Source organism: Schistocerca serialis, chromosome 1, assembly GCF_023864345.2.
Source record: "Schistocerca serialis cubense isolate TAMUIC-IGC-003099 chromosome 1, iqSchSeri2.2, whole genome shotgun sequence".
NCBI lineage: Eukaryota > Metazoa > Arthropoda > Insecta > Orthoptera > Acrididae > Schistocerca > Schistocerca serialis.
This window is the reverse complement of record NC_064638.1, coordinates 250369912-250442000: the sequence shown is the minus strand read 5'-3', so window position 1 is coordinate 250442000 and position 72089 is coordinate 250369912.

Below are 72089 nucleotides of genomic sequence, written 5' to 3'. Positions count from 1 at the left end.
CTGGCCAAGAGAAGTCTACTAGTATCAAACAAGGGCCTTAACTTGAGGAAGAAATTTCTGAGAATGTACGTTTGGAGCACACCATTGTATGGTAGTGAAACATGGACTGTGAAAAAACCGGAACAGAAGAAATCGTGATATGATGCTAAAGACGAATGTTCAAAATTAGGTGGACTGATAAGGTAAGGAATGAGGAGGTTCTGCGTGGAATCGGAGAGGAAAGGAATATGTGGGAAACACTGTCAAGAAGAAGGGATAGAATGATAAGACGTCTGTTAATGGAATCAGGGTATTACTTCCATAGTACTAGAGGGAGCTGTAGAAGGCAAAAACTGTAGAGGAAGACAGAGATAATACACTACTGGCCATTAAAATTGAAGAAATGCAGATGATAAACGGGTACTCATTGGACAAATATATTATACAAGAACTGATATGTGATTACATTTTCACACAATTTGGGTGCATAGATCCTGAGAAATCAGTGCCCAGAGCAACCATCTCTGGCTGTAATAACGGGCTTGATACGCCTGGGCATGGATGGCGCGTACAGGTACAGCTGCCCATGCAGCTTCAACACGATACCACAGTTCATCAAGAGTAGTGACTGGCATATTGTGACGAGCCAGTTGCTCGGCCAACATTGACCAGACGTTTTAAATTGGTGAGAGATCTGGAGAATGTGCAGGCCAGGGCAGCAATCGAACAATTTCTGTATCCAGAAAGGCCCGTACAGGACCTACAACATGCGGTCGTGCATTATCCTGCTGAAATGTAGGGTTTCACAGGGACCGAATGAAGGGTAGAGCCACGGGTCGTAACACATCTGAAATATAACGTTCACTGTTCAAAGTGACGTCAATGCGAACAAGAGGTGACTAAGACCTGTAACCAATGGCACCCCATACCATCACGCCGGATGACACGCCAGTATGGCAATGACGAATACACGCTTCCAATGTGCGTTCACCGAAATGTCGCCAAACACGGATGCGACTATCATGATGCTGTAAACAGAACCTGGATTCATCCGAAAAAATGATGTTTTGCCATTCGTGCACCTAGGTTCGCCGTTGAGTATACCATCGCAGGCGCTCCTATCTCTGATGCAGCGTCAAGGGTAACCGCAGCCATGGTCTCCGAGCTGATTGTCCATGCTGCTGCAAACGTCGTCGAACTGTTCGTGCAGATGGTTGTTGTCTTGCAAACGTCCCCATCTGTTGACTCAGGGATCGAGATGTGGCTGCACCATCCGTTACAGCCATGCGGATAAGATGCCTGTCATTTTGACTGCTAGTGATACGAGGCCGTTGGGATCGAGCACGGCGTTCCTTATTACCCTCCTGAACCCACCGTTTCCGTATTCTGCTAACAGACATTGGATCTCGACCAACGCGAGCAGCAATGTCGCGACACGATAAACCACAATCGCGATAGGCTACAATCCAACCTTTACCAAAGTGGAAAACGTGATGGGACGCATTTGTCCTCCTTACACGAGGCATCACAACAACGTTTCACTAGGCAACACTGGTCAACTGCTGTTTGTGTATGAGAAATCGGTTGGAAACTTTCCTCATGTCAGCACGTTGAAGGTGTCGCCACCGGCTTCAACCTTGTGCGAATGCTCTGAAATGTTAATCATTTGCATATCACAGCATCTTCTTCCTGTCGGTTAAATTTCGCGTCTGTAACACGTCATATTCGTGGTGTAGCAATTTTAATGGCCAGTAGTGTACGTTCAGCATATAAATGAGACGTAGGTTGCTAGTGCTGCTCTGAGATGAAGAGTTTGGCACAGGAGAGGAATTCATGGAGAGCCGCATCAAACAAGTCAGAAGACTGCTGTCTCAAAAAAAAAAAAAAAAAAACAAAAACAAAAAAAAAAATGTCTTGCGGATGCAGTGGATGTAATTTATAGAGACAGCGAGCACCTAACACATATCGAAGTATTGATCTACGAGGCCTTGAAATCATTCTGGAGAGACATTTATCCATGCATCTTGGCGTACCACCTACAGTTGTTCTTGTGCAGTTGGTGTTGGGTTCACTGAGCTCACAAAGGTATGGACACCGTTCCACGACCGCACAGTTAAGTTGAGATCGGGTGATCTAGGAGCCCATGCCATTTATCTGCATGTAAATAGAGAGCTGTGACATTTCTCATTGTCCTGTTCAAACAGCAATCTCTGTCAGGATATTCTCACCAGAAAGTGATGCAGATGATGAGCAGTTATGTCCCCACAACGTGTACCTGTCGTAGGTTCACGAAGAAGGTCAATGGGGTCTAATTGCGACCAGGTGTTCACCGCTCAGACTAAGGCGCCTCCTGCCTGGACGCAACCTTGTTGACAAGCAGGATTCATGACTGCTTCTGCACGCGCCAATCAACTGGATATAACTGAAATTGGGATTCATTGAAACATGTCACAACCCGCCACTATTCCATGATCCAATGACGATGTTCATAAGTCCGTGCTAGCCTTTGAACTCTATGTCAAGATGTCAGCAAACGGACGCGAGCTGATTGGCTGCTGAAGTCTAAGCGGTGCATTTGCCGTCCGTACATTCATGATATGAATGGCTTAATGACGCCCCACATTCAAATAGGCTGCGATCCGATTCACAGCAGAGCGTCGATCGCGCCATGTGGCTTTGCAGAGGCGACGCGGCATCCGTTCGTCAAGCACTTTGCACTTATCCTCTCCGCTAATTAAGATGTACCCTAGACACTGCTGGCGTTGAAAACCCGAAATCTTGTGGTATCACCGATATACTATGACCCATGTATCTTGTTACGATAATAATTCGTGTTGAAAGACTGTCAATTCTCAAAGTGCTGCCATCTTCACTAAGCCCCCTTTTGCAACAATCGGCTGAGAAATTGCGGCTATACTCTCGCACTCCGCCGTATGGCGTTGCCTTCCACCTCACAGTGATATCTTTAATTAAAACTTTCTCACAGTGCTACATCAGAATGAAATACATGATATTTAGGTAAATTGATTATAGCCACCAGAAAGCAAGCCTCGCTGATGATCGTTAGGAATTTCTTTTTAACAGAACCGTGAGGTGCCACACACTAGTAAAAATGTGGCTTTGACTGTATTTGTCTTTACCTGTTTTAGTCCATCATCTACTTGCTTTTATAATTGGGGACGCATCAACCCACTGAGTAGGTTGTTTAGCGTCACTGTTCGAGGGCAGGTAATCGAGCAGTCACGTACAATTCTGTATATAATATAATGTCTCCACTAACTGATTCACTCACTGACTCATCATCACGCAGCCAAAATCACTAAGGATAGAATCTTGAAATTTTTCGAGAGTGTTGATCGTATACTGTGGGTGTCATTTAAGAAGGAATTTTTCGAAGTTCCACCCCTAAGGGGCCGAAATAGGGAATGAAAGGTTTTTGGAAAATACTTCGCTATAAATCCAATTTAGAAGCTAGAACAACGAAAATAAGTATTTGGTTTCTCTGTGAGAAATAAATACGTGTTTCAGCATTTTTGGAAGTTTATATAGTTAGCGATTTATTTTTTGAAGTAAATCGTTTTTGAAGAACTACCAAACTGTTCTTAAAGTTATATCTGTGAAAATTAGTATTTAGCTTTTCAGTTAGAAGTAAAATATAATGTGTTTAAGTGTTTATTGGAAATTCAACATATAATGGGGGTGAAACAGGGCATGAGTGATTCATTGACACACCGTTGCGCAGCCCAGACCACTAAAGATAGAAACTTGAAATTTGAAGAGGTTGTTTATCCTATACTATAGGCATCGTTTAGTAAGGTATCGTGAGAAATTCCACCCTTAAGGAGGAGAAATGGGGACGAAAGGTTTTTTGAAAACATGTCGCTAATTAAGGCAATTTAGAAGCTAGAACTAAAAATATTGGTATTTGAATTCTATGTCACAAATGAAAGTACGCGCTTCAGCATTTTTGGAAATTCAACCACTAAGGCAAATAACCGTGGGTGAAGCGTTTCTGGAAAATAAATCATTTCTGAAGTCATAATAAAGCATTTTTAAATTTACATCTATGAAAATTGGTATTCTCGGTTAGAAACATAATAATACTTAGTGTTTTTGGAAATTGAGCTCATAAGGGCGTGACGTAACGGTCTTGAATCCTCATGATAATATTACATTATGAAAGAATTTTTTGAGTTAAACTTAAGAAAATTTGTGTTTGGCTTCTTAATAAGAAAAAAATATATATTTGTGTCTTTTTAAAAATTCAATCCCTAAGGGGTTGAAATAGGGAATGAAAATGTTTAAAACTAGATCACTGAAAATTTGTTTTTGACTTCTAAGTAAATATTTGTTATGGGGTGAATGTTTCTATGGAAATATCACAACAAGAACTCAAAAGGCATGATTAACAAAGGCTCCAGCTGCCAGAATCGCTTTTTGGCCAGAAGTAAATTCGCATAAGACCATGCTTCTACGGACTTCATTACCGTGCAAAGTTTTCAACATGTTTCCTCTTGTGAACAACACAAAAATTCGATTAAAAGAAAGACCACGAATAGTGTTTGTTCGCTCACCGCCAAAAATCTTGAAAAGCAGCTACTTCCAAAACACAATAAAAATTATTTGTATGACAAGAAGATAAAGAAGGGGTCACGTTTGAAATAATCAACACCACTATATACAATAAATAAGGCAATTATTGAGCCAACAGTCACAGGCAGGGTACACTTACGTGTTGTCAGTACAGGCTCAGACAGAAGTCAAAGGTGAGGAGGCAGGAAACAAATAAGTTAAGTAAGATCTATAACCTTTTATCAGAGACATGAACTCCCATCTTAGATAGTTCTAGTAATTCCGTTAAACACAAAGATAATAAAAGTGTTTGCTGGTCTCTTAACAAGTAGCACTCCAGTAAAATATTTCACCGAACATATTCAGGAAAATATTGTCTTTTCTTTATATACATTAAATACACATTGAAATACAGAGATATGTAAACAGGCAAAATACGACGCTGCCTATATAAGACAACAAGTGTCTGGCGCAGTTGTTAGATCGCTTACTGCTGCCACAATGGCAGGTTATCAAGATTTAAATGAGTCTGAACGTGATGTTACAGTCGGCGCACGAACGATGGGACACTGCAACTCCGAGGTAGCGATAAAGTGGACATATTCCCGTACGATCATTTCACGAATGTCCCGCGAATATGAAGAATCCGGTAAACCATCGAATCTCCGACATCGCAGCGGCCGGAAAAAGTTCCTGCAAGATCGGGACCAACGACGACTGCAGAAAATGGTTCAACGTGACAGAAGTGCAACCCTTCCTGAAATTGCTGCAGATTTCAATGCTGGGCCATCAACAAGCGTCAGTGTGCGAACCATTCAACGAAACATCATCGATATGGGCTTTAGGAGCCGAAGGCCTCGCCTGGGCCTGTCAGCATCGACATCGGACAGTTGATGATTGAAGACATGTTGCCTGGTGGGATGAATCTTGTTTCAAATTGTATCGAGCGGATGGATGTGTACGGATATGGAGACAACTTCATCAATCCATGAACGCTACATGTCAGCAGGGGACTCTTCAAGCTGGTGGAGGCTCTGTAATGGTTTGGGGCGTGTGCAGTTGGAGTGATACGGCACCCCTGATACGTATAGATACGACTCTGACTGGTGACACGGACCTAAGCATCCTGTATGATCAACTGCATCCGATCATGTCCATAGTGAATTCCGATGGACTTAGGAAATTCCAGCAGGACAATGCGACACCCCACACGTTCAGAATTGCTACAGAGTGGCTCCAGTAACACTCTTCTGAATTAAAACACTTCTGCTGGCCACCCATATCCGCATCCAGTGACACCGGTGGTCTGAGGATGACATGGCGTCCGGTCGGTACCGTTGAGCCTTCCAAGGCCTGTTCGGACTTAGTTTAGTTTTGGGATGCCTTGCAACATGTTGTTAAGAGGAGATCTCAACCGCTCGTGCTCTTACGGATTTATGGACAGCCCTGCTGGATTCATAGTGTCAGTTCCCTCCAGCACTACTTCACACATTAGTTGAGTCCATGCTACGTCGTGTTGCGGAACTTCTGCGTGCTGGCGGGGGCCCTACACGATATTAGGCAGGCGTCCCAGTTTCTTTGACTCTTCAGTGTAGGATAATTTTGAACATCTATTAAACAAAAAACAAAAGTAAAAGCTTTATCTAGCATACTTGAAAACTGCTTGTCGGTCCGGGATACATAACAAATAGGATTGATAGAGGGAACGAGGAAATCCAAAGAAAAGAGCGAAAGCGTCACATGGACTCTCAGTCAACTGCGCAGCGAAAGAGGCGTTCTTAATTACGGTGTGTTTTACTGTTAAGGTTCTGAGAGCGTATGTTCCTAGAAGAAGCATATTGCTTCCTCCAACGTACATCTCGCAAAAAGACCACGAGGATACAACTAGAGAGATACGAGTTCGCACAGAGGCTTACCAGGAATCATTCTTCCAGCAAACCATTCGCTGCTGGACAGTACCCTCCACCACACACCGTATGGTAGCTTGTGGAGTGTAGATATAGATCAAGGTTTCCGAAACTGGCTTCCGCGGAACACTTGTCTTCGCGGAAAGTGAATAAGTGTTCTGTGAGAAGTATCACTAACATAATTTTTAACAACCTGAAAATATATATATTTTTTAATTTATGATTTTGTGTTCTTAGTTATGATTTAAGATTGATATAGTCACTGAACAAAACAATTTTTTCTACTTTTGTAAAATTTCATTAACCTTCAGAATAAACAAAGTGTTCCGTCGAAGTACCAGTATTCTCAAAATGTTCCGTCATATGAAAAGAGTGGTATCCCTTGATGTTTATGTAGATCTGGCCGCTAATACGGGTCAACTTCAATTGCGACGAGCCTGTCCGTGAGTTTGGGCTACTCATTTGACGAGCGTATTTTTTTCTTCAACAATTCTTTATTGAACATAATGAGAATCACACACACGAAAGAATTTTATTCACACACCCTATTTCCCACGTAATCTCCATCCCGTTCTATGGCCTTCCTCCAGCGCGAAACAAGGTGTGTATGCCCTGTCAGTACCGATTTTTGTCCTGGTGGCGGAACTAGTACTTCATTGTGTAAATCAACTCCTCATCGTCCTCAAAATGTCTTCCACTCATGCCTTCCTTTAATCTGTCCTCGCGAATGACAACATCAGCTCGCTGCAACATGTCAGGTGTGACAGCCGTGGATGGTCTCCCCGACCGCTGCAAATCGTGGAGCTCCACCCAACCGCCTTCTTATGACCACCCTCCGTGCCCAGCGACTGACTAACTGTACTTTTGTCGACAGCAAATACTCCATAGACTTTGTACAACCGTTTGTGAATATTCCCCACAGTTTCTTTCTCTGCAGTTAGAAATTCAATGACGGCAACTTGCTTGAAACGCACATCATCTACAGACTCCATTTTTAAACTGTCCTGTAGCTACGCTATCTGTCGGAAGTGACGGGAACTTGGCGCTCTCAGTCAGGAGACTTCAGATAGTACATACGTAATGTTTCATATTCGTAGCATAGTTTTCGGCTGAGAAAAACTCAGCCTTCGCATGAAAGGCGACGGATAAGCCAGAAAGCGTATTAGTGACGGATGTTAGTACACCGCAACACCAGGAATACTTCGACAGAAAGAAGAAAGGAAGAGAATCTACTCCATTGTTATTTGCGTAAAGGAGATGACATACAAACGCTGAACAACAGGCCTCATATCTCCTTAGTAGCGGAATCTACATATACATAGATCATAAACTTTGTCACATTTTCTTGGTACCCTAAGCTCTGTACTTTGTTTATAGTCATAGTTGGTCCGAAAACTACGGAACAGGATATAAACAAGCAAAGCAGCAGAGAGCAGCTTCATTGAGCTACTTCCGAATACCTTGCGTTCGTAGGAGCCGAGAGGCGTAAGCAGTTCCAACAAATGGTTCAAATGACTCTGAGCACTATGGAACTTAACATCTATGGTCATCAGTCCCCTAGAACTTAGAACTACTTAAACCTAACTAACCTAAGGACATCACACAACACCCAGTCATCACGAGGCAGAGGCAGTTCCAACAGCTAATAGTTGAAGCAAACTATTTCATCGTATTGTTTTCACGAAGTGACTGAGTTCTTTATGTCCTGAGCTGTGTTATGACCAATGTTTGCCTTAAAGTTTGTTTTCGAATTATGTGTTTATATTTATTAATTCGAGCTATAGCTGTTTCAGATGGCTATGAATGATGAGCTTTAGTAATTAGCTCTGTGTCATTTCGCACTAAGAGCAGAATAAACGCGCACATCAGAATTATACTTCTATCTCTTTACATCTTGTAGATGAATCATATGCTAATCACGTGATAATCTTAGAGGTAATCTGTTATATATTCTTAACTGATACTGTATTTACTGAACCGAGCCCGTTTATATTACGCAACCATATGTTGTGATTGGGAGTTCCAAATTCAGTTATTCTGATATTGGGCATCACATGCATGGCGTGCTGAAAAGAAATACCTCTTTCTTTTCTCAATAACGGTTGAGTCTCTACGTGTCATGTATATTACATGGTCGGATTTCTTGCTTCTCTGAAGCCTGTGCCGCTAGTGGGCTCAGAATTCTAGCATGTAATAGGGTGCTGTGTAACGTAACTGTGTTGGTGCGTGAGAAACAACGTGCTGTACTTGAGTTTCTAAGCGTAGAAAACGTGCATCCAATTGAAATCCACAGAAGAATGAAAGCTGTGTAGGGTTATGGTTGAATCGATATAAGTTAGATGCGACGCCGGGTTGTACAATGTCGCAATGAAAGAAACGCTGGTGCTACCCAGGGAACCATCAGGAAAAATTGTCGGATAACACTTACAAAGCTCTCAGATGAGAGGTGCATATCACGAGAGCGACTGCAATACAGAAAACTGTGTGTACAGAGGGTTCCAAAAATGCTCACTCGTAACATGAAACAGACTCGACATAAGTCAACACTTTCCTTTGCATTTTAAGCGTGAGGTTGATGACATTTTGACAGGTCACGAAAGTAGTGGAACAAGGGCAGCGTCGCCCCAGTGACGTTATCCAAGATGGCGGACATGACGTCAGCCAATGATGCGAGTACGTGACGTCAGCTGATGATGCGATTGAAGTCATTCGAGATGGCGGCCGTGACGTCAGCTTATGACGCGGGTACCGTTATCGAAGATGGCAGGTTTTGGTGGGAAAGTGTCATGCCCCTCCTGGCAGCGATTTCGAATTTTGGAAGGAAGATACATCAATTGGGCTACCTCTACTAACCTAAGAAAACGGCGGGAAGAAAGTCACCCGACCGCCACCTCTTTCTAGGAACTGGCGGGAAAAGGACCCAGCATGTGCTGGACGTAAGTATTTTCAGTCTTTATTTAAACAATTAGATGCGGTACCACCATCATGTGTGTTCGCCATGGGGTCCTGTTGTGCCATCCTCTTGGAAAAAGGCTGGGAATGTCGAATTTTTGAGGAAATTTTGCTGTAATAGCTTACTCCTGGGGCTGATGGACTTAATATGGTGTTGCCCCCACTAGAGGCTGCTCATGTCAATCAAATCGAATATAAATTGTTTCAATTAGTTTAAATTTCTATAAATATCTTTAAATTTGTTTAAATTTCTTAAATTTGTATAAATATGGTTAAATTTTTTAAATTTGTTGAAATTTCTTTAAATTTATTATCTATGTAGGGCAGTAGCGGATTAGTTCGGTGTTACCACCACAAGAGGCTGAGATATCGTGTGTTTGTTGAGTTGTCGGTGTTCAATTAGCGATATGTTGGTGTGAGGCAGGAAGAGTTTTAATAGTTGTATACGGTCCTGCAAATAAATGCTTTACTTTAAAGATGCGTTACACAACACATGGAAACATCTGTCTCTGCTGGAATTGTCTGTCATTTCTAAAACCTACATATAAGCTCACACCACACAACAGACAACTGCTTCCAATGCAACAGACCAAAGAACGGACCTAATTCTAGAGTTCACCGCTAGTGGGTGCCATGATAGGTCACATGATCATGCAATTCAATCCATAGGAACACAGCATCATGATGGCATCATGCTACACGTCTGACCCTGCCTCCTCATACCCCTGGCTGTCTGGAGGGGAAAACTGGTGGGAAAAGGAATCAGCCTATTCTGGGCTTCTGGAGAGAGCAAGGAGTGTACTTTATTTATTTTTTTGAACAATTTATTTAGGCATGGATTTCACGTGTTTATTTATTACGCTGGTACAGAACCCTCTCCCTGATGTGCTTTGGGTCACAATATACATTTTACAGACCTGGTAACGTCTCGTAAGTAATGCATTACACTGATGTGCAAAGACGCATACAACTCGGAAATTATAGAAATAATGCAGTACACAGCATACAGACGTGTAAACTACTCATAGATCCAGAATGAGATTTTCACTCTGCAGCGGAGTGTGCGCTGATATGAAACTTCCTGGCAGATTAAAACTGTGTGCCCGACCGAGACTCGAACTCGGGACCTTTGCCTTTCGCGGGCAAGTGCTCTACAAGGTTCGCAGGAGAGCTTCTGTAAAGTCTGGAAGGTAGGAGACGAGGTACTGGCAGAAGTAAAGCTGTGAGTACCGGGCGTGAGTCGTGCTTCGGTAGCTCAGTTGATAGAGCACTTGCCCGCGAAAGGCAAAGGACCCGAGTTCGAGTCTCGGTCGGGCACACAGTACTCATAGATCACCGAAATAATGCATGCAAACACGCTCACAATGCTTAAACACCCGAAAATAATGCTGTGCACAAACACTGTGTGCAAGTAAAAAACGCAACTTATCGGCGACTCGATCCCTGATTCTACTGGATGGAAAACCCGAGTGACCCCGTAACACATGGGAACTGTCCAGATGCGGGAGAGGAAGGTTAGGTTAGTGTACTTCATTTATATTGGTCGGGAAACTGACGCATTTATCGATCCTAATTACTTATATAATCAGAAAGATTGCTAATAATTACACAACTACATGCATATCACTGCACAAGGATGGCCTAAAATCGCAATATAGCGCAAAGTCTGACAACACTATACAACTTGTCTTATCCAGCTGGGAAAAAAATCTCGCAATACCACTCGAAACTTACGCAAATATCGATCCTAACTACGTAATTAATCACGAAGATCATGTCCAATTACACAACTACATGCACAGTGCTGAACAAGGACGGCATAAAGGCGCAATACGCTGCAAAAACTGGATATACCATACAACTGGTGTTATTCTGCTGGGAAAAAATTTCGCAATACCACTCGAAACCAGCAACAGAAACATTCAAATTCTACCCTACACCTACAAGCTAGGGGGGAAGAGGCTGGGGTGTAAGGTATAATCTTTATTCTTTTTTGATGGGAAATACGTTCAGCTGACTAGATGATGGTGTAGGACAGTGAGGAGTTTAAAAGAAGTGTATTACCGTCCAGCATATAGCATCAGTCACTGTTTGACGTCAAATTTCACTACACAGGCCTACTAAAAATCACCCTACAGCCCAGTTAACTGAAGCCAATATACATTATCACAGCTGATGGAAAAAATGCATAACAGTTATAATTACACTTCAAAATTGTCGCCAAAAACCAGCACTCATATTGAATGAGCCATAATGCATCACATGTAGTGGGGAAAATCGTCGTCCTAAGAGGCTGCAGTTGAAAATGTGCTCTTCTCCATGCACAATCACAAAATGCTGAAAATCTACCTAAGAGATGGAGGTACACTGCCGACTGGCGGCTCATGCTGGCGCCGTGCGCCTTGATACGATCACCCTTGGCCAATAGATTGAACACTGACAACTCAACAAGCACATGATATCTCAGCCTCTTGTGGTGGTAGCACCGAACTAAGCCGTTACTGCTGTAGGCAGATGATAAATGTAAGGAAATTTCTACAAATTAAAACAAAATTAACAAAATCTATACAAATTGAAACAAGTTTGAGGAAATTTAAACAAATTTTAATAATTTTAAATAGATATAAACAATTATATTCGAACTGATTGACAGCACGTGCAGCCTCGAGTGGGGCAACACCATACTAACTCCCTCAGCTGCAGTGGTAAGATATTCAAGCAAAATTTCCTCAAAAGTTCAAAATTACCTCCTGTTTTCCAAGAACATGAGGCGACAGGACCCCATGGCCAACACACTTGATGGTGGTACTGCCGCTAACCGTTTAAATGAAGACTGAAAGTGAAGACATTTCCAGAACAGGCCAGGTCCTTTCCCTTCCAGTTTCTAGGAAGAGGTGGTAGTCAGGTAACTTAGGTTACTGGAGGTAAGTGCCCTCTTTTTCCCACCATTTTCTTAGGTTAGTAGAGGTAGCCCAATTGACGTATCTTCCCTCCAAAATTCGAAATTCCAACCATGAGGTCTTGGTAGTTTTCCTCCAGAAGCCACCAACTTTGATAACGGTACTCGCATCATCAGCTGACGTCACGTCCGCCATTTTGGATGACGTCACTGGGGTGGCGCCGCCCTTGTTCCACTAATCATGAAATCTGTGTTCACCATTTTGACACATAAAATAAGAACGTCAATGGAGTTCCCACTCAAAGGATAACCGACGCCAAAAAAGTTGAGGATTATGCCATCATATGGCAAAATCATGTTCATATCGTTCTGGGATGTTCAAGGTGTGGTGCATTTGGGATTCATACCTAAAGGCGCCACCGTAAACTTGCAATGTACTGTGAGAGCCTCAGAAGACTGAAAGTAAGAATTTGAAGTGTTCGTCCACATAGCTCTTAAGGTCTGCGTTTTAGACCCCATGTTTCGTTGACTTTTTTTTTCGAATGATTATTCCTGTCATATCCTTGAAGACTGACGATCACTTCTGAAACATCCTGTATTGTGCTGTTATCGATAGCATAAATCACTTTCAATTCAAGTTCACTGGCACCGTAGACAGCAATGATGCATGATAGGCTGAACAGTCTTCTGGGTTTGTGATGGGATGGCGGGAAGGAGACAGTGTTAGCGAGCTTGTGAATCCGAGTAACTCACGTTTGCCGCATCGGTGCATTGCTGCTGCCAGTTGACTCCGAAGTTGGCTGATACAGATAGGTTTCCCGCAACATCGAATATATGACCATTTTTAACACAAGCGGGAATTTTAAATAAAATACTGGTTATTTTTATATTAATGTCGAGTACAAGACCCAGCTGGACTTGGCAGGCAATTTTTAGAAGAAAAAAGTGCATCAAATAGTCCTTAATATACAGTAATGAAGAGCCTGTTTAATCTCGTGACCGTTTTGACTAAGCTGTGACATTGTTCTAAGCGGAATGTTTTGCTTGCTGCAATTTCGTGCTTCATATCCAAATTAATGTTCTCTCTCTCTCATGTTGTAGACTTTTTTCGGGAATCAGCGCCTTTAAATTGTTTACAGCTTTTGTTACTACTTTTAAAGCATTCGAGTACGACACTTCAAGGTAAAACATTCCACATCGAAAATAATATGTGTAGTTTGTTTTGTAAAGGGAATGCTGCTCATATCTAAAACTTCGAAGGCATTAGTTTACCTGTTTATAAAATTTTAATTCTCGTTTCACATAAAAAAAATGGTTCAAATGGCTCTGAGCGCTATGAGACTTAACTTGTGAGGTCATCAGTCCCCTAGAACTTAGAACTACTTAAATCTAACTAACCTAAGGACATCACACACGGTCATGCCCGAGGCAGGAAACGAACCTGCGACCGTAGAGATCGCGCGGCTCCAGACTGAAGCGCCTAGAACTACTCGGCCACAGCGGCCGGCCCGTTTCACATATAGTCAATGTTTCATCTACTGGACGGTCGACGCACGTCCAGACGACAGTCAAACTCTTCGCATACTTTTGCGAGCATATCTGGAATTATAGTGTTAACTGCTGTTGCTATGCCACGTCGCATTTCTTCGTAAGTTGTAAGGGGAGACGCACCGATGGAGGCTTTAACAAATCCACTCACACAGACGAACAAAAGACATATACCGCGACCTTAGACGACCTTGGAGGATATCAGTGGAACATAGGGCCCGTACCCCCCTTACGGCGGAACCATCACTGAAACAGTTCATTCTGAAGAAGTAGTGCCCTTTCATGCGGATACCATAGCGGAAGCGATCAATCCTCTTGGAAAATGAAATATACTACTTCTTGTCGCAACTGACAAAAATCCATATTTCCAACATCTCCAGGTACTTGATTCGTGCAACCGTCCGTCTACCTTAGCATAATTGAAGAGGGCACTTCACTTGGCCACAGACTTCCCTCCAGGCATCTATAATAACCACTATGGTATGATATGTAACGTGCCGTACATGTCTCGAATACAGGAAAAATCACGTGAAATAAAAAACTGCATTTGTACCTATGCCCTATTCGGAATGGTTTGCGAGACAGAATACATTTAATGTGCATTCTATTTATTGTCTGCATTATGCGATACATTCTCAGGTTTACATAACTACAACAGTTACTGAACATTACAACATGCGAATATCGATATTTTACAAATGGACTTTACGTTTTGTACAAATCGATGTACCATATCGATATTTTTGTTTCAGAAGCTATATTTGGTACATTTTAACAACACTAGATCCGTGACAGTGGCAACAAGCAGATGGACCATTGATTTGTTTTCAACATTTTCGGTCTTCGGCAACACTGTTGCATTTTATCTAAAATGACGTAATTCTTAGTTCTTGACAAATTTAAAAGAATGAATGCTGTGCCGTCAATGGATGTTAAACGCAAGGACCTAAAAGAATGAAGTAAAATCTTAAAAATGACTTAATCCTTGAAAAATGAAATGCATACGACAAAAAATGCAAAATTAAATTTACATTTCCATAGCCAGAATATTCGGGAATTTAGTACTTGAGAACAATGCTCAGCTTATGAAGAAACAAAGATTCCATGTTATCAAACTCCAGACATTACTAATAAGTTATAACAGAATGAAATGGAGCTGCCAATCGGCTTCGTTACATGTTTTCGCGGACTCATTGAGAAGTATATCCATGGTGAGAGAGTTCCGTTTCAGAAATGTTGTCTTCCTAAGGAACGAACACGTCACTCTCGCAGCTCCCATTTCAGTAGGTGTTCTTAACTTCACAAGCCTCAAATGGCTGTTGATGAAACAAAAGAGTTGACGACAAGACACACTCGACAAGACGTTACTCTTTGAAAATTCAAGTAATGGTGTACAGCTATCAGGCACTAACTACACTCCTGGAAATGGAAAAAAGAACACATTGACACCGGTGTGTCAGACCCACCATACTTGCTCCGGACACTGCGAGAGGGCTGTACAAGCAATGATCACACGCACGGCACAGCGGACACACCAGGAACCGCGGTGTTGGCCGTCGCATGGCGCTAGCTGCGCAGCATTTGTGCACCGCCGCCGTCAGTGTCAGCCAGTTTGCCGTGGCATACGGAGCTCCATCGCAGTCTTTAACACTGGTAGCATGCCGCGACAGCGTGGACGTGAACCGTATGTGCAGTTGACGGACTTTGAGCGAGGGCGTATAGTGGGCATGCGGGAGGCCGGGTGGACGTACCGCCGAATTGCTCAACACGTGGGGCGTGAGGTCTCCACAGTACATCGATGTTGTCGCCAGTGGTCGGCGGAAGGTACACGTGCCCGTCGACCTGGGACCGGACCGCAGCGACGCACGGATTCACGCCAAGACCGTAGGATCCTACGCAGTGCCGTAGGGGACCGCACCGCCACTTCCCAGCAAATTAGGGACACTGTTGCTCCTGGGGTATCGGCGAGGACCATTCGCAACCGTCTCCATGAAGCTGGGCTACGGTCCCGCACACCGTTAGGCCGTCTTCCGCTCACGCCCCAACATCGTGCAGCCCGCCTCCAGTGGTGTCGCGACAGGCGTGAATGGAGGGACGAATGGAGACGTGTCGTCTTCAGCGATGAGAGTCGCTTCTGCCTTGGTGCCAATGATGGTCGTATGCGTGTTTGGCGCCGTGCAGGTGAGCGCCACAATCAGGACTGCATACGACCGAGGCAAACAGGGCCAACACCCGGCATCATGGTGTGGGGAGCGATCTCCTACACTGGCCGTACACCACTGGTGATCGTCGAGGGGACACTGAATAGTGCACGGTACATCCAAACCGTCATCGAACCCATCGTTCTACCATTCCTAGACCGGCAAGGGAACTTGCTGTTCCAACAGGACAATGCACGTCCGCATGTATCCCGTGCCACCCAACGTGCTCTAGAAGGTGTAAGTCAACTACCCTGGCCAGCAAGATCTCCGGATCTGTCCCCCATTGAGCATGTTTGGGACTGGATGAAGCGTCGTCTCACGTGGTCTGCACGTCCAGCACGAACGCTGGTCCAACTGAGGCGCCAGGTGGAAATGGCATGGCAAGCCGTTCCACAGGAGTACATCCAGCATCTCTACGATCGTCTCCATGGGAGAATAGCAGCCTGCATTGCTGCGAAAGGTGGATATACACTGTACTAGTGCCGACATTGTGCATGCTCTGTTGCCTGTGTCTATGTGCCTGTGGTTCTGTCAGTGTGATCATGTGATGTATCTGACACCAGGAATGTGTCAATAAAGTTTCCCCTTTCTGGGACAATGAATTCACGGTGTTCTTATTTCAATTTCCAGGAGTGTATTTAAAGTAACGTGTTATGTTATATTGGTTCATGGATACTGTGTGGCAGTTGATTGGTACTTGTCGGTAGAAGCAAAAAGCGTTGCCAGTTCATGCGATGTAACAGTGGATGACGCTCATTGAGTAAGTGTTGTACGCCCACCTTCATTTCATAAATTTCGCGGTGGTTACTGCAAATCAGCGTGGCCGCGAACATCCCTATTGAGAGCTTTCATGAAACGCAGCTGATCAGTAGGGATTGAGAGTATTATCGGCAGTGAGTGAAGTCATCTCTTAAGTTTTTCGTAGTCAACAATGAGTTGTAAGCACGAAGTGATGATTAATATGGTTTACTCAGACTTTTGCTCACTGTGTGATGCAAACGCATGGTGAATAGAGTGGGAAAATGATCGACATCCATACTTTTTTGTACGTCGTAAACGAATGAAAAACGAAAATTAAAGACAGGGAATCGAAAAATGTGCACCAAATGTATCACAAGGTTTGGGTGAATCCAACTTAAATATCTGTATTGAAAATTCCAGTAATTGTACTGATGGAGTAAATGACGTACAAATAACAATGTCCTCGAGATTTGTAAATCACATGTTTTATCCCTACCGACATGAAAGCGTGCGGACTCCCGTGTTGATAAAGGAGAAGGCGACGTTCTTACTAAAGGAGCACCAAATCACGAACTTTAATCGACCTCATAGTTACGCCTTCTGAAATGCACCGTCTGGGCACGCAGAGTGCCTTTCATCAATGTTAAATGGAGTGGAACTTGTCTCAGTTCTTCAGGGGAAGACATTATGCTTTTGTTTAGCCTATTAGTCCAAGCAGGTCCTGGTTTCAGGATGTTCGCTTTCCCGCATGTCTGATATCCATTGTCTGCCTTACGAGCTTCAGCCACGGAAGTGTTGAGATGCACTGCAATTACTCCAACTCCATTCTGTGAATGTACTAGCTATACGAAAGGTGACATTAATCGCATCCTCCTTGCATGTGCAGTATGGGAAAGACAGAGACAATCGTTTTTGCCACAATTACGTCATGAGATAGTGCCGTTTCCAGCGAGTGCTGCCATTTTGCTTTCTTTCAGTAGTCCTGCATATCAGAAAGAGAGTTTTAAATTGCTGCAAGCTGCCAAGGTATCTGTGCAGCAATATCGGCGCTCTGGGAACTATAAGAACCGTCGCTTCCCTTTGATCTGCAGGCTTTATCTATAGTTATTTCAGCTTAGGTACTGAACATCTGTCCCTCTATTAATCATCTTCTTTTTGGTTCATTGCTTATTAAATGTTTAGTGCCAGAACAATAAAATGTGTTACCGTGAAGTGTAACATTTTACACAGCATGACAAACACAGTTCTTGAACGTATCTTTGCACCTTTGTTTATATTTGTGACACAACAACATTGTTTCGCGTTAACACTGTTACAATGTCTTTCAATCTTTTTCTTTAATTTATAAAAACCTATTGTTGAATATATTACATGTATATCAATCAACAGCAGGCTTTTAAGGTCTTTTGTTAAATTTGTATCTATATGGTTTCATGCTTTTAGCTTCCTAAATGACAGTTAGCTGCCGAATGCAGAAAATAAAAAAAAAAGAACGGAAAACGCTTAGTTATCCTCACCTCGATTCACATGGGATAGCTGCATTACAGAGACCCTGCCGGCAATGACATGAACTCACAATTGGCGCAAACGTTAACGTCACGTTTGAATGCGTAATTTAACATTTACCCCAAGCTTCCGTCTTCATGCAAGCAGAAAACACAGTCGGCCATTTGAAATCTTCCACACTACGGAGAGGTCAGCGTAAGAAGTCGCTGAGAGCAGCAGCGAAAACAGCAGTCCATCTGCTGCGCCACCAGGCTGTCCTGCTCGTTATTTGTGTAAAAGAGCACGTCAAAGCGCAGAGATACTGCTCTTGTCCTTCACAACTCGGGTAATAAACATCATTCACGATGTTCAGGGCTGGCGTGTCCCGCCATGTTCTTGTTAACTGCCGCCTCTAAGCACAATCACTCGCTTTTTTCATCTGAGCAAACGGCGACATTTGTTCTCGACGTATTCCACTTTGGACAGGATGTCGCTTCACAATCACGAAGAAAGTAATCGAATTATTATTTTCTTTACAGAGCTTGAGGAGATCGCAGATTTTTTTTTATTGAAATTTTTGTTTCCTGTAGTTCATTGTCAACCACGAGTGGTAGAGCGGACTGTTTGACATCTGCCACACTGTAAAGTTCCGTCCTTTTCAACTAAGTCCTCGCAGTTGGGAATGGGGCACAGGTGTTCCTGTTGTGGAATAATTGGTAGAGTATAACCTGTTCTAGCGTTGGTCTACGAGCAAGGGAAACCTCTGAGACAGGTGGTTCAGAAGTTGAAGAGTGGCAGCGTTATTTATTTCTTGGTCCCTATCTCGTAGACAAGAATCTGAAGACCTAGCGCGCCTTTTGTTTTGGTTCCTGTGTGAGAAAGAGCATGAACTGATCGATGCTGGCAGTGTACCTGTCACCCTACCACCAAAGATCAACTGTTTTGTACAAAAAAGAGAAAAATATCTTTCGTTACGAAAAAATGAAGCACACAGAAGGAAAGGAGTAAACGAAATGGAAATTCACGGTTTGAGATGGTGCATCACGTTATTTAAGTGGTTACAACATCGATCCCGATTTTGGAAGAACCTGGCTGCATGGGTCTACTTACCAGCATGAGGGTGCAGCTCTTGTGGCCTGGATGCACGCAATGATTCAATTGAAAATGGTGCCATAAAGCTCTTGAACCATTTGCTGAGACAAGCTAACTCACAGCTATTGTAAATGGTCATTTATCCAGTATACTGGCATTGGAACCGAGTTGCCGGCTGAGCCTCTCTCACACATGTTCTATCGGAGACGGATCTGGTGATCTTGATGACGACGGGATTAGCTCAACAGGAAGTGCCATGTGTGGAAGAGCATTCTCCTGTTAAAAAATGGCTCCGCGGTACTGTCGCATGAGATGTAACACATCTGTCCGTGACATAACGTAATGCCTCAATCACTACCAGTCGTGACTTGACGTCACACTCGATGGCTCCTCACAGCATAACCCGAGGAGTAACACCGCTGTGCCTCTCCAAAACATTGGAAGAATGGGACCTGTTTCTAGTCGCTACGATAATCTTTGGCGATGGTCGTGCGAGGTAGTGCGGAACCGCGATTCATTCAGATGTGGAGAGGCTCCTCGCTTGTGGTAGTCAGTTATAGTTGACTTCAACCTTAACTAGGAGCATGCCCTGTTCTCAAGTCCCTTTTATGTTCAACACACAGGGCCACTGTCTCATCCGAATGCCATACAAATCTGGATATTGCACGCTTCGACCATCTGGCCAAATGGGGACACACAATGAGTCCCATCTCAAACTCTGTCAGGTGCTAATTACGGTGTCTCATAGGAGGACGCCGCATCTCCGTGTTCTTCAAAGTGATCACTGAACATCTGAAGCTGTCCGGGCCCCAAAAATATCCTACCAGGGCTGGCAACAACACTACACAGGAACAGAACTAATGCACTCTCATGAACGTTCCACCTATCTCAGAGAACTTCAGTTCTAATCATCTGCATTACTATCGAGAGTGCGTACAAGTGCGAAGTTACGTTGACATCGGACCATCTAGGTGGCTCATTTATTTTCTCTGCCTATGTTGATCCAATGTGCCAACCAGTAACTTGAGAAGCGAGAAGAACTAAAATCCCCCCCCCCCTCCCCCTTAATCCATTGAGTTTCACCCAACGTATGGGAACAAATATTCCATTTACTTTCCAGTTTCACACCCTCTGAAAAGGCCCTGGTGCAATAGAGGATCTTTAAGTCATCCCCCACGAGACTGTAGTGTAAATGCGTTCGTTCCAGCCCAGTTAGACCTGACAGAATGAATCCTCTTATCAGACACGTGACAGAACATTATATACATCCTTCTGACACATTTAGTTTACCCTCTGAAACACGTACGTTTGAGTACATCTTTCATCATAATATATCCTGTCAACTAGGTGCGGTACTTTTTTTACTTGGATCGGTGCCTATGGGATGTGACCTATGGGCTATGTGTTTTATTTGATCCTAATTTTCCCTTTATGTTCAGCAGCCTCCATTTCATGAACACTTCGTGTCTTACATTAAATCATTCTGTTAGTTTGGGTGTGGGCGAAGGCATATTTTCTATTTTCTGCTCTTTCCGAACTTAGAAACGGGGGGCTAATTGATCTGTTGGAGTGCATAGGAGGGGGGGGGGGAGGAGATTGGAAAACAAGGAGAGAAATGGTGAAACTTCATGGCAGATTAAAACTGGAGGGGGGAGATTGGAAAACAAGGAGAGAAATGGTGAAACTTCATGGCAGATTAAAACTGTGTGCTGGACCGAGACTCGAACTCGGGAGGATGGCCTTTCGCGGGCAAGTGCTCTACCATCTGAGCTACACAAGCATGACTCACGCCTCGTCCTCACAGCTTTACTTCCGCCACTACCTCGTCTCCTACCTTCTAAACTTCACAGAAGTTCTCCTGCCAACCAGGAAAGGAAGAACTACAAAAATGTTCAGGGAAATTGAGGAATACAGAAATACAAGTCGTTAGGAATCAAATAAATAGGAGATGTGGAGGATTGTAGGTAAGCTACGACGAAATGACTGCATGAAAAACGTGAAGAGATCGAAAAAGAAATGCCGGAAGGACTGCCTCAGCATACAGGAAAGTCTAAACAACTTTCGGTGACATTAAAAGCAAGGGTGGTAACACTGTTAAATCCAGAGGAGAGCACGAATAGGTGGAAAGAGTACATAGAAGGCCTCTAAGAGGGGGAGGATTTGTCTCTCGTGACAGGAGAAGAAACAGGAGTCGAGGTAAGGGATCCAGTATTAGAATCAGAATTTAAGAGGGCTTTGGAGGACTTAAGATAAAATAAAGCAGAAGGGATAGATAACATTCCATCACAATTTTTAAAATCATCGGGGGATGTCCCAACAGAACAACGTATTCACGTTGGTGTGTAGGAAGTATGAATACGGCGACATACCATCTGACTCTCTGAAAAATATCATCCACACAATCCGGAAGACTGCAAGAGTTGACAAGTGCGACAATTATCGCACAGTCAGCTTAACAGCTCATGCATCCAAGTCGCTGACAAAAATAATACACAGAAGAATGGAAAAGGAAATTGAGGATCTGCTAGATGGCGATCGCAACTACTCTTCAGAAGCAATGACGGAAACAGAAGGAATGTTCAAGAGTGAGATTATAATTCAAGGTGGAAAGGTATCAATGGTAAGATGTGCCGATGACAGTTCCACGCTCAGTGGAAGTGAAGAAGAATTACCGGATCTGTTGAATGGAATGAACGGTCCAATTAGTACAGAAAATAGACTCAGAGTAAATCGAAGAAAGTGGAAAGTAATGATAAGTAGCAGAAACCAGAACAACGAGAAACTTAAAATCAAAACTGGTGATCACCAAGCAGAGGAAGTTGAGAAATTCTACTAACAAGGCAGCAAAATAACCAATGACGGACGGAGCAAGAAGAACATCAAAAGCAGTCTAGCACTGGCAAAAAGTGCGTTCCATCCCAAGAGAATAAAATGTAGGCCTTACTTTAAGGAAGAAATTTCAGAGAATATTCGTCTGGAGCACAGTACTGTATGGTAGTGAAACATGAATTGTGGGAAAACCGGAACAGAAAAGAATCTAAGCATTTGAGATGATGAAAATTAGGTGGACTGATAAGGTAAGGAATGAGGAGGTTCTGCGCAGAAGTAACTGTAATAAATCCAAAGGTCTGAATTCAGTCTTTTACTTCTAGCCCTCTAGGACTTTTCGGGTGCTTCGGGTAATGGATTAAGAAATTCATTGGTATGACTGAACACTGTGTATTTCTCCGTAAAGCCATACGTGCTGCTTGTTTCCGTTGCATAAGGTTAAAGCAAATATTTTACTTAGTTTCAGGGCGGAAATTGCTCCGACTTTAATTAGCGACTGTGGAGCTATTGCATTTACGGGGTGCGGCACCCCACATCAGTGGATGTATTAAAACAACAATAGGAATTAGTGAGTGAGAGACTGCTGTCACACTATTACCTGTTTTCAGCCAGAAATATTGATTAAGATCATTAGTTTACCACCTGATCACTCCATGCTACAAAATACAAAAATCCAAGGCGGTATCTTAAATCTGTCTGTTGATAAGGTTTCCCAGGTTGAACGGTACTGTACGTCCATGAGAGGCAGTAGTTCTAAGGAATACGCTGAAGTAAATGAATAGATTCCAGGAATAGAATGGCCCCCTCGCCACCACAGTTATATCTTTCACTAGAGACGCCTTATTGTCATGGTGTTCTAGTTCGTGAGAAACTCGTCCACTGATATTCTCAGACCTGGGTATCACACAAGTGCCGATCAGTGACAGAGCTGGATTTTCCTGTGCTGAATGTATACCGACCGAGGTGGCTGAGTAGTCGCGCCACTTACGATTTTGGATGAAATCCAGTTTACTCGCCCAGATCTACGATTCCGTGGCTTGTTCAAAAATGGTTCAAATGGCTCTGAGCACTATGGGACTTAACTCCTGTGGTCATCAGTCCCCTAGAACTTAGAACTACTTAAACCTAACCAACCTAAGGACATCACACATATCCATGCCCGAGGCAGGATTGGAACCTGCGACCGTAGCGGTAGCGCGGTTCCAGACTGTATCGCCTAGAACCGCTCGGCCACCCCGACCGGCTCCGTGGCTTGTGTCCGTCGTTGATTCTGGAACGTCTTTTCTGAAGAGAACATATGAGATTTCCTTCCTTATTTTTATTCTAAAGAGAGCTATGAGCTCGTCGCCAATAGCACGTTAAACTGTAAGCTCTTTCCTTGAATGCTGTTGGTTTTAGGTTAGGTAGCAGCACTCACACAGTAATTTTATAAAATTTTCCGCGGATTCTTTACGGCAGAAGGATGTCCCTGACATAAGAGAATATTTCACAGGGTGCCAAAAAAAATTCTGGTAATGCAAGTTCTCTACAATATACGGCAATAAGTGGTGATTTACAATTACCAGCCAATTCCGTTACTGTTGGTTGTTGAGCTAGACGCCAAGCAACCTGTAACATTAGTACTGTTTGGCTGAAAGGTTAAATGTTGAACATGTTTTGGAAACAGTTGTGGACTCGAACTCTGGTTTTACTAAGTGTTGTAGGAAAGTCTTTGTGTCCTCCAATGAGACCAATAAGAGTTTGATGACCGCTTGAGTTATTGTGTTCTTGACAAGAAAATGGGTATATTTCTATTTTTTCTTTAGCTTGTAATTTGCAATATTTCATTGCTGTCTGTACTTAATAGAGGGGCTCATCACTGAAGACAATTCTATACCAGTCATTGAAATTCTTGGCCGAAGACTTGTCTGGAGACTCCCCAGACATCAGAGGGTTACGAACCTGACTGTCTCTCGCCTCGCTGTCCGACAACCAGGTGTGATGGTTTGGGGTGCCATTTCTTTTCATGGCAGGACCCTTTGGTTGTCATCAATGACACCCCTACAGCACAGCGATTCGTCGACGATATTCTATGCCACGTTTCGTTGCCCTTCATGGCAAGTCATCCTGATCTTACATTCCAGCAAGATAATGCCCGTCCGCATACGGCAAGAGTTTTTACTGTTTCTCTTCGTTCCTGTCAGATGCTACCTTTATCAGGAAAGTCGCCAGATGTCCTCCCAGTTGGGGGCATGGCTCTGCAACTGGCTCGGGATTTTGATGATTTAACGCTCCAATTGGTCAGATTGTGGCACCTAACAGCTTTGTCAGTCAGTTCCTAGCCGAATAACTACTCGCCTAAAGGCCGGAAGCAGACCATCGCATTATAGACTTGCTCAACTTGTGAAGCTCTTTCTCTTCATTCAATTTTTCTGAAATTATAATCATCTGTTTGTCTTCACACGCACATCAGATCTACCGATTTTCGTCCCGATTTCCGGTTCATTCGGGTAAGCCTTCCGTCCTGCGTCGACTCTTCATGTGCTACAGTTTATCAATGTCAAATTTCATTGAATATACACATCACTGCAGTGCCATGAGTTACTCAACTAAAGAAAGTCACGTGGACTACACGGTACCAGTTCTGCAGTATCTGCAGCGCACAGCGCTCCATAGAAACCAGTATACCTTTTTACAGCGATGTCTAATATTTTGCCCGGTCAGCTAAGTTGCGTGCTTTTCCATTACTATCTTGGTGCTTATCTCACGCAGAGATGTCCACTTCTTTTCGCTGCTGCTCACCTTCTACAAGTAGTGGGTATCTGCCGTGGAATGCCGCACCTGCAACTTTATTGGGACTCGACAGCGGAAGACTCAGCCCACGCGAGGTGTTTATTCCGGTGACCTTTGCTGCCACTGGTCTTACACGTGGAGCTCTACGTTCCGCTAACACAGTTTACCGCTTCCGCCACCGTTCTGTCTTCGGGCGGACGTTTGGGTGATTGTGTTCCCGAATCGGCGTTCGGCGCCAGTGAACTGAAACGTGAGTGTGGGTAGGGCCACCCGTCGGGTAGGCCAGTCGTCTGGTGCAGGTCTCTTTAGTCAAAGCCACTTCGGCGACTTGCATGTCGATAAGGATAAAATGATGATGAGCACAACTTCCAGGCCTCCGAACAGAGAAAATCTCCGACCCGCTCGGGAATAGAACCCGGGCCCCTTGTGACATTCAGCCGCGTTGTCCACCCAGCTATGGAGGCAGACGACAGCGGTAAAGAAACATAATATGTTGAAGACGTCTAGATAGCGAAAGGTAACGTGTTGAAAGCGTACCTATATTACTAAACAGATAACGCGGTGCATCGGATTGTCTGGCGCGCAGGAGCAAAAAATACACTCCTGGAAATGGAAAAAAGAACACATTGACACCGGTGTGTCAGAACCACCATACTTGCTCCGGACACTGCGAGAGGGCTGTGCAAGCAATGATCACACGCACGGCACAGCGGACACACCAGGAACCGCGGTGTTGGCCGTCGAATGGCGCTAGCTGCGCAGCTTTTGTGCACCGCCGCCGTCAGTGTCAGCCAGTTTGCCGTGGCATACGGAGCTCCATCGCAGTCTTTAACACTGGTAGCATGCCGCGACAGCGTGGACGTGAACCGTATGTGCAGTTGACGGACTTTGAGCGAGGGCGTATAGTGGGCATGCGGGAGGCCGGGTGGACGTACCGCCGAATTGCTCAACACGTGGGGCGTGAGGTCTCCACAGTACATCGATGTTGTCGCCAGTGGTCGGCGGAAGGTGCACGTGCCCGTCGACCTGGGACCGGACCGCAGCGACGCACGAATGCACGCCAAGACCGTAAGATCCTACGCAGTGCCGTAGGGGACCGCACCGCCACTTCCCAGCAAATTAGGGACACTGTTGCTCCTGGGGTATCGGCGAGGACCATTCGCAACCGTCTCCATGAAGCTGGGCTACGGTCCCGCACACCGTTAGGCCGTCTTCCGCTCACGCCCCAACATTGTGCAGCCCGCCTCCAGTGGTGTCGCGACAGGCGTGAATGGAGGGACGAATGGAGACGTGTCGTCTTCAGCGATGAGAGTCGCTTCTGCCTTGGTGCCAATGATGGTCGTATGCGTGTTTGGCGCCGTGCAGGTGAGCGCCACAATCAGGACTGCATACGACCGAGGCACACAGGGCCAACACCCGGCATCATGGTGTGGGGAGCGATCTCCTACACTGGCCGTACACCACTGATGATCGTCGAGGGGCACTGAATAGTGCACGGTACATCCAAACCGTCATCGAACCCATCGTTCTACCATTCCTAGACCGGCAAGGGAACTTGCTGTTCCAACAGGACAATGCTCGTCCGCATGTATCCAGTGCCACCCAACGGGCTCTAGAAGGTGTAAGTCAACTACCCTGACCAGCAAGATCTCCGGATCTGTCCCCCATTGAGCATGTTTGGGACTGGATGAAGCGTCGTCTCACGAGGTCTGCACGTCCAGCACGAACGCTGGTCCATCTGAGGCGCCAGGTGGAAATGGCATGGCAAGCCGTTCCACAGGAGTACATCCAGCATCTCTACGATCGTCTCCATGGGAGAATAGCAGCCTGCATTGCTGCGAAAGGTGGATATACACTGTACTAGTGCCGACATTGTGCATGCTCTGTTGCCTGTGTCTATGTGCCTGTGGTTCTGTCAGTGTGATCATGTGATGTATCTGACCCCAGGAATGTGTCAATAAAGTTTCCCCTTCCTGGGACAATGAATTCACGGTGTTCTTATTTCAATTTCCGGGAGTGTATTTGATTCTCCGTATTTCCAATATTGTCCGCTGCTCGTGGTCTCGCGGTAGCGTTCTCGCTTCCCGAGCACGGGGTCCTGGGTTCGATTCCCGGCGGGGTCAGGGATTTTTCCTGCCTCGAGATGACTGGGTGTTGTTGTGTCGTCTTCATCATCATTATTCATCCCCATTACGGTCGGAGGAAGGCAACGGCAAACCACCTCCATTAGGACCTTGCCTAGTACGGCGGTGCGGGTCTCCCGCATCGTTCCTCTACGCTCCGTCACGGAGTATGGGACTTCATCATCATTTCCAATGTTATTGACCGACATTAAAAATTTGAAATGCTATCACGATCAACTCATTACGATGCAAAATATTACGTTAAAAATTTTAACACAAGTTAAATATGAAAGTTGGAAACTATGTATTGTCTTTAGGCATTGTAGCTCTTGGCACGCAAATTACCCAGACTACAGTCATCTAGTAATTGAGAATGAGAGCATTCACCGACTTGCAACAAATTTCACACATAATCTGAAATCCTTTCGAAACTTTTTCTCTTCGGCACCTCCTACAAAAGTTTATCGGTTACTACATTTTTGCTATTGATACAACTTCAGCCTCACGCGTGACGTTTTACTTTATTACTTCTTTACAGATAACTCTATTCGCGACATATTTTGCGGATAGTGTCCATATATGTGTCCTCAGCGTCTTCCGCACTGACATGACTGAATAAAATGTTCCCGGTTTTCAAGCAGTGTCACTTCGAACGAAATGTTCATTCGTACATACATGGTTTGAAAACCGAGGACTTTATTCAGTATACACATACAGCACTAAGTGTGCCTGCGAAATTATGTCACCGCATAATACATAGTTCGGGAGATACGACGTCGTAAACACTGAGACGCGTGAGAAAAACTACCCATGATGAAACCTTAAATAAACAATTTGACATACTGCCTGACAGAAAAAGTGAAGTGGCCAGAAGACACCGTCGAAGGTCAGTGTAACTTCATACACTTACGCTCTATCCGCTGGTATATAAAGTATTTGAGGCGTTATTCCCCGTGACAGGTAGAACGGCTATCGCAGTTTTCCTGTTTAGTGGTGTTACAATGGCTGGTAGCGTGCATAAGGGACGTGAGCAGCGTCTGGTGAGTGATTACTATGAAGGACACGCAGATGCCGCGCGCTCTAGCGAGGCCGTATTATGAGCAACTGACAGAGTTGGAAAGGAAACTCTTTGTGAGTCTCCAGTTCTCTCGTTGGTCAAATCGTGCATCATACAGATTTGTGGTGCATTCGGATTTGAAAGAAGGAAGGAAGGCTGGATTTAACGTCTTGTCGAGAACGATGTAATTAGAGGCGGAGCACTAGCTCGGATTGTGTCAAAGATGGAGAAGGACATCGGTCGTGGCCTTCCAGAGGGACCATCCCTGCATTTGTCCGGAGCTATTTAGGGAAATCATGGAAAACCTAACACTGGATGGCCGGACGCTGTTTTGAACCGTCGTCCTCCCGAATGCGAGTCCAGTGTGCTAACCTTCGAATCCGACAGTGCCCGATGCTGTATTGCATTTTAAAATGACGGTAGACATAATCGTTTAGGCCGACCACGTATCGCCGTATAGTACACAAAGCTTATTGTAGACCCGTCATATCTGCTCTTGCCTCGCAAGAACAAGTAATGGAATCTTGCGTCGCAATACGTTCAGCGATGAATTGCGGTTTTTCCCTGCCCCAGCTGACCACCGTGGCGAGTACGGCGATGACCATTGGAAAGACCCTTTTCTTCCAGTGTTTGGAAAGATGCTGTTACTCCCGGCATCCTGGTATGGTGAGCCATCGGGCGCGACATCGGGTAACGGCTGGTAGAGGCTGAAGAAACTCAGATGGCACTACGGTAGGTCATGGAGACCCTACGTCCTCATGTGCTCTCAAGCGACAGTATACCATTTTTCAACAGGACAACGCACGTCCGTACACGCAACGTATCTGTATGGATGCATGATGTGGAGGTATTTCTGTGGCTAACAAGATTCCCAGGTATTTCCTCGCAGATCTTTCCTCTGAAGGAACATGTCTAATCAGCCCAGATGTCAACTTCACCCCAGTCCCAGTATACAGGCTGTCAAGGACCAGTTACAACTGTTGTAGGCTATCTTGTTTCAGGAGAGGATACAATGGTCTTATGACACCTTTCCGAACCGAATCAGTGCATGCATACTCAAAAGACGTGAGGTCAACTGACAAATTCTTTGCAAATCTGACTCGATATTGTGTGGTGTCACCGCCAGACACCACACTTGCTAGGTGGTAGCTTTAAATCGGCCGCGGTCCATTAGTACATGTCGGACCCGCGTGTCGCCACTGTCAGGGATCGCAGACCGAGCGCCACCACAAGGCAGGTCTCGAGATACGGACTAGCACTCGCCCCAGTTGTACGGACGACATTGATAGCGACTACACTGACGAAGCATCGCTCATTAGCCGAGCAGATAGTTAGAATAGCCTTCAGCTAAGTCCATGGCTACGACCTAGCAAGGCACCATTAGCCTTACATAGCAATTGATAATTATCGTCTAAAGTATGTCTCAACAAGAACGATGTATACAACAAGGATGGATTAAAGTTAAGTATTCCAAAAGCAACGTACTTTTCTTTATAGCAATTCATTGAGCGTCCTGTTTCAGACTTCAAGATATTCTGTGTGAGCTTATAGCGTGCATATCGGCCCCCTCAAAATAACACTGTGTCGGCACTTCTGTCGACACATCACATTCCCTATCACCCCCTGAAATTTCATTTCTTTATGGGCGCATCAGTTTTTCTTTGTGAACCAGTATATTTGCCAAAGAGGTGTTACACGAAACTATACCAGTTTTGGTTTTGATTTTTCATTAGTCTGTGGGTGAATAAAATTACACTTTATCGACTTCAACCATAAATGTTAGATATGATTAACGTCAGGTGTTTGACTCATTAAGGACAGACGTAGGGCAAAATGCATTCTTGTACCTAAACATATATATCTGCAAAAATATCACAGCTAAAATAGTAAAACTTGAGATTATTATGTATAACATAATGCTTGATTTTCTGTGAAAATTTTGTTCGAAAATGCGCGTCAAAATGCATTTTATAAGGATTTGAATTTTTAATTACCATTTTTTCTACAATGCATCTTTTCTCATAAACTAATCAAGCAATAAAACTGGAATTTCACAGTTTACATCTGCAAAGGAGGCTAACAAAACGAGTTCAACAGTTTTTTGTTTAAGGTCATAGATGCTTTGAAATTAATTTACTGTTGTATCTTACCCGGAACTGGCCTTTTTTTCAAATTTTAAAGGAGAACTTTTCTCAGAAAAAGGGATAACGGAGAAGCACTGCGCACGATTATTCAGTAACTAATTGTTAAGAACTACGCCTTTGTAGTTTTTCAGAAAAGGTACACTATAGCTCAAAAAATCAGTTCATGGCAATTCGCATTTAAAGTTTTTATTCCAATTTTTGATAATGTTGCTATAAGTCTAGTACTAATGCTGTCCATATCCATAATCTTTACTCTCTTCCTCATCTTCCGGTGGTAATCTCTTTCTGTGCCTCCTTTGCCTACCCAACTTCTTCATTTTTTTCTTCTGCTGCCTGAGGTTTGTCCAGTCACACTTAGTTGATGCCTCTGAGCATCTTCAGTGGGATGCACCTGGATGGAAGCCTAGTCTCTGCAGGCACTTAATCCTAGCTTCATTTCCACCATTAACACTAGACAGGCATCACATGCAGCAATTTTCACAACGATTGAGGACACAAATACTGTTCTTGGACAATGCATCCGTATAAGGTGACTGAAGCTCTCATTAGTATTCTATTTTTTCCCATGTACACATTTTTTGAGCAGTTCAGATTTTATAACATCTAAAACAGCAAGTGGCAAACCATGTTTGTGGGTGTATGGCTTTCCAATAGCTTCTGCCTGAAGATGAGCTCAGCAACTTTGACGAAAATTGTTCTTCACACTTAAGAGTAGGATCTGTAACATTGTTCCTTAAATTTCCGATACCTTTTACACATGAAATTCGACATTTCCTCACTTTTTTGAATATGCGTCCACTGTTACGACCAGTTTCAAGCAAAACAGGTTATACATGCAAAACTAAAAACTGAAATAAGTTTGTAGTATGAATTATTAAAAGAAGCCACGTTGTAAACAAAGGAACAAGCAAAGATAATCTTTCTCTAAGCCTTCTAGACTCATCTGCAGTTCGTTTCGATTGGGTGAACGAAACATTTACGCACAAAAAATTTGTTGCGTAGAGAAAGTGTGGAGCATAGCATAGAAAGAAGGGACGTGGCAGTCGCAGACCCCCAAACAAACTTTTTTAAAACATACAAGGGTCACTCCAAAAGAAATGCACACTATTTTTTTAAATCCACCTTTTATTCTACATGTTTGAAAATTTTACAGTGTGTAGATACATCCTTTAGGAACAATATTTTCATTTCTCCACATAACTTCCATCCCTCTCAACTGCTATACGCCATCTTGGAATCAGCGCCTGTATACCCGCACGGTAAAATTCTGGACCAACCTGTTGGAGCCAGTGTTTGGCAGCGTGCACAAGGGAATCATCATCTTCAAACCTTGTTCGACAAAGAGAGTCTTTCAGTTTCCCAAAGAGATGATAGTCACATGGAGCCAGGTCAGGACTGTAAGGCGGGTGTTTCAGTGTTGTCCATCCGAGTTTTGTGATCGCTTCCATGGTTTTTTAACTGATATGTGGCCGTGTATCGTCGTGCAACAGCAAAACATCCTGCTTCTGCCGATGTGGTCGAACACGACTCAGTCGAGCTTGAAGTTTCTTCAGTGTCGTCACATACGCATCAGAATTTATGGTGGTTACATCTGGCATGATGTCCACAAGCAAGAGTCCTTCGGAATCGAAAAACACCGTAGCCATAACTTTTCCAGCAGAAGTTGTGGTTTCGAATTTTTTTTTCTTGGGTAAATTTGCATGATGCCACTCCATTGATTACCTCTTCGTCTCTGGTGAAAAATGAAGGAGCCATGTTTCATCACCTGTCACAATTCTCCCAAGAAATTCATCTCCACCATTCTCGTACTGTTCGAATAGTTCACTGCATACCGTTTCTCTCGTTTCTTTGTGAGCCACTGTCAACATTCTGGGAACCCACCTGGCACAAACCTTTTTTAACGCCAACACTTTCAGTATTCTGCAAACACTTCCTTCCCCTATCCCAACGCAGCGTGACAATTCGTTCACTGTGATGCGTCTGTCAGCAGTCACCAATTTGTTAGCTCTCTGCACATTGTCTGGTGCGTGTGCAGTACGAGGCCTGCCACTGCGAGGACAATCCTCAATATTGCCGTTCCCGCTTTTATCACGTAACCTGCTTGCCCACCGACTAACTGTACTGCGATCGACAGCAGCATCTCCATACATCTTTTTCTACCTCTTGTGGATGTTTCCCACTGTCTCGTTTTCACAGCACACGAATTCTATGACGTCCCGGTGGAGGTTCGAGTCCTCCCTCGGGCATGGGTGTGTGTGTTTGTCCTTAGGATAATTTAGGTTAAGTAGTGTGTAAGCTTAGCAGTTAAGTCCCACAAGATTTCACACACATTTGAACATTTTGAATTCTATGACAGTACGTTGCTTCTAACGGACGTCAAGTGTTCAAAAAAAAAATTGTTCAAATGGCTCTGAGCACTTTGGGACTTAACATCTATGGTCATCAGTCCCCTAGAACTTAGAACTACTTAAACCTAATTAACCTCAGGACGTCACACAACACCCAGTCATCACGAGGCAGAGAAAATCCCGGACCCCGCCGGGAATCGAACCCGGGAACCCGGGCGCTGGAAGCGAGAACGCTACCGCACGAGCACGAACTGCGGACGAACGTCAAGTGTAGCAGCCATTTTGAAGACATGCTGTGACGGCGCCACTCACGGGAACAGATTGAACTAAGTTTGAAAACAAGCGGGAAGGATGTATCTACACACTGTAAAACTTTCACACATGCAGAATGAAAACTGTATTTTTACAAAAATAGTGTGCATTTCTTTTGGAGTGACCCTCGTATTTCTAACCAGAATTCGACTATGAAACTTTGTGATGTTATTTTTAAAGACTCAGTCTAATAAAAAAATGGCTCTGAGTACTATGGGACTTAACATCTGAGGCCATCAGTCCCATAGACCTTAGAACTACTTAAACCTAACTAACCTAAGGACATCACACACAGCCATGCCCGAGGGAGGATTCGAACCTGCGACCGGAGCTGTAAAGTAATGATACGTTTGAAGCTGTTTTACATACGAGACGTCTATTCTTTCAGGATGGGCGGAGGTGACTGAATCCTGATCGCTAAAGGGTTCGCAGTTTGACTGACAAGGAGACCATGGGGTCGGGGATTTGTCCCAAATTTTGTGTGGTGAAAGAGAACCCCTAACACCGCACGTGGTTAAAATATTAGGACGCACTACCCGGAAAATCCGGAGAAAAATCGATCCAAAGTTTTTTAGGTGCCGTATGAGTATAAAATGTTAATCCATTCCCGATTCGCCGTTTGGCCTACACGGTTAGCTCTCAGACTTTTACGCCAGAGGTCTCGGGTTCGATTCCTCCTTCTCTTTTTTCTTCTTCTGTTGCTTGCACAATTGCAGCGCATTGTCACAGGAGAACCGTGAAATTAATTCCAAGGAAGATTGTATAAAAATTCATTCTATAATTCAACATCAATTAGCGTCACCAATATTCTGAAACATGATTCAATATTCTTGGTTTGCCTCAAAATTATCAGAAACTCAAAACATTTTCGTAAATGTTAATGTTGCATGTTTCTGTACAGATTTATTGCAAACGCCCTGTGATTGTAAAACATCCGCTTTTATATGTTGCGCAAGATGTGGCAAAAATTATTGCTTTGTTTGTTTTTACGATAATTACCACTGTAGTTCTTGTTTATAATTATTATATGTATAAAATTGTATAAAAATTGAATGTTACCCAATCGACTTTGTTATTCTGATTAAAAACCCAATGTTTTTTCCTCATATACTTTACAATGAAAAATGGAAAACCCACCGCCATGAATTGTGTTGTTGGACATAAAGAAAATAATTTTTATTCAATAATGTAACTAATTTGTTAAAGATAATGTAGGTTTGGGAAACTTTCTGAATAATTGGTGGAATAACAAAAGAAAATGTAACAGAAGCAAAAAAAAAGTGCCAGAGGAGGAATAGAACCGGAGACCTCTGGCGTAATAGTCCGAGCCCTAAACATCTTTTTTTTTTTTTTTTTTTGTCTCCTTCCTCCCCTTCAACCCATCCTTGCGCTCGCCAGTTTCTGCCTTCTCGACCTGGCTTCTATGCCATTAAAAGAACGTTTAACACAAAGGATGCTTCTTCTACATCAAGGAAAGAAAACGTGTTGCCACTGCAGTGGAAAGTTCAAGGTGCGTTGCCTCTACAGTAAAGGAAACGTTTCATTCCTGTTGATGACTCGTTGCTGCAAAACTGTTATTTTCGTCTTGTTTTGTAGTTTTTTTTGTTTTTCTTGTTAACTTTTTTAATATACAAAGGGTTTTTTAAATTGTTTGTTTCCACTATTCTTTGCGTGAGACATCTCGGCTTTTTGACGGCACTCAACGCTCGTCTTCTCGAGGGTTGCCTATTATGGTATACCCCAAGCATATAATAAATGTCATGTGACTAGGGTCTCCCGTCGAGTACACCGTTCGCCGGATGCAAGTCTTTTGATTTGACGCCACTTCGGTGACTTGCGCGTCGATGGGGATGAAATGATGATGATTAGGACAACACAACACCTAGTCCCTGTGGGGAGAAAACCTCCGACCCAGCCGGGAAACGAACTCGCACCCTTAGGATTGACATTCTATAGCACTAACCACCCAGCTACCGGGGGAGATGAACATGTAGGACAGACGGCGGCTGGGCAATTCACTAACATTTTATACTCATATGGCACCTAAGAAACTTTGGATCGATTTTTCCCGGGATTTTCCGAGTAGTGCGTCCTAATACTTTAACCACGTGAGGTGCTAGAGGTCCTCTTTCACCACACAAAATTTCGGACAAATCCCCGACCCCACGGTCGCGCCGACTCTTTGTGAGCCCCATTCGTGATCCCTAATAGGCAGTCGGTACACAAGATACATTTCGGCACAAACCGCCTGTTGGAATGTGCACTGCGCGGTGACTGACATCGCTCCGGCGCAGCAACAGACGAGCGCGTTTAAAATGGTATCCGTGCCGGAGCCGTTTCCGGTGCGATCGACCGCCCGTAGAGAGTGAGCGAGCGCCGGTAACTGCGTTAGCCGACGTGACCACCGGTTCGCAGCTCCGGCCTCATTGTTCGCAAATAAAAGCCCGCCAGCAGGTGTCGGCCCCCGCGCCCCACTACGGCCATCTTCCCGTCTCCCTCCCCCGCCGCTGCACTCGCCGCGGCTTTTATCTCTCGCTCGCTGTATCTCTTTCCGTCCTCCGGCCGCAGCCGCGCGACCCGCCAAAGAGACGTAGCCACCTGCCTCTTCGCGCCGTGTTTGAGCGGACTAATCCAGTTAACTCCGTACTGGCGCAGCTTTCCCGTCCTGCGCGGCGGGGCATTCTGGCTGGTCGCCAGTGGTCGTACTCCGACTGCGCTGTCCCCAGGGCTCGATGAAACTTGCTCGCCTCTGACTTAGTGCTTCGCCGAAGGCTCTTTAATAAAACCTATAACCGAGTTCGTAACGCAAGGAGGGTTTGATATTATCCTTTTTCTACTTTCAATACAGTGCTCGACATAAAGACTGCAATACCTTAAAGACGGCAGTAAAAAATGTCAAATTAGCACGAAAAATTCTGCATGCTATGGTATGCAAAGTATTAGCATTTCAGACCATGATGCGTGGCGCCATATAACGATCCTGACTTGGAGGCGGTTAAGTGGGAGATGTGTCTCAGAGCTGGAGAGTGACAGATGGTGACGAGAGACTGGATGCGCACGTAGTTTATGTATCAGCCGATAGAGGACAGTATTGGATAGGTGGACTGTGATTTTTGTTTCGATTGTGCCCACTAGGCCGGCCGTTGGTGGCCGAGCGGTTCTGGCGCTACAGTCTGGAACCGCGCGACCGCTACGGTCGCAGGTTCGAATCCTGCCTCGGGCATGGATGTGTGTGTGTTGTCCTTAAGTTAGTTAGGTTTAAGTAGTTCTAAGATCTAGGAGACTTACGACCTCAGCAGTTGAGTCCCATAGTGCTCAGAGCCATTTGAACCATTTGTGCCCACTAGAGTGCACTAAAGTAATAGAATGTTTTTCATAAACTGTTCTAGTATTCTCATAAAGTGTTATTATGTCCTTTTGTGTATGTAAAAAGTTATAAATGCGTTTTAGCGGTATGAATGATGCGTGAGTGTGGATCAATGTTAATATGAAGATAATTGTTTAACGAGTTATGTAGTAGGATGTAACCTCCACACAGAAAAATAAAAATGAAAATGGACCATGCGTAAACTTCCCACAAAAATAATAATTAAATGAATTTTTTTTAATATTGTAACCTCTGAACAAAATTGGCTCCCATTCACAATCTGTGTGAAGTTCGAAACAGAAAAATTCCTAAACACCAAAATAATAAAAAAAATTCAGTAACCTGGTAAATTTTATAACGACAGCAACGCTGCGCCTCGGCCCTGTATCCTGAATAAAAAAGCAAAAATTCTTACCTCAATAAAAACTGCAAATATATCTGCTCTTACATAAAAATTTTCGGCACAGCTCCGTGCAGTGCTGGCCTATGCTTTGTGATTCGTGAAAGGAATAATTATTCATTGGAAAAAATCTTTAAATTGAAATGAATACCTTTTTTAAAAAAAAAATTACTTTATATTATAAAAATTATTATTGGGGCATATTTTTGAAAGAAATTAAATGACAATTAATATACATTACTAGATATGCGCAAGGCTGCTTCTTTACCTTCTACAACAACACTCATCCTCCAGAGTCCTGACCAGAGTCCCGAGCAGAGCAGACAGCCGACACGCGCCGACTCACGCAGACTACACAAGACTACTGTCGACACGCGCAGACTAGCGACAAGCAACAACTAACGACATACTGCTCTCTGGTCAGAGACTCTCCGAAGTCTTGCCTATTGCAGGCAGCACATATAGCGCATACCTCACATCTTACAAGGATTTAGTGTGGGAACATTTCGAAGAAGTATGGATATGAACAAAGGGGATTTTTGTAGAATAGATTTGTAAAGGGAAAGTTAATTCAAGTATAAATAACAATAGTAAATAACTTTATGCATAGGCAAAACTTCAGCACATTAGATAATTACGTCGGTAAAAAGTGCAGTCGTTAGGTTTGCTATTTTGCGATTGGTTATTGATGAAAAGCGCGGACTGACGCAGGAGAATGTTGTTTTGTTATTGGCTGTTGAGTAAACTGACCAATGGTAAAGCAATATTCTTGACGCGCCTTTCTCTGCTGGTAGAGAAGACTTAGTGTTCTAGAGAGCAGTCGAAGCCTAGCCATGAAAGAGATCGGACGTGTGCAGTAGTAGTTCCGATGGAAATGATAAGTTGCCGGGTCTAGCAGTGTTTCAGACATCAAAAGTGTTGGAAAGTGACGGCATAATTATTCCGATGTGTGTGTAGAAATTTCGGAATATTTAAGTGAATTTTGTGACGAGATAAAACATATATTCTGCGTGGCGTATTGAGCAGGTCGGTGGCTAAAAACTGTGACTGCATTTGGTACCGACAGACTTAATATTTGGCGAGCATTATCGATCAGTATTTTTGTAGCTATTACGTTTTCGGGAAATGCAACACCATAAACTTGCTAACGTGAGTGAAAGGGATTGTGAGTGACTGTGTTAAGACTAGCACGGGCTTGGCAGTGATACTTGTTCACCTAAGTTTCAGAATACATTAATTGAGGACAAAATTTCCAAACTTTCATTTCGTGTTTCTCCCGAAACATAGATTAGTGACTTAAATAGCAGCCTGGTTCACGTCGAAGTACAGTAGGTTTCACTCAGCGTCCCTACTGATGATCTGCTGAGACAATGTTCACAGGTAGGTACAGGTTCGTCGTAAAGGGACAGAAAGAACCGCGCCGCCGCAACCAGTGTAAAAAGGCGTATCCAGAACCACATTTCAGTGTAAGGAAACATTGCACAGCGGGTTTCTCGTCCACAAATCCCTTTTGACTGTTTATGAGGAGATCGTTTAAATGCAATGTGACCTAGGTTAAAATGAACTGTATGTGTGGTTTGTGGTTGTTGTCTTCAGTCCTGAGACTGGTTTGATACAGCTCTCCATGCTACCCTATCCTGTACAAGCTTCTTCATCTCCCAGTACTTACTGCAACATACATCCTTCTGAATCAGCTGAGTGTATTCATCTCTTGGTCTCCCTCTATGTTTTTTACCCTCCACGCTGCCCTCCAATACTGAATTGGTGATCCCTTGATGCCTCAGAATATGTCCTACCAACTCCTCTTCTCCCCAATTCTATTCAGTACCTCCTCATTAGTTATGTGATCTACCCATCTAATTTTCAGCATTCTTCTGTAGCACCACATTTCGAAAGCTTCTATTCTCTTCTTGTCTAAACTGTTTATCGTCCATGTTTCACATCCATACATGGATACACTCCATACAAATACTTTCCGAAACGGCTTCCTGACACTTAAATCTATACTCGATGTTAACAAATTTCTCTTCTTCAGAAATGCTTTCCTTGCCATTGGCGGTCTACATTTTATATCTTCTCTACTTCGACCATCATCAGTTATTTTGCTCCCCAAAAAGCAAAACTCCTTTACTACTTTAAGTGTCTCATTTCCTAATCTAATTCCCTCAGCATCACCCGACTTCATTCGACTGCATTCCATTATCCTCGTTTTGTTTTTGTTGATGTTCATCTCATATCCTCCTTTCAAGACACTGTCCATTTCGTGCAACTGCTCTTCCAAGTCCTTTGCTGTCTCTGATAGAATTACAATGTCATCGGCGAACCTCAAAGTTTTTATAAAACCTTTGAGGTTCGCCGATGACAGAGTATGTGTGGTAGGCGTCGCAAAAGTTAAAGTGCTCTCAAAGCTAATGAATGAGGGGAACTTACTAAATGAGACACTAATCACAATTAGATAGATTTATTCCGATAAAATAACTGACAACACACAGTGTGCAAAATTAATATAATTCAGCATTGGCATATCCGATAATGGTGTTACGGCGGAAATATGCTAATAATCACGCAAATAAATTAACTGTAAACGCCAGGTGGCCTGTGACTGTCGTGATGTTAACTCAAAACAGTTAAAACTTGTGACGGGACATTCTCCGCTAGCATTACTTTTCCTCAAGAGTAGTTGTCGATACCATTATCATTTTTCGATTTTTGGATAGGTCAATATTATCTCAGTTGCTTTGCTGAAAACTTTCAGCCAGCAGTAGTGGCCGAGCGGTTCTAGGCGCTACAGTCTGGAACCGCGCGACCGCTACGGTTGCAGGTTTGAATCCTGCCTCGGGCATGGATGTATGTGATGTCCTTAGGTTAGTTAGGTTTAAGTAGTTCTAAGTTCTAGGGGACTGATGACCTCAGAAGTTAAGTCCCATAGTGCTCAGGGCCATTTGAATTTTCTTCTTGTACCTTCCTTCAGATAAGGTCTAATTTTAATTCGACTGCCGTTGGTCGTCGGAATTTACATTTCCTGTCGACCGGAGGAGCTGAAACTTCATTTAGGTCTCAGTGCGACAGGCTTTCACCAATGTTCTTTTGATTTTCTCATACGTATGTGGGAATTTAGCTAACTCTTTCTATCAATGTCTGAGTCATATTTATTTGTTATGTTGCTTCCTAGATAATTAATGACATTTTTGTGCAACTAGAGTACTATAGAAGCATATTTTTGATCATGATTTCTTTTCTCTGAAATGCAAGACTTTTGATTTGCTTTTTTTTAGTTTCGCAGTGTGTGTTTTGCCTGTATTGTGTAGGAGATGGAGTACTCTTTGTATCGCCAAGGAAAATTGATAGTTAAGTTTACGTTGTCCGATTTGAATATATACCGGCGGTATGGTGAAGCTGCCTAAGAGAATGGTAGGTTAAATGTATTGGCTCTCAAAAACATGCAACAACTGTTCTCGGAAGCTGTGACTTCTGGATTACTTCCCAAAGCTAACTTATTTTCATCCTATATTAGCCTACCTTATGATGGAATGTTTGTTTCAAGATTGAATTGTATCGAGTGTTGCACGGGTAACACCACATATATGCACGGAAACCATTATATTCTTCCCCTGAGAAGTGGGCTCGTACTTTTTAAATTTTTGTAGTTGTGATCCTTGCTTACATTTTACACCTGGTTGCCAAAAGCCTTTGATTGCTTCTGTAACGGCCCGATCTCCTTTCTAACTTAATGATATAATACTTACACCTCCACAAACTTCAAAGACAGTAGCTGTGTCGGGTATATTTTTGTTAAATTCAAATGCAAAACTAGTAATCTAAGAGCTTATCAAATCGAGAAGATAAAGTACATGTTTAAAAGTATCTTTGTTTTCCTCTTCGCAGAACTGAAAGTAAACATCTCTATTAATAATGATACATAATTTATGTTGGTTAAAGCTCGTTCTGCTGTATTAGATAATGTAATCACCTAACTACTGGAATTTGAACTGTTAATTTCAGAAATTCTGTTGATGCTCTTCCAACACAACAGAGAGAAACCGCTCATTGAAACCCACTGTGTGCGTTTTGTGGCTACCCTGAGAAGCTTAATTTCAGCATTCGCTGTTTCCCCTGCAGGCAATGCCTACTCTCACAAAATTTTTTACAATGGTTAAGTAGACGAAATCTTCTTCGTCTTGATGAACGACACCGTGATCTCAGATGAGCTCTGCCAACATTTATTTTCGGTCTGGTATTCAGTTTAATGAATGAGTCTCCGAGCGGGCGTGAAACGAAATTTTCAATAATTTCTTGTCCGAGCAGTAATGGATTAACGGGCGGTATTCAGCAAGGACAGCTTCTTTGTAACGGAGATTAGTGACTGTAAGTTTTTACAGATGCTCGTCAAATGTTAAATGTAATGTGACTAATTAATCTCCGATTAATTTAGTAGAACCTTGTACCGGCAGCTGCTCGCATTGGAATGCAGAGGATATTTGTAGGCTCAGTAGCAAATGTGAAAAGCAGTTACTTTAAAAGTAGATGGTAAAGGACTCAGCATATCTTTCTTGTTTCACACGGTGACATTACTTAAAGTGGACCTCTGAGTAGAAATGTACGTAAAAGCATGTAAATTTAGCAGTAAAAAATGGTTCAAATGGCTCTGAGCACTATGGGACTTAACATCTATGGTCATCAGTCCCCTAGAACTACTTAAACCTAACTAACCTAAGGATATCACACAACACCCAGCCATCACGAGGCGGAGAAAATCCCTGACCCCGCCGGGAATCGAACCCGGGAACCCGGGCGTGGGAAGCAAGAACGCTACCGCACGACCACGAGATGCGGGCTTTTGCAGTAAAAGTGAAAGTTATATACGTCAATAATTTCAGCATACTGATCTCAGTAATGTAGTGTACGATTCTAAGTTGGCTTGAATTTGGTATAAGTACGTTTCTTTGGTCATGTTTATTAATAGAGTGGAATACTTACATTACGTATGACAATTTTCAAAATGCACTAGAGATTTAAGCCACTGGTACAGATTTTATTACGTTATCGCTTTTTGGATATATGTTGCTGCACCTTCGCTAACTGAATATCTGTTCATCTTCGCATTTCCTTTGATTCATCACTTTTGTAATTTTTATCTATATTTGTTAAGTGACATGATTAAGCTTAATAATGATTGAAAAAGAAGCATAAGGAACAAAAATTTTTGAAAAGAATATGTAGTATGACGAACTGATCACTCTTATTATCTACGTTGTTACATAGCTTGTATATGATAAGGAAACATAAATATTTGTAGAATTTAGTTGTGATTTTCAGTCCAAAGATTGAGTTGATGTAACTCTTCATGATAGTCTACTACTGTTCAAGCACCTTCATCTCTACATAACTACTACAACCTGGATTCATGTGGATCTGCTTGCTTTATTGAAGCCTTCGTCTTCCCCTATAATTTTAGCCCCCTCCATCACCGCCCCACTCCCCCCCCCCCCCCCCCCACCACACGCACACACAAACGAGGGGAAATTCCCTTCATTAGTAAAGTAACTGTTTCATGATGCTTCAGTATGTGTACTACCAAGCGATCTCTTGTTTTAGTCAAATAGTGTCATAATTATCTATTTTCACAAATTCGATTCTCCACATTTGTAATCCAATCCATCAATCTGATCTTCAGCGTACTTCTGCAGCACCACAGTTCAAAAGCTTCTGTTCTCTTCTTGTCAATGCCGTTGCACATCCCGTACAAGGCTACACTCTATTCGAATACCTTCTGATATACTTCATAACAATTAAAATTATGTTCGTTGTCAGCAGATTTCTCTTGGAGAAAAGCTTTTCTTAATACTGCCGATTTACATGCCATAATGCCTCTTTATATTGGCCATCGTGTTACTGATTCTTTCCGTGCGTCATTTCCTAAAGTAAATCTCTCAGCATCGCCTGATTTAATTCGACTACATTCCATTATCGTTCTCTTAGTTTTGTTTTTCCGTCTCTTACACAACTGCAACGAAAATTCAAACCCCAAAGTTTTATTTTCTTCTAACGGAAAATTATTTTCTTTTCCAGTTTGTTCTTAGTGTACTTGACAACGTACAGACTGAAAAACATCAGGGTTGGCGTACAACACTGTCTCATTCGCTTTATTCCTCTTCGATTCGAAAAACTGCTGTGTTATTCTTGTAGTAGATGTTCATAACTTTTCGCTCACACTATTTCATCCTTTCTGGCTTAAGAATTTAGAAGAGCGTGCTCCAGTCGGCATCATCAAAGGTTTTCTCTAAATCTATAAATTTTATATACCTAGTTTTGCCTCACTTTAGTATTCCTTCTAACATAATTCGTAGAGCCAGTATTACTTCATATATTCCTACATTTCTCCGGGATCCAAACCGATTTTCCTCGAGCTCGGCTTCTACTAATTTTCATTATTCTGTAAGTAATTCTTGCAGTGTTTTACAGTCATAACTTATTAAACATTGTTCGTTAACGTTCAGATGTGTTGTCAAAAGCGTTTTTTGGAGTTGGAGTTACATCAGTCTAAGCATGGACCTAAATTCGATTACGATTTTCACTGTCTGTCAAATTCTTCTCTCAGTATCACATCTTCCATCGATTTTCATCTATTTCCTCCCTCTTTCCGTAATAATGTCTTCAAGTTAGTTTCGTTTTACCTACTCTTCTTTATTTTCCTTCGACCTTACGTAGCACTGGTCCTTCTTTGCTTAGTGATGCCTTGCTGTCTGATCTAACATTCACTCAGATACGTCTCTTTCCCCAGAGGTTCCTTTAATTTTTCGTAGGCGGCATGTACCTTTCTCACAGTCGTGTATGCTTCTACAAGTTTTTATTTCCTTCGAGGCATTCCTGCTTTGCCATTTAGCCATGAATCTCGTTACTTCTTCATCCGTATTCCGTTTTTCCTGCTTCAATACTTTGCACGTTCTTCTTTCGTTGATTTAATTCAATTCTTCGTGTGTTACTAAACGATTTCTACTGTGCTTGGTGTTTTGCATATGCCATCCTCTGTCTCTCTCCAGGCTACTCATTCTTCTTCTTTTATATTCTTTCCTATTGTTTAGGTTAACCGTTGTCTAATGCCTCCTATGAAACTCATGTTATTCGAGTCCCTTCTTCTTCGTTTATTACCTTACTACAATTTATTTAATTTTCATCTACAGTACATAATCAGTAAATTACGGTCAGAGTCAACATCTACAGCCTGGAATTTATCTGCAGATTAAAATCTTTGTGTTGTGGACTGGCAAGACAGCCAATCCACAATGGACGGGAAACCGAAAGGCACGCGTTTAAGCTCACGCAGGCTTGCGTGAGGTCTGGAACAGGCCAAGGTATTAATATTAGCAAAAAAGGTACGTAGCTTCTGGAATACTTAACTTTAATCCATAATTGGTGAACATCGGTCTGACGGTACATGCATCACAAGATAAATAGCAAATGATAATGGCGCCTTGCTAGGTCGTAGCAAATGACGTAGCTGAAGGCTATGCTAACTATCGTCTGGGCTAATGAGAGCGTAATTTGTCCGTGAACCATCGCTAGCAAAGTCGGCTGTACAACTGGGGCGAGTGCTAGGAAGTCTCTCTAGACCTGCCGTGTGGCGGCGCTCGCTCTGCAATCACTGAAAGTGGCGACACGCGGGTCCGACGTATACTATCGGACCGCGGCCGATTTAAAGGCCACCACCTAGCAAGTGTGGTGTCTGGCGGTGACACCACACTTTGTGTACCATTGTACAATCTATTTGAAACTTGTGGTATTCTACGTATACAACTCTTTTTGAATTATGAAGCTAAATACACTCCTGGAAATTGAAATAAGAACACCGTGAATTCATTGTCCCAGGAAGGGGAAACTTTATTGACACATTCCTGGGGTCAGATACATCACATGATCACACTGACAGAACCACAGGCACATAGACACAGGCAACAGAGCATACACAATGTCGGCAGTAGTACAGTGTATATCCACCTTTCGCAGCAATGCAGGCTGCTATTCTCCCATGGAGACGATCGTAGAGATGCTGGATGTAGTCCTGTGGAACGGCTTGCCATGCCATTTTTACCTGGCGCCTCAGTTGGACCAGCGTTCGTGCTGGACGTGCAGACCGCGTGAGACGACGCTTCATCCAGTCCCAAACATGCTCAATGGGGGACAGATCCGGAGATCTTGCTGGCCAGGGTAGTTGACTTACACCTTCTAGAGCACGTTGGGTGGCACGGGATACATGCGGACGTGCATTGTCCTGTTGGAACAGCAAGTTCCCTTGCCGGTCTAGGAATGGTAGAACGATGGGTTCGATGACGGTTTGGATGTACCGTACACTATTCAGTGTCCCCTCGACGATCACGTGGTGTACGGCCAGTGTAGGAGATCGCTCCCCACACCATGATGCCGGGTGTAGGCCCTGTGTGCCTCGGTCGTATGCAGTCCTGATTGTGGCGCTCACCTGCACGGCGCCAAACACGCATACGACCATCATTGGCACCAAGGCAGAAGCGACTCTCATCGCTGAAGGCGATACGTTTCCATTCGTCCCTCCATTCACGCCTGTCGCGACACCACTGAAGGCGGGCTGCACGATGTTGGGGCGTGAGCGGAAGACGGCCTAACGGTGTGCGGGACCGTAGCCCAGCTTCATGGAGACGGTTGCGAATGGTCCTCGCCGATACCCCAGGAGTAACAGTGTCCCTAATTTGCTGGGAAGTGGCGGTGCGGTCCCCTAAGGCACTGCGTAGGATCCTACGGTCTTGGCGTGCATCCGTGCGTCGCTGCGGTCCGGTCCCAGGTCGACGGGCACGTGCACCTTCCGCCGACCACTGGCGACAACATCGATGTACTGTGGAGACCTCACGCCCCACGTGTTGAGCAATTCGGCGGTACGTCCACCCGGACTCCCACATGCCCACTATACGCCCTCGCTCAAAGTCCGTCAACTGCACATACGGTTCACGTCCACGCTGTCGCGGCATGCTACCAGTGTTAAAGACTGCGATGGAGCTCCGTATGCCACGGCAAACTGGCTGACACTGACGGCGGCGGTGCACAAATGCTGCGCAGCTAGCGCCATTCGACGGCCAACACCGCGGTTCCTGGTGTGTCCGCTGTGCCGTGCGTGTGATCATTGCTTGTACAGCCCTCTCGCAGTGTCCGGAGCAAGTATGGTGGGTCTGACACACCGGTGTCAATGTGTTCTTTTTTCCATTTCCAGGAGTGTATTAGCAACGATTAAATTATGCTCTCTACAGCACTGTAGAGGCGGATTCCTCTTTCTTTTACCCCATCCCAGGCTCTCCTGTTTTTCTCTCTCTTCCTTTTCCTAGAATCGAGACCCAATTCTCCATAACATTTAAATATTCAACTTCCTTAACGAACTGAATAATTTGTTTTATCTGAATACAAGTTCTTTCAATATTTTCAGTACCTGCACAAGTAACGGGCATATAAATACACACTACTCTGGTGGACGCTGGCTTCGAGTCTGCCTTTGCTACGACAATACGTTCGTAGTAGCTTATGTTCGCACTAGCCTACCCGAACTCCTATTTCCTAGCTGGTTACCAGACAAACTCCTGCATACCCCTATTTGATTTGTCTTGATAACTCTGTACTGTTCAGACCAGAAGTACCGTCCTTCTTGCTACACCATTTCACTCATTCTATCTACGTATGGTTTTAGCCCATCCATTTCTCTTTTTAAATTGTCTGACCAACCTACCTGACTAAGGAACGTAACATTCCATGCTACAGTCCGTAAATGCTAGTTTTATTTTCCCTACTGAGTACTCATCATCATTAAGCCATGTAGTAGCACAGCACGTATTCAGAAAATAAAATGGCAGTAGTTTCCCACGCTTTCAGTCATTTGCGGTATCATCATAACAATGCCGTATTGGTTAATTTTACAAGACCAAATCCATAGCCAAGGCTATTGTCCCTGCAACTGCTGAAAAGTCTGCTACTACCCCTCATCACAAACCTTCTGCTAGTCTGATTTCTCCATAGATACCCGTCCGATGTGGTTGCACCTGCAGTACCACAAACTCTTGAGGCACTCAGCGGACCACACCGCACCCATATCCGTTGTCATTTTAAGGGGGGGTGGGGGGTGGGAGGGAGAGGGCGGGTTAATTAATACGAGAAAAACACACACACACACACACACACACACACACACACATATATATATATATATATATATATATATATATATATATATATATATATATACACAGGGTTATTACAAATGATTGAAGCGATTTCACAGCTCTACAATAACTTTATTATTTGAGATATTTTCACAATGCTTTGCACACACATACAAAAACTCAAAAAGTTTTTTTAGGCATTCACAAATGTTCGATATGTGCCCCTTTAGTGATTCGGCAGACATCAAGCCGATAATCAAGTTCCTCCCACACTCGGCGCAGCATGTCCCCATCAATGAGTTCGAAATCATCGTTGATGCGAGCTCGCAGTTTTGGCACGTTTCTTGGTAGAGGAGGTTTAAACACTGAATCTTTCACATAACCCCACAGAAAGAAATCGCATGGGGTTAAGTCGGGAGAGCGTGGAGGCCATGACATGAATTGCTGATCATGATCTCCACCACGACCGATCCATCGGTTTTCCAATCTCCTGTTTAAGAAATGCCGAACATCATGATGGAAGTGTGGTGGAGCACCATCCTGTTGAAAGATGAAGTCGGAGCTGTCGGTCTCCAGTTGTGACATGAGCCAATTTTCCAGCATGTCCAGATACACGTGTCCTGTAACGTTTTTTTCGCAGAAGAAAAAGGGGCCGTAAACTTTAAACCGTGAGATTGCACAAAACACGTTAACTTTTGGTGAATTGCGAATTTGCTGCACGAATGCGTGAGGTTTCTCTACCGCCCAGATTCGCACATTGTGTCTGTTCGCTTCACCATTAAGAAAAAATGTTGCTTCATCACTGAAAACAAGTTTCGCACTGAACGCATCCTCTTCCATGAGCTGTTGCAACCGCGCCGAAAATTCAAAGCGTTTGACTTTGTCATCGGGTGTCAGGGCTTGCAGCAATTGTAAACGGTAAGGCTTCTGCTTTATCCTTTTCCGTAAGATTTTCCAAACCGTCGGCTGTGGTACTTTTAGCTCCCTGCTTGCTTTATTCGTCGACTTCCGCGGGCTACGCGTGAAACTTGCCCGCACGCGTTCAACCGTTTCTTCGCTCACTGCAGGCCGACCCGTTGATTTCCCCTTACAGAGGCATCCACAAGCTTTAAACTGCGCATACCATCGCCGAATGGAGTTAGCAGTTGGTGGATCTTTGTTGAACTTCGTCCTGAAGTGTCCTTGCACTGTTATGACTGACTGATGTGAGTGCATTTCAAGCACGACATACGCTTTCTCGGCTCCTGTCGCCATTTTGTCTCACTGCGCTGTCGAGCGCTCTGACGGCAGAAACCTGAAGTGCGGCTTCAGCCGAACAAAACTTTATGAGTTTTTCTACGTATCTGTAGTGTGTCGTGACCATAAGTCAATGAATGGAGCTACAGTGAATTTATGAAATCGCTTCAATCATTTGTAATAGCCCTATATATATATATATATATATATATATATATATATATATATATATATATATATATATATATATATGTGTGTAAAATTATTTTATAACTGTTTCTTAAGATATAAAAGACACAAAAAACAATACCAGATTTTATAGCACCATTGGTACTAAATGCAATTATGTGAAAGCGAATTCAGGAATGTAGTTGTATTAAAGCATCAAAAATGAGAAATGAGACTTTTTGAAACAATGAGATGTTGAGCTGGCATGACGTAATAATGAATAAAGGAATGGAATAATGAATAATGCAGACGGCCTTTGTTGCGGATAAATAATCACAATTCCCTTTCATATTGAAACTCATAAACGAACACCACGGAGGTCTGAACCGACATGAAAAGCCACTTTTACTGAACAGGCATGTGTTAAGAGCTTAACTAATGGTATGGTAAAGTGTAACAGTAAGTGAATTATTGATTGTGCAGTAAATGTGACGAGATCGATACTTACATGCAATGTGGCACACGTCATATATGTTCACTCGCTCAGTGTCAGACAATCAGGAGCGTGCCAGTAGTTGTTCAACTTTTACGGAGTCATAGGGGCATCGCTGCAACAAAATAACGTAGACAGATGTCAAGACGTGTTACTCTCGAGGTCTGTAGCCGCAAAATTAATGTGAAAGGGTCAGTCGCGAACGTCTCTCTCGTTACTCGAAGTTCAGGTGTAGCTTCAAGAGAGGGTGGCTCTTCTGTGAATTAGTCAAGATATCTGTGTCTATCGTATCAGCATAGCAGTATTAATTAAAATATGTCTTTGCGTGTAATTGAATAATTGTGAGTTAATTGTGGACACTATAGTTTCGCAAATAAATAATTTAACAGGAAGCTTCATTCATTTGGACTCATACCTTAGAACATGCTTGGTATAGTTCTCGTTTAAGAATGCAGAAAATAGCACAAGGCTAATCGGGCAACTCACAGAGAGATGCTAAGTCAAAATGAAGCGAAAAACTGACACGTGCCTTTATTGTTTTTGCCCTGTGTTAAGGACTTTTGCAGTTTTGTTTCAAATCAGATGGCAGAAATAGACCTTTTAAAGTTAACACAGATACTAGTAAATTATGTACATTATTTTTAATTTCACACTAATGGGCTACCTTTAAATATGGGGTCAAGAAAGGAAAGAAGAAATCCAGTTCTATGCTGTCGGACGGACGGACTTTCAATTATCCTACTAAACCAGTAAAAAATGTTATATGGGAGAATAAGCTATTGGGCGTGCATTAAAGTGAAAGTAAAGTAAACATGCTAAACCTGCTATAAAGTTTAGTCTCAGCTATTTTATCTAGAAATATAACTGACATTTTCTTAATACATATTTTGGACATTTTCATTAGTATCCTACGCGGTAATATTTATCGCTGATTGTCTGAGCTAAAATAACTCGCAGAAGGAAGTGATCAGAATCGTGTGTAGGATTCACACACGTACATCTTGTAATTATGTGCGTAATCTGTCGGGAATATCAAACAAAATGTCGTTGTATTTTTTGATTCATTGCCGAAATTCGTTACCAATAATCCATTCGAGTTTGAGTACAATAGAAAGGACAATAAAATTAATATGTCAATCTTTTTGAAAACCTACTCACGGAAGTAAAATGTTCAACAGAATAATGCAAACTTATTCAAATTTTTCGAATTGCTAATTCCTCTTTCATCGAAGAGGAATATCTTCCAGGAGAGCTAGTTCTGCAACTTCTGTGAAGTTTGGAAGTTAGGAGACGAGGTAATGACAGAATTGAGGCTGTGAGGTCGATCGTGATCGGGCTTGGATAACTCAGTTGGTAGAGCACTTCCTCGCGAAAGGCAAAGGTCCCGAGTTCGAGTCTCGGTCCGGCACACAGTTTTAATCTCTCAGGAAGTTTCATACCATCACACACTCCACTGCAGAGTGAAAATCTCATTCTGAATACAAGTAGTTACTTTCGTCCTTTTCATTGGGTAAGTATAAAAACATAGAAACATATTTTTTTACGGAAATGTCTGCATCTTTTATCCAACTGAGTCATTCTACATGACAATGGTACTGTGAAAACGAGGAAACAACGAAATAAAATGAAGCGAATAACACATGAGACAAACAGCTCAAGAGCGACAGAAGGCCACGGGTTCCTGTTACTTCCCAGGAATATCGCTGTTGTTACATTCTCGTAGATGTCAGAGAAGTTGATATTTGTTATTCGTTGTTGAAGCCCTTCATTTTTTAGATAATGGAACCGATAGAAATAGCACTATATGGATACAGAAGATGTATTTACCGACTTACATGCCAGGACTGGATGTCAATTTATATTGGACAAACAAGCAGACACACAGAACACAGGTGAGCAGTAAACAGTAACAGCTGTAGTTCTACGAGGTTTGCCCAGAAAGTAATGCACCGCTTTTTTTTCCCCTCAGCCGAAAACAATGCTACGGATGCGAAACGTTCCGTATGCATCATTTGAAGTCTCCTGAGTGAACGCGCCCAAGTTTCTGTCTCTTCCGCCGGATAGCGTAGCTGCAGGACAGTTTCAAAATGGTATCTGTAGGTGATCTACGTCACAAGCAACGTGCCGTCATTTAATCTCTCACTACAGAGAAAGAAACTGTGGAGAATATTCACAAACGCTTGTGGAACGTCTATGGAGCATCTTCTGTCGACAGAAGTACAGTTAGTCGCTGAGCACGGCGTGTGAGGTCATCAGAAGGCGGTTCGGCGGAGCTCCACGATTTGCAGCGGTCGGGGAGACCATCCACGGCTGTCACACTTAACATATTGCAGCGAGCTGATGCTGTTATTCAAGAGGACAGACGCATTATGACTCGGCAGTTGGCGCTGCATCTGTCAGTCAGCAAAGGAAGTTCACACAATAAAGCCCTGGCTCCGCTACAAGGACAAGAATTGGTACTGACAGGACATACACGCCCTTGTTTCGCACTGGAAGATGGCCATAGAACGGGATGAAGATCACGTGGAAAAACAAAGTGTGTAGACAAAACACCATTCTTTCGTGTGTGTAATTCTCATTGCGTTCAATAAAGAACTGTTGAAGAAAAAAATGCGGTGTATTACTTTCTGGGCAACATTTGAACATTTGATGAAAATCTTGCAGACATGAAACATGACCCAGCAGATATCAATACACAGCAACAGCCCCCAACAAAAACTAACAAATGAAGTAAACTACCAAATACAAAAGCCATAGTCGAAGGAAAAGAAACAATAAAGGAGCTCACAGGTCTGTGCAACGGAACTCTGCTCTGTGCCACCAAAGAACTATCTGACAACACCAGCACGTAAACACACACACACACACTCACACAAAATGCAAAATGGCAGATATGCCGTACAGGGATTCAAAACTCCAGCCCTGAACACTTTCATCAGTTTAACTATAGGACGTTTTGTTTTAGTAGTTTTTAAACAGTTGCAGTGAAAATTAAATAGTGCAGTTTTTCAGAGTATTCATAAAGGAGAAACCAGAACTGCATACACAGACACACAAAAACACACACACGCATACACACACACGCATACACACACACACGCATACACACACAAACACTTGCACACACACACACACACACACACACACACACACACACACACAAACACAAAATATTCCACAGAGAATTAATTAATGTTGAGTCTCACCACAACATTCCCAGTCGTCAATTTTCGAGGTAAATAACTTTTCTACGTTAAAGTCTGTATAGTTCCAGATGGCGGACTGTGAAAGGAAAATACCTGTAAAGCAAAATTTAAAAAGTCAGGAAAAGTACAGCATGTTTTAACAAGGTATAGCCTATAAAGAAAACTTTACCCGGTTGTCAAATTTGTGAACAGTTTCTTAAAAACTAGAATGCATGTGTAAGCAAATAATGAAGAGCATTTTTCCTTCTGCTTAATAAAAAGAAAATAGAAGCCCACTGATGATACTGAAACTTCACCAAAACACGTCTGAATAATAGAAGAAAAGGAAAACTATGTTTTTCTCGAGGTGTACCCTCCCGCACACAAATTTACACGTATACACCATTGTTCAGGAGCCTCATTGAAGCGCAGTCTGGGTTATTTCAAGCGACGAAGAAGACAAGAGCATTCTACCTCCAACAGAACGACGCCTAGTAAAGCCCTTACGTGTTCAAAGCAGCTTTCGAATTGAGGGTAGCTTTACTTAACAAAGATATCCGTGATTGAGACTGCAATTAATTGCATTTATTTAACATTGTCTCTAGATTAGATCACTTCCATCAAATGCACTAAGCTTCCATAAATCTGTTATCATCCTCTTCCTTTGTTTGTTGCTTTCTCTCTCTTTCTCTCTTTTTTCCTCTTTCCTTCTTCCATATAAGTAAGCTTTACACTTCGTGCCTTCAACGCTCTAATTAATTGTGAGATCTTCTAGTGGGAGTATTGTAAGTTTTCCTCTGACATTTTTGGAGTATTTGTGTCAAGAAAAACTAGAAAGTTTCAGGTGGCTCTTTTTCCATGTTGACATGGAAAGATGACAGACCACAACAACTGTTTTATTGATTTTATTTCCGGAACGTGTGATGCATCATACGATGTAGAGGGCGTTCAGCGTAGCCTACGTACTCTGTGCTTTCATAATGACGGCGTAGCGAATCAGTACTTTCATTATGACGCCGTATTGAACCTATCTCATGTCATGTTTTGGTTTCGACTGCTGGACGTCACTTACTGTATTCGACAACAAATGTTGTTTGACAGTTTTGTATGGCCATCATTATGTGTCCACTTTAACTTCTGTTGTAAGAAGTGTTACGTATTTCCTTTTATTTAGTTTCTCTACTCGTTTTCAACAAGTTGATATGCTATCTCACTTATGTACTATTATTTGTATTGGTTTTTGTAGTCTTTACTACTCACTCTGACGATGAGCATTGTCCGAAACGCGTCAGCACAATAAAGGATTTACTATTATTTGGAGCTCTTTCATTTTAGCAGCCTGTCGGCATTTTTAGTGTCACATTTATATAGATGGTGATCATGGTTGCATAGCTCCATCATATCTTTAAGTCTGTTATACGACAAAATACTACGTCGTATCATGTTTCTCGTTTACTTTTTAAACGGTGCACCACGGTTTCGAGATTGCAGCAGGTTTTTAGTCTATATTTATAATACACATATCTCACACCTTACAAAGAGAGGTCTGCAACGAGGCTATCGACATTTTCAAAACATATATATGATGATTTAGGTTAAGGTCCCCGGTATCACACCCTGCACACATTCACATTAGTAAGCCCTCCTTTGCAAATAATCGACGAAAAAATTTCACGTGCTGGTCTATAGCTTTAAAATAACTATTTTTACAGACCGACCGCGTAACGCGCAGTCCCCACATGTAAATTGTTGTGGGCTTGAGTCTTTGAAAATGTTTTTTACTTATTTCTCGAAATGATTTCGATCACTACTATTATTCAGTTAACTGGTTTAAATGCAATTTTTTAGTTCGTTCGTCACATCGTTTTAATCACCGTATTAACTTTTTCAACAGCTCCCATTTATCTTCCTACGGTGCTTTTCCACTTGGGACCTCTGTTCATCTGATTTTAATTATTTTTATGCATTAACTTCGATTTAATTATTCCGTCTAATAATCATCTATTTTCTTCCATGTCATTATAGTCATTATTTCTGATCCTCTTTTTCTTTAAATTTCGTTTTAATTGTAATCCCTTCCCTAAGTGAAATCTTCAGCTACGTTATTTTGCCCCTATTGTAATAATAATGTATGTATAATCTGTTCGTATGACGATTACTTTCCAAAACAAAACAAAAAATTACGTTTTGTAACGAATAATACTTCCCTGATACCATTTCGTTTTTCGTATTTCAACCGATAGATCGACGTTTACGAATGTTTATATATTATGACAGATAAATAAAATTTATTAAATTCAAATGCACAAAGATTCCAAGTGGAAATAAATGACAGGAAGGAAAAAAGAGAGCAACTTAAAAAGTTAATTTGGTTATTAAAATGATGTGAGAGAAAACAGAAATAGAATATTAGAAAATGCATTTATGCCAATTAACTGAATAAAAATAATGGTCGAAGTCATGTGTCAGGGCTGTACCTTGAGTATCATCCCACGCAGCCACCTATGCAACACCCCTTTTTTAAAGCACGCGAAGTTCCGAAATTTTTTTCTACCATTACACTCAAACGATGTTTCACTAGGGTGAGTGGCTGCTGGGTGTGATACCTGGAACCTTAACACACATCATCGTATATACGGGTTTCAGAATGTCACTCTCCTGGTTGGAATACTTACCACAACTATATAAAATTCTGAAAACAGCATGCGTCTGACAATTTGGCCCTTCCGCTTACCGTATTCGGCACACATCCAGTGTATTCTTCCATTTAAAAAAAAATAAATAAATAAATAAACTACATACCACTGGCGGAATATATGAGGATGACACATCGCCTTTCGTACATAAACAAAGTGTTAGTAACTATGAAGTGTATTAGTCTATAAACTTAATGTGGAAGTCTTATTAATTTAATAACACCTGGGTGTGAGAACAGCATATAATGGTCGCCGGACTAGATTTTTGCCAGTTGCGCCACTACAGAAATCGGAAAACCTTTGATCGATCTTCAGAGTTGTTAGTGTCACAACGTATGACGTTCGCATGTTTCTCGGTAATATGATAATGCAACTTCTTAGCAACAAAATCGAACCCCAAGAGCAGAAAGCGCTTTTCAGATACTCATTCGCAATCTGTCATTCATCTCTAGAGCACAAGGCAGTGTAAACTGCAAGAATGACAGCTCAGTAGACGATGCATCGTCCTCTGCCACTCACGTTTGATGGTCGCAGAAATCCACGATGCACTCGTGGCTAGTATTTGAGGGATATTCTTGAAATAAATGGTCTTTTCGTGAGAAACTGACGACAACGTGGTATATCCCAACTAGTTCATGATACCCATACTTAATATTGTGGAATAATTGGATTATTGGAGTTTACTGAAGCCGTGTTCCGCGATTGCGAAACGAATATACAGCTGTGTTGATGTGACTACAAAAAGCAAAAACATCCTGAACGAGAATCGCCGTGTGGGCTGTGCCATGTCGTTTCTTCGCATATGTCTTGCAGCGTGCTGATAACGTACGACATTAGCAAAGTACCAACACATCGAAGAGTATCGCCAACTTCTCTGGAACAAAAAACGAAACGTTTTCACTAATTTCCGATAAATCTTGTAAAACTTCGCACAACGCTAATCCCCTACGCGGTAATAACCGTTCTTTAAAATGATATGTGAGGCTTAGTGAGTTGGTTCACCCTCCTTGTTCTTGTAGAGCTATGGGAGCGCATAAATTTAAATGAAAAAAAATCGAAGACTTCACGGAATAGAAAGATTCGAAAGAAAGAAAAAAAGACTTCCTAGCGCGGTCGAAATTCTGGAAGGAGAACAACACATTTAATTCGATCATTTTACATTCCGCAAGGAAGAGATCCAGACAAAAGAATATTTAATAGATAGAAGAGTGAATATAAACCGAGTGAAAAAGTTTCTACTCTGGCAGTGAAAAAGATGATCGTAACATGCTCCATACAACGAGAAATAAAAGTACTATCGTTTATCTCTAGAACAGAAAGCAGTGTTCACAGCCAGAATGACAGTTCAGCGAAATGGAAGCCGAATTGGTAAACAAAACAGGAGTACCCTTACCGATAAACCTTTATGATGAAGCCGTATTCTCATATTATTTTAAGTTTTAAAGCTTTTGTCATCCACAACCGCAGTCCGAAATTCATGGGAAAGTTTGTCACATTTGATGATGTGCCGTCTGTTACACCGGAATCTGCCAGTTATATGCGGCAATGGCGATAGTGTAGACACTATATCTGAGCAGTCTGTTGCAGACACGTGCGTTACGCACACAGCCACACATTATGAGTTAGCCGATTCAGAACTAGGGATAATATTCGGTCATTACGATGACTACGCGATAACGCCTTGACGTGTTATATCCGTAACAAGTTGCGTGTCGCGCTTGGACATTTTAGTCAGTTAGAGTACTGGTCCAGCACACTGTTTTAATCCGACGTACCAGCAGTTTGTCATTTGACCCAAAAACTCGTTTGCGTCTTACCTAATGACACACTTGTTGCTGTTCCTTTCTGATTGCTTCTCTGCGTGGTAAAGGAGCATGTTACTGCTTTAACGTGTAGTTTCTGTCTAAGTCATTCACTGAGTGTTAGAACGGATTTCGAGTAGACCAGCTTCTGACCCTACCGGATAGCCGCCAGTTTAAAACCCCGCTTTGGGACGCAGAGGTGCACCGACCCCTGATCGACTCTGCCGTGTGGATTAACGACGGAGGTCGGTGTGCCAGCCAACCTAGATATGGTATTTCAGCTATTTCCCACATCCCAGTAGGTGAATACGCGGTTGATTCCGAAGTCCCACCTTAGTTACACGATTTGCAAACATGCAGGTTACGTTCGCTCACTTTCACGTGAATAACACTTCCCGAACACAAGTGGTGTATACATATTCCGTCCTGTGGAGAGGGGTGGGGATATCTGGTGGTGACACGAAGGCCATTCGGTCGCTACTTAAATTAGCTATACCAGATCAGTTAATAATCATGCCGACACCGTGCCGATGCGAGAAAAATGCACAAGAAAAAAAAAGAAGTAGCGCTGCATCTACTCTCTATCGCAGCTGACATGCTCGTTAAGAAACTGGTTGGTTTCAAATGGTTCAAATGGCTCTAAGCACTATGGGACTCAACATCTGAGGTCATCAGTCGCCTAGACTTATAAATACGTAAACCTAAATAATCTAAGGAAATCACACACATCCCTGCCCGAGGCAAGATTCGAACCTGCGACCGTAGCAGCAGCGCGGTGCTGGACTGAAGCGCCTAGAACCGCTCAGCAACAGCGGGCGGCATTGGTTGGTTTAAGTAGACCACTGCGTGCTAGGTTTGGTGATATTTTTACGTGCATCTTATGTCATAAGAAACGTTGTATCTGCGTAGAGTCTCCTTAGGAACACTGATGTAATATTCAACCAGAAAGAGGATGATAATAATTTCGTAGAATATTGAAAAATAAAAATAGAGTGCATCCAAGGTGACGACAGACTAAAGTAGACGGAATGATACATGAAGAAAAAGACGCGTAGGAGCGATGTGAGAAGAACGCAGAAAGAATTAGGCGCTGAAAGTAAAGGTATTGAAAAATAAATGATTTCTCACTGTGGTACTGTGTAGAGGATGACGACAGACTAAAGTAGACGGACAGTTGTGAGAAGGATAAGAAGTGCAGAAACTGTCCGAGAAGAGATGGAGAGTGAAATGGAGAAGGTAAAACGAATCAACCGATGAAAGTAAAGAGATGGAAAAACATAAGATTTCTTTCGGTAATACGTTTCGCTCCACCGTTACCTAGATGATGTGCAGAGTAAAACTGTTCGAATGGAGAGTGGAGAGGGGAGGGAGAGAGACAGAGAAATGAGAAAGCCAGACACTGCTGCGCTTGCATTTCGTAATTGTAAATTACTAAAATATCGTACAAATGTTACATGTAATAACTTCGTGAGCGCCAAACACAAGCTCACAACAAAACCTACGAAGCACTCCCGTTATAGGTCGGGGAGTTTGGTGGTGCGTCGGTTTGCTCATGGAACTACAGTCTCCCTACGGGATTTCGTTCTGGTTGTTGCTCTGGCTCTTGACAACAGGCTACGCAGCTCTGTACTTACAGTAGCCTCCGTGGTTACCAATTAACGCTGGCAATATTTAAGCAGTAGTTACAGAGGACTAGAGCGCAACGTGGTAATTACTGTTGCACTGCAAATTAGCATGTGTTCTACATGTGCCCGCTGTGACTTGAGATTAATTGCGCATCCCAACAGAACACGAACATCGGTGTGCCTAACCAGTTTGAGGATACTGTTATATCGCTTTTATCACTCACGTTCGAAACAGAGCTGAGAAGATTAGGCTTAAAGCAAGTCGTCGCCGGTAACTGTCCAGTAAGGGGAGCGATCTGGTGGTGTGAAATGTGAGTTATCATCGAGGTTTGGACTTCAAACCTCACCGCAGTCTCTCGCTCAATGAAGGCCTGCAACACGTGATGACCATTTCTCTACCGCCGTTGAGGGTCAACACTGTATTAATTGAAATACTTACGTTTGAACTGTACAAGCAATTGACGAAGCCATTCACAATAGAGCTCATTTACAGAACGTAGGGAGAAGCTGCGGCGGTGAATCTTCAAGGGTGTCTTGGTTAGTTTTCATAATATTGCAGACTTGTTTCGATGTGTCTGCAAACCACAACCTATTGTCTATATCTAACATTTTGTAAGGGGATGCCATCGAACGGGAAACTGTGTGTAGGTAGGTAGATTTTTATGTGTAATGATGACTGAACAATTTTGATGGTGTTGCATCAGTGATACTCCTGCAAAACGTTATGTGGATGCAGTTGGTGATAATTTCATATTAAAAGAGAATACTGTTACTATTAGGTCTCGAGCCTATGTTACGTGTTTATTCATGAGCTTCAGACACACCCTCAGCGCATAAAGGGAGACATAGCACGGAACTGAGCTCCATAAAAACTGAAAATTGGCCCCCGTGCGACCATGGCTAGGGTAGGATTTTTAAAAGCGACACGCCGCACATGACGTCCCACACACATGCTCATGTCTTAATAATAGCTCGTCTGTCTCATGCTCGTAGTTGTTTGTAGCTGAAAATATTGACACATTGGACAAAGAAAAACCTCGAACTGGTCAGAAATGGCTTTCACAAGCATCTGCTGCGCTTGCCGTAAGTATCTCTTCATTTTTAATCAGGCAGGCATACATTAAGAACTTTAATTGCGTTCGTAGAAAATGTTGTGGGCTTTAGCTCCGGTAATTCTACAGGCTACGAAAATCCCAATCTTCCCCCGCGGCCTCCCCCACTCATCATGTGCAACAGTGTATTATAGCAAGTGGATAATATATTGAACATTTACTCAACACAATCAAGCAGATCCTGTATGACACAAGTAAATATTTTACATACACTAATGGCCATTAAAATTGCTACACTAAGAAGAAATGCAGATGATAAACGGGTATTCATTGGACAAACATATTATACTAGAACTGACATTTTCACTCAGTTTGGATGGATAGATCCTGAAACGGCCTTGATACGCCTGGGCATTGAGTCAAACAAGCTTGGATGGCGTGTACAGGTATAGCTGCCCATGCAGCTTCAACACGATCTAATTCATCAAGAGTAGTGACTGGCGTGTGGCGACGAGCCAGTAGCTCGGCCATCTTTGAGCAGGCTTTTTCAGTTGGTGAGAGATCTGGAGAATGTGCTGGCCAGGGCAGCAGCCGAACATTTTCTGTATCCAGAAAGGCCCGTACAGGACCTGCAACATGCGGTCGTTCATTATCCTACTGAAATGCAGGGTTTCGCAGGGATCGAATGAAGGGTAGAGCTACGGGTCGTAACACATCTGAAATGTAATGTCCACTGTTCAAAGTGCCGTCAATGCGAACAAGAAGTGACCGAGACATGTAACCAATGGCACCCCATACCATCACGCCGGGTGATACGCCAGTATGGCGATGACGAATACATGCTTCCAATGTGCGTTCACCGCGATGTCGCCAAACACGGAAGCGACCATCATGATGCTATAAACAGAACCTGGATTCATCCGAAAAAATGACGTTTTGCGATTCGACTCCCAGGTTCGTCGTTGAGTACACCATCGCAGGCGATCCTGTCCGTGATGCAACGTCAAGGGTAACCGCAGCCATGGTCTCCGAGCTGATAGTCCATGCTGCTGCAAACGTCGTCGAACTGTTCGTGCAGATGGTGGTTGTCTTGCAAACATCCCCATCTGTTGACTCAGGGATCGAGACGTGGCTGCACCATCCGTTACAGCCATGCGGATAAGATGCCTGTCATCTCGACTGCTAGTGATACGAGGCCGTTGGGATCCAGCACGGCGTTCAGGAGGGTATCCTGAACCCACCGATTCCATATTCTGCTAACAGTCATTAGATCTCGACCAACGCCAGCAGCAATGTCGCGATATGATAAACCGCAATCGCGATAGGCTACAATCCGACCTTTATCAAAGCCGGAAACGTGATGTTACGCATTTCTATTCCTTACACGAGGCATCACAACAACGTTTCACCAGGTCAGCTGCTGTTTGTGTATGAGAAATCGGTCGGAAACTTTCCTCATGTCAGCACGTTGTAGGTGTCGCCACCGGCGCCAACCTTGTGTGAATGCTCTGAAAAGCTAATCATTTGCACATCACAGCATCTTTTTCCTGTCGGCTAAATTTCGCGTCTGTAGCACGTCATCTTCGTGGTGTAGCAATTTTAATGGTCAATAGTGTATTATATGTGAAATCTCTAGCACTGTTGTTGCGGCACTTTTGATCGCCTACATCGTACTTGTTTTGGGGTGAGTTACAAATATTCAACATTGGAGAGCATATTGCTGCTCTCGCTAGTAGTACTTCTTACTGACGGTGTGTTCAGGTCCAACGCTCTATTTTACACTTATTTCTGAGTTCATACATTCTTTGTTTGTGATCATTTTTTCAAGTTTTACATTTCATTACTCCGTTAAGTTTCCCCATGATCGACACAAAATTGCTCTTTGCGATCCAGGAGAAGCCTAAAAAAGCTGCGACCGTGAGATCTATGGAATTATGGTAAATGTTCCTCGAATATGGTGACGGGCTTTCTTCATATGTAAACATTCTGATGGCCCCACACGTTATTTATTCAAATGCATCATCAGCCACTTAACTAGACTGCATCCATTTTCGAATGACCAAAGCAATGTCATCAGCAGTTTGTCAATATTCCTTGTGACAACACACTGCCCGCAAAGATGATTAACTAGAATGCATGGTGCAGTAAACCTGGGAAACATTAAAACTTAAATACTGACGGAAAATTGGATTGGTAGTTTGAAGAAGCAAAGAAGGAAAATTAAAGAGACCTTTGGAGAAAAGAGAACCATTTGCATGAATATCAAGGGCTCAGATGGGAACCCAGTTCTAAGCAAAGAAGGGAAAGCAGAAAGGTGGACGGAGTATATAGATGTACAGGGGCGATGTTCTTGAGGACAATATTATGGAAATGGAAGAGGAGGTAGATGAGGATGAAATGGGAGATACGATACTGCGTGAAGAGTTAGACAGAGCACTGAAAGACCTAAGTCGAAACAAGGCTCCGGGAGTAGACAATATTCCATTAGAACTACTGACTGCCTTGGGAGAGCCAGTCCTGACAAAAATCTACCATCTAGCGAGCAAGATACATGAGGCAGGCGAAAATCCCTCGGACTTCAAGAAGAATATAATAATTCCAATCCCAGAGAAAGAAGGTGTTGACAGACGTGAAAATTACTGAACTGTCAGTTTAATAATTCACAGCTGCAAAATACTAACGCGAATTCTTTACAGACGAATGGAAAAACTGGTAGAAGCCGACCTCGGGAAAGATTAGTTTGGATTCCGTAGAAATGTTGGAACACGTGAGGCAATACTGACCCTACGACTTATCCTAGCTGATAGATCAAGGAAAGGCAAACCTGCGTTTCTAGTATTTGTAGACTTAGAGAAAGCTTTTGACAATGTTGACTGGAATACTCTCTTTCAAATTATGAAGGTGGCAGAGGTAAAATACAGGCAGCGAAAGTCTATTTACAATTTGTACAGAAACCAGATGGCAGTTATAAGAGTCGAGGAACATGAAAGAAAAGCAGTGGTTGGGATGGGAGTGAGACAGGGTTGTAGCCTCTCCCCGATGCTATTCAATCTGTATTTTGAGCAAGCAGTAAAGGAAACGAAAGAAAAGTTCGGAGTAGGTATTAAAATCCATGAAGAAGAAATAAAAACTTTGAGGTTCGCCGATGACATTATAATTCTGTCAGAGACAGCAAAGGACTTGCAAGAGCAGTTGAACGGAACGGACAGTGTCTTGAAAGGGGGATGTTAGATGGACTACAACAAAAGCAAAACGAGGATAATGGAATGTAGTCGAGTAAAGTCGGGTGATGCTGAGGGAATTAGATTAGGAAATGAGACACTTAAAGTAGTAAAGGAGTTTTGCTACTTGGGGAGCAAAATAACTGATAATGGCCGAAGTAGAGAGGATATAAAATGTAGACTGGCAATGGCAAGGAAAGCGTTTCTGAAGAAGAGAAATTTTTTAACATCGAGTATAGATTTAAGTGTCAGGAAGTCGTTTCTGAAAGTATTTGTATGGAATGTAGGCATGTATGGAAGTGAAACATGGACGATAAATAGTTTAGACAAGAAGAGAATAGAAGCTTTCGAAATGTGGTGCTACAGAAGAATGCTGAAGATTAGAAGTGTAGATCACATAACTAATGGGGAGATATTGAATAGAATTGGGGAGAAGGGGAGTTTGTCGCACAACTTGACTAGAAGAAGGGATCGGTTGGTAGGACATGTTCTGAGGAATCAAGGGATCACCAATTTAGTACTGGAGGGCAGCGTGGGGGATAAAAATCGTAGAGGGAGACCAAGATTCAGAAGGATGTAGGCTGCAGTAGGTACTGGGAGATGGAATGGCTTGTAGAGGATAGAGTAGCATGGAGAGCTGCATCAAACCAGTCTTAAGACTGAAGACCACAACAACAACACAGTTTGAAGAAGAAAATGCAAATACTTTCTCCAGTTCTAACCAGTTATACGAGACTTTACTTTAACCTGCTATCTCAGTACCATGGAAGGATGAATTGAGTTGCCCTAAGGACGCTTCGGTATATTAAAAACCGAGTATTTGTTCCCTTCTTCAAACTGATAACGAATTAGGCACTAAAACTTCTTATTACAACATGAGGAACAGTTATATTTTAACAAAACATTATGACACAACATATACAGGAAATATGTATACTACTCATAGGTTTTGAAAGCGTTATCTACGAAGTTTACTATGAAAATCATCACTGACATCCACCTTTAACGTCCTCTGCAGTAGCTGTTCTTAGTCTACACCTCCTCATCACACAGTCTGTACGCATATGGAATGTATATAATTATCCCGGTTAGATCCTGGCCTGGATCTTCCTGTCCTGTGTTAGAATTTTTGAATGTGAGGCAGTCCTACGTTGTAATTTTGTAGCAAGGAAGTGTTTTTCACTACATTATCAGTGAACTCAGATGCGGTTAAGAAACCTTTATGTAAGACGTTTTCTAACTGCCTTGGAAATCAAAAATGAGGTCTTTCCTAGAGAAAGTACTTTTTTTTTAAGTCACCAGGTCTTGAATCCAAATCTTTTTCAGCATATATCTGGGTAACATTGAATCCTGTAATCCTTCAGCTTTGAATTAAATAAATGTATTGTTGTGGTGCGTAAAATCTGTCTAGTCATCTGACTTTGCTCTTTGCATTTCCACTGAAGAAAGGAGTGCCGTTGCTATGGGAAGCACTGATAAAACTTTATTAATCCAGTTTTGGCCTTCGTAGGCCAGGGGAAGTTTTCTAATCTCCGAGTCCATGTTGGTAACTCGTCAGGTCCACGTTCAGCTTCTCCGTACGGTTGAACATAGATATCAGCTGAATCTATTTTCATACTGTGCATGCAGAATACGTATAACCCGAGTTTCCTTAAAACATTTCGTGAGCAGACAGTTTTGGTAAAGGTTGGTTTTGCATAAAAATGTAAGTGCTCCAACCTTCAGGTCATTAGCGCAAATGGTTTTTATGTCTTCCTATTTGTTATAAAACGTCAAAGCTCGTTGAATTTGAACGATCTTTTCAGGAAGAGCAGGTCGTTCTGCATTGTCGTTTGGATGTGTACAGTGTATCTTTGTAGTTAGTTCTTCACAAGTACTACATACATCGCTTTGAGGACTTCCAAACCTATAACCACAATTTTCGTGGTTGCGCTTTCTGTAAAAGTCAAATTTTACTTCCTTAGAAAGACTTGAATCGTTTTTGGAAAAGAGGTCATACATGTTTCTGATGTAAAACTCAGGACTTAGACACTTTCTATTCTGATTAGTGTAGTGTGTTTCTTTAACAGGAAGCTCGTTAATTTGTTCATCGCTGAATGTTGTTCAGTATTGCATTCCCGCCATGGCCATGCTTTCCCCTATTATTCACGGTTTGCAGTTATTAACGAGCTCATTTGAAAGACTGCTTTATTCTTTAGGCATTACACTGTCCCAAATGCATTTTTTCTCGCAGGCATGCATTCTTTGTCTTTCATTACACGCAAAACAATATGCTGATGCGCGATAAATACTAGGTTTTAAGCGGTTGAACAGCGGATAGGAACACCAGCTGTTAACGTTACATAGCTTTGAGTGTGGGCGAACTCTAAACTTCCAATATTCTCGATTAAAGCGGTAGGTGAGTGGTTTTCGTTCTCTTTTTATAACTCACAATGTACGTGAACATTGTAACACATTTGATGAAAAAAAATGCAATTTGGCACTTGTTCCCTCATTCAAACTACTGATTCAATTATTTTTGATAGGGATACACTATTTTGATAGTGGATATCTTGCATGAATATGAACTGTTCACACTGGCGACACTTTCATTTGTGAAACAGGAAAATATGCACAAGACAGAAAATAACGTCGAACTGAATATTGCTACAGAAACAAGCATCGAGATTACCCCTGTCCTGTACTTTCGCAAGCCTCTAGGAACGGAATGCAAACAAATACTTGCTGCTCGTGTTGTAGTCTTCAAAGAGGTGTTTGATCTACGGCGAGAAGATGTCAATATTTCGGGTGCTTGTGTTTGAATTTCCCTCAATCTGCCGATGGTAGCTTCTCTCGCTTAAGCTCCACCGAGCATATTTGCAAGAAATGCTCCACTTTCTCATTGTTTGCGATGCAACCGTGCAACTGTTTGACGGAATCGTACTAGTTCGTTGTGTAAGCGCTGTTGGTAGAGCTTTCATTTGAGCTGCCGCAGCGAGTGCTACGACAGAACTTGTTTTACGTTCATTATGTAGTATAACTGAGGCAATAAACAGAAACTTGTATATATTCAACATTAGTAATTGCAAACATAAGCAAGCTCAACTAACAATGTAAACCGTGTGTAAGAATCATATTCATGGGTCAACAACTTTGTTCGACGTTGACGTTCGCAGTTCAAATGGTTCCAAATGGCTCTGAGCACTATGGGACTTAACTTCTGAGGTCATCAGTCCCGTAGAACTTAGAACTACTTAAACCTAACTAACCTAAGGACATCACACACATCCATGTCCGAGGCAGGATTCTAACCTGCGACCGTAGCAGCCGCCCGGTTCCAGGCTGTAGCGCCTAGAACCGCTCGGCCACCCCGGCCAGCACGATCGCAGTGTTTTGTTTGCATTTCAACTATTTAAGAGAGTGCTTGCTTATTAAAGGTAAAAAAGAAAGAGGCGAGTAGGGGACAAGGAAATAAGCAAATAACCCTGGTAAACGTTAGCCCGGAAAGCAATGATTTCACCAATACGAAGTATGCACAACTGCAGTCATGAAGCAAGCGAGGTGTAAATTACAGAGTGATAAACTGTCATGCTTTGGTTTTATTCTGGATACCTAAGTACTGGTATACAACATTTCGACAAATGTTTCTTTCGTGGCTCGCCAGTATCATGGCTTCCTACCCCCTTCCTTGAAACTGTAAAACTCTCTTGTGTTGGGATATTTAAAAACTCTGATGTTTTCCAGCTTGTTGAAGACGTCGATAAACTCCGGGAAACCGTTGTGTGTGGTTGTCAATCTATTCTGAAAGTCCTAAAGCCTGCCTCCACACGAACAGTGCCCGCGTTTAATATTTGTGTTTGTCCTCAATTGCATACATCTGCAGTTTGGATCCTTTTGGACCATTGAACAAGGTATTTGCATACTCATTCGTAAAACGTGGAATAGGGGAAACCATTGGTTCCCTGACATATGTTTATTCGCTTGGTTCGTCGTCCACTAATCGACTCTCCTCAATCACGAAGAACATCAAAGGGGTACTGTAGGCAGAGGACAACATGCATTATCAGCATCATTAAAGCAACAGATCTTCCACGGAGAGGGCTCACTCCAGAAAGGAGAAACTTCCACATTCCGTAATACGTCACACTTATTTAAGTTTTCATTTCTGTTACTGCTCCGACCTCGTGGACTATAACGCGCGCGTCTGGAAACGAGAGCTCGAGAGATCGAATCTTGGTCTAACCACTTGTCAGTATGCCTTAAATCTATCCTTCGTCTTTCTGTGATGCGTAGATTTACCGGGAACAATAGTTGGTTGGGATTCCGCGGTATACTGCAGGTCCCCTTTCTCTGGCACGATTATTGGTGTGGGTTGTTGTTGTTTTTGTTGTTTTGTTGTGGACTTCAGTCCGAAGACGATGCTGCTCGCCATGCTACTGTATCCTATGCAAGCTTTTTCATAGCCGTAAACCTGAGCCAGGCACATCCATTTGAATCCGCGTGCTATATTTCTGTCTTAGTCTCCCTCTACAATTTTTACCCCCCCCCCCCTCCTCCCCTCCACACACACACACTTCCTACCGATACTAAATGACTGACTCCTTGGAGTTCTATCGACCAATCCCTTCTTCTAGACAAGTTTCATCGTGAATTTCTTTTCTGCCCAATTCCATTCAATACCTCCTCATTAATTACACGATCTACCTATCTAATCTTCAGCATTCTTTCGTAGTACCACACTTCAAAAGCTTCTATTCACTTTCACACAAGGCTATACTGCAGAGAAATACCTACAGAAAAGACTTCCAACACTTAAATCTATATTCGATGTTAACAAATTTCTCTTTTTCATGAGCGCTTTTCATGCCATTGCCAGTCTACATTTTATGTCCTCTCTACCTCGGCCATCTACTACTTGTAGTGTCTCGTTTCCCAATATACTTCCCATAGGGTGCCCGATTTAACTTGACTAGATTCCATCACCCTTGTTTTGCTTTTGTTGAACTTCATCTTACATCGTCTTCTCAAGACATTGTCCTTTTTGTTCAACTGCTGATCCATGTCTATTGATGTCTCTGAGAGAATTACAATGTCGTCGGAAAACTTCAAGATTTCTATTTCTTGTCTCTGATCTTTAATTCCTACTCCCAATTTATCTTTGGCTTTCTTTACTGCCTGCTCAATTTAATGATTGAATAACACCGGGGATTGGCTCCCGTACTGTCTCACTCCTTTCTCAACCATTGCTTCCCTCATTTGCCCGCCTCTTACTCGTACAACTGCCGTCTGCTTTCTGTACAAACCGTAAATAACCTTTCCTTCCTGCAGTTTACATCTGCTACCTCGAAATCTCATAAAGTGTATCCCACTGTATAAAGCTTTCTGTATGTCTGCAAATGATGTAAACGTTGATTTGTTTCCCTAAACCTATCTTCGTGGGAGCAGTATTTTCTTGTGCGTTCCTACATTTCTCCCGAACCCAGGATGATCTTGGCCGATGTTTACTTCTACCATCTTTTCCTTTCTTCTGTAAATAATTCGTAACCACGACTTATTAAACTAACAGTTCGGTAATATTCTCTCCTATCAGCAATTAGTTTCCTTGGAATTGGAACTGTTACATTCTTTCTTAAGTCTGAGGGTATTTTTCGTACCCCATATATCTTGCACATCAGGTGGAAACATTTCATAGTTATATATGGTTCAAATGGCTCTGAGAACTATGGGACTTAACATCTATGGTCATCAGTCCCCTAGAACTTAGAACTACTTAAACCTAACTAACGTAAGGACATCACACAACACCCAGTCATCACGAGGCAGAGAAAATCCCTCATTTCATAGTTCCTGGCTGTTCCAGCGATGTTATTAGTTTTGTGGGAATGACGTCTACTCCAGCGGCATTATTTCGACACAGGTCTTTCAGTGCTCTGTCAAATTCTTCTCGCAATATCGTACTCCCGTCTCATCTTCGTCTACTTCCTCTTTCCATCCTATAATACTGTCTTCAGGTACATTTTCCTTGTATACCTCCTTTATATATTCCTTCCACGTTTCAGCATTTCCTTTTTTGGTCAGTACTGCTTTTCCATCTGAGCTCTTGACATTAGTACGACTGCTTTGTTTCTCTCCAAGGGCATCCTTGATTCTCTTAGTTATACATGTTTCTTTAGACTTACATTTGTCTTGCTGTCATTCATGTTCGCCTCTGTAGATAGATACCATGAGTTCGAATCCCGGTACTTGGTGGGGGATTGGTACGGGATACACTCAGCCTCGTAGTGCCAATTGACGAGATATTTGACTGAGTAGTAGCGGCTCCGCGGACTGGAAAGTCTGAAAAACGGTCGGGAGAGCGGTGTGCGTGACCACATGCCCCTCCATATCGGATTCTCATGACACTGCACGGCGGGGGATAACAGAGTGGCCGCTAGACACCGCTTGTGCCTTCAAATCCTGGCATGGAGCTTGCTTTTTCTAGTCATTCATGTTCAATCATCTAGCATTTTCTGTCCGTCTAATTTTTTAGACGTCTGTCTGCACTTTCACTCGTTTCATTTGCTGCGTTTTTATATATTCTCCTTTCATCAATGAAATGAAGTATCTACTGTATCATCCAGGTACTTCTACTAGCCGTCGTCTTTTACCTAATTTCATCCTCTGCTACTTTCACTATTTCACCTTTCAAAGCTACCCATTCATCATCTGCTGTGTTCCTTCTACATCTAGTCCGCAGCTCGAGGTCTCGCGGTCGCTTTCTCGCTTCCCGAGCACGGGGTCCCGGGTTCGATTCCCGGCAGGGTCAGGAATTTTCACCTACCTCGAGATGACTGGGTGTTTGTGTTGCCCTCATCATTTAATCATCATTCATGGCAGTGGCGTGATTGGACGGAACAAAGGTTGGGAATTTGTACGGACGCTTATAACCACGCAGTTGAGCGCCCCACAAACCAAACATCATTATCACCTTCTACATCTACATCTACAAAGATATTCCACCAGCCACCGTACTGTGTGTGGCGGAGGGTACCCAGTGCAGGGTACTGGCAAATAGAGTGAAGGAAAACCGACCGTCTGTATGCTCCCATACGCGCCCTTATTTCTAGTATCTTCGTGTTCCTTACGGTCAATTTATGTTGACGGCAGTAGAACAATCGGCAGTCAGCTTAAAATGCCGGTTCTCTAAATTTTCTCAACATTACTCCTCGAAAAGAACGTCATCTTCCCTCCAGGGATTCCCATTTCAGTTACCGAAGCATCTCCGTAGCACTTTCCTGCTAGTAACAACTCTAGCAACCCATCTCTGAATTGCTTAGATTCCTACTCCAGTCCGACCTGCTAAGGATCCCAAACGAGCAGTATTGAAGAACAGGTCGCATCGATGTCGTATATGCGGTATCCTTTAAACACGAACCATACTTTTCTAAAATCCTCCCAATAAAACGAAGTCGACTATTTGCTTGCACTACCACAGTCCTCAAATGCTCCTTTCATTTCATATCGCTTTGAATCATTACGACCAGATATTTAAACTACGTGAATACGTCAAGCAGTACGCTGTCTCCGAGCATTACAGATCAGTTTCTCCTGCTCATCGGCATTAACTTACATTTTTCTCTATTTTCCCCCTGTTCCAGTCAAACGTTGTCTAATGCCTGAAACTCTCAACAACCTGCAGTTCTGTCAACATGTTCAGGACTCATCGCTTTAATTTCCTACCTTTAGGCAATTTCATCAGTTTTAATCTGCACCTTACAACTAATGCACATCCGCCACTGGAAACATCTTACATTTTATATCTGGTTCCGAAATCTGTGTGCTACCATCACAATAAGGAATTTCCTAGTGTCTCCATGTCCCTTCCACCTACACAACCTTCTCAAGTGTTAGAGATGATTAAGTTACACTCAATGCAAATTTCATTTCTTTCCATTAACTTTCAATAATTTCTTTTATGGCATCAGACGTTCTTTCAGTCTCTTCATCTGCTGTGATAGTTGGCACATAAACTTCTACTGCTGTGGTGCTTGTAGGATTCGAGTCTATCTTGGCTTTGACAATGCGTTAACTATGCTCTTCACAGTAACGTACCCGCATTCCTTCTTTCTTATTCATTATTAAACGCACACCTGCATTACCCCCATGGTTCGGTTTCTTGACCACAAGCCCTGTTCCATAGAACTTCACTAATTCCCACTACGTCTAACGTCAACCTGTCCATTTCCCATTTAAAATTTTCTGATGTTTCTCGCCAATTAAGGTGTCTAACATTCCATACTCCACAGGCTTAGTTTGGATTTTTCATTACGACAACTTTTTGAGCAGTCAATAGTCTCCAACAGAAGATCCAAATGGGAATTATTGTACCTCCTGAATATTTTATCCACGGGATGCCGTCATTATTAAACCACGCAGCAGAGATGCATGCCCTGGTGAAAAATAATGGCTGTAGTTTCTCCTTGCTTTCACCCATTTGCAGTAGCAGCACAGCAAGGCCTTGTTGGCTGAAGAACAGATCAGTGAGTAATGTCTCTACAACTACTGGAAAGGCTATTACTCTTCTTCAGGAACCAAATGTTCATCTGGCCTCTCCACAGACAGCCCTCCATTGTGGTGGCACCAACAGTACGGCTGTCTGTGAAGGTGAGCGTCACGGGCCATCCCATCTCGGCAACGTCCATCCTTCATGGGAGGTTGTGGGCTATAGGGGGGGGGGGGTCAGTGGAGGTAGAGCGGAACGGGTTAGGGAGACGCAAGTCGCCGAAGTGCGTCGAACTGAAAAGACATGCATCAGGCCTTTGAGCCATAGGAAGTAGTAATAATAGTTATTATTGTTATAGTTCTCTCACAAAAACTCTCCAGACTAATTCTGGAGCTATTGATTCAATGAGTCACAGCTGTATCTTATCAGTTTGCTAGCTTCACCAAGAGTGTCTATGCCTGCATCCGTAATGGCTAAAATATAGTTAAAAATGAAAGAAAGGGAGGTTAAATTCAAAGTTCCGTCGACGAAGAGATCATTAGGAAGCAAAATCGGATAACTGGATGTCGCACACAAATCGTCCTATTATAACCACCCTCAGATACCCTCTTCCTCATACACGACTGTAAGTGAACACATTTTATCTATTTTATTTACAAATCGGGAATGGACTGTACGCAGTTTTTCCAAATTTCACTGTGCAAAATATGTAGTCTAAGGTTGAAGATTTCCAGAGAATGCTTTAGTGTCGGGAATCCAGTTTATTGTCTTATGAAAGATTTTTTTTGTTTTGTTTAGGTCGTCTCCTGACTGGTTTCATGCGGCCCACCACGAATTCCTCTCCTGTGCCTATCTCTTCATCTCAGTGTAGCAGTTGCAACCTACGTCCTCATTCATTTTCCGAATGATTTCCTCTAGATTTTTTGCCCTCTACAACTCTCTCTGCTACCATAGAAGTCACTCCCTGATGTCTTAACAGATGTGCCATCATCCTGTCCCTTCTCCTTGTCAGTGTTTTCCACATGTTCCTTTCCTCTCCGATTCAATCCAGAACCTCCTCATTCCTTCCCTTATCAGTCCACCTAATTTTCAACATTCGCCTGTAACACCACATCTCAAATGCTTCGATTTTCTTCTGTTCCCGATTTCCCACAGTCCATTTTCACTACAATACAATGCTGTGCTCCAAAAATATATTCTCAGAAATTTCTTCCTCAAATTAAGGTTGATACCTGTAGATTTCTCTTCGC